At 36.4% G+C, this 72,089-nt stretch overlaps 2 protein-coding genes across 2 annotated transcripts in view; one reads left to right on the forward strand and one right to left on the reverse strand.

The window, feature by feature from the left end:
• The window catches only part of LOC107815137 (protein DMP6-like), an 807-nt gene extending 262 nt beyond the window's left edge, over positions 1-545 (reverse strand). Inside the window, exon 1 of the mRNA XM_016640655.2 lies at positions 1-545. This exon is cut by the window's left edge and continues 262 nt beyond it. Coding sequence (XP_016496141.1) covers positions 1-545 — 545 coding nt within the window.
• LOC107815136 (pentatricopeptide repeat-containing protein At5g46100-like) overlaps positions 1-665 on the forward strand; it is a 4,169-nt gene extending 3,504 nt beyond the window's left edge. The window contains exon 3 of the mRNA XM_075234935.1: positions 1-665. This exon is cut by the window's left edge and continues 233 nt beyond it. The gene's annotated coding sequence lies outside the window, so the exon portion shown is untranslated.
• The last annotated feature ends 71,424 nt before the right edge of the window (positions 666-72,089 follow it).

The following is a 72,089-nucleotide window of genomic DNA, read 5'->3' on the forward strand; positions in this document are numbered from 1 at the left end:
AGAGCTGTAAGCAGTTCCTGTGTTTGATATGAAGGTGTTGGGTAGAAACAATTTACCACATTCTGATCAAACAACGCAACAGCTGCAAAAACCAATATTGACATGATGGCATGCATGAAATCTATTAATTTCAGCTTGTAGTTTGCTGCGATTTCTGGTGGAGGAGTCGCTGATCCATCAATTATCCACAAGCCTCGCAGTGTGGCAATCCCATAGCAAACATTTCCTTTTTGGTCCTTGAAACTATCAGTAAAGCTTAACAGGAAACATGACAGTCCACAAAGTGCTACAAGAGCGGCAGTCAAAGATCTGCCAACCACGTCACACTCCCCTTGGTTTGTGAATATGGGTGATAAAAGTTGAAAAGCAAGAACAGACCCAGTAGGCAGAAGATTGGCAAGATGGGCAGTGCTTTTAAATGTCTGGCTGATTGCCTGCTGTATCAGATTTTTCTCCACTTCAGGCAGGGGTGAGTTTTCAAGCAGCAGGGGAGCTTTCTCTTCATCAAGATTCCGGGATGTCTCATTTTCCACCTTAATCTCCATAACCTTGAAATGTTTCGTTAAATATTCCTTTTTAATTCTTTCAAATTTGTGTCAGAATGTTATTGTTTGAAGATGTATTTATAACTGATGGAAGATAAAAATAGAGTGCACGTTGGTTAATGTTGCCTTGCAAGAAAGAAAACAGAAGCAACTCTTCCCAGGATTCTAAGTTTGGAGTTTCAGTTTCCAGATAGTTAAAGTATTTAAAAAGTTGCTTAAATGCCAATGAAGTTTCCTTTACAGTTATGGAACTCAAATTCTTTGAAATTGATGTTATTTCAGGGTGTCCGTTTTTAACTGATTATCTCCGTTTACTTGGTATTTTGTCATTAAAAGTTTCACTTTATCTCAAAAATGTAACTTTTTAGTTTATTGAGAAAAAGAAAGTTTGAACTTTCCGTTGGAATTGTTTGAACGTTTGTTTTAATTACAAGCTGCGTTTGGGAGTTAGTATTGTTGTTTTCTTTGGAGAGTTTTGTGGGTTTTTGGAACTGAGGATGACGCATGTTTCTCTTGCTTATTTTTCAGGCGACAACTTAAGCAAGATATTCCTTAAAAGTCATCTTTCAGTTTGGCTAGGTTGCCGTATCAGCATGACGCCCTTTTTTATTTTATTTTATTTTTATTTGTTTATATAGGTAGTTTAGCATATGACGTCTAATTTTTTTTATATTTTTTAATCGAAGCCAGTTTCACCTCAGCCATATGACGCCTGTTGGGACAGAGAACATTAGCTAGACCACCGGAGGTCCTTAGAGAAAGTAGTGGATTTGAGCCCTGTTAGAAGTCCCGACTTTGAACCTTAGGTATGAAGTACCATTTAGTAGAGATCGCTTTACCTCTCGCACATGTTTTTTTGTCGTGAATTGGAATTAGTCGGGCCCTGCAAAAGGGGATAGTGGACACTAGTTGGGAGCCGAAAGAACAACATCCGATTACATAAGTGCCAAATTGGAAAAACTCAGGCCCAACCTTTTTTCTTTATTTATGAATGATACATAACAAGCCAACACTTTATTTGGGCCTCTTAAGTGAGAAATTGTTATGAGCACTTAATTTTTGACCATGTTTAAATTTTTTCCTACTCATCTCATAAATACCTCACTTTTCACTTCATCTTTCCCGCTCACATCTCACCACACTTTGTCCCTAATCCACTTTCCCTTGTCCCCCATGCCTTGTTCCCCATGCTTGTCCCCCACTCACAAACCCCATACCCAAAATCAGCCACAAACGTCAACAAAACGAACACCCTTTTTGCAGCAAATTTCAGCTAAAAACGAGGTCCAAAAATCACTCAAAACCTACAACTGAAATGACTCTAAGGAGGCAGCAAAAACAGTCATCAAAAGCACCCTGTTCATCGGCAAAAAACCAGCCTTTAACAGTCACAAAGACCAGCTGAAACTCCCACAAAAAATAGCAAAAAACATCCTACCCCCTCCCCCCCCCCAAAAAAAAACCTAGCTTTAAACAATTCCAAAAACTGCCCTCAAATCACCCCCAAAACATTTTCGAACAACTCAAAATGCCATAGCGTAACCCCCTCTAAATCCCTTCATGAATCAGCCCTTAAAACCATCCTGAACTTGCCCCAAAATCACGCCAAATCAGCATAAAAAAACAGCTGAAAGTAACCTCAAAAATACCTCCAAACCAGCTCTCAAAATCAGTCCATATACCATCCCAATAAAACACCATAACTGCTACAAAATCAGCTATTTAGAAGCCACGAAATTAGTCCAAAAAACAGCAAAATTTAGCCTAAAAAATGCTGAAACCTGCCATGAAACCTGCCCCAAACTTTGCCAAAAAACAACCATGAAGCGAGCTCCAAAAACCGATCTCCGTACGCAGCCATGAAACCTGCCGGAAGCCTCCATGAAACAGTCCGAAAATCACTTGAACGGAATTCAGTTTCCTTTCTTTTATCAAAAATCGTGGAAGTCGCCGTTCGAGTGCTCCTGCCACGGGTCTTGTTCGAGTTCTTTATCCGGGTTGTAATTTCTGGGATTCATATATTTTGATTACGTTGGAAGCTTTGCGTATTGATCTATTGAAAAAGTTTAGTTGCTGAGTATAAATGTTCATTCTTACCTTTCCTAAAACTTTTGTTGGTTCATGAATCTTTTTCATGTGTTTTGTTTGGGTTCTGTTAATGCATTCTTGATGAATTCATGATGCCTCATTGTGAATGAATTTTGACAGCATTTAAGTTTTGAGTTTAATTAGAATAAATTTTTTTGATTTTCAGTTGTTTTAAATAGGTAATATACTAAAAGGGGGTTTGGCCCAGTAAGGAAATAGTTGGGTTTGTTAATTAGCAATTACTTGAAGCATGGATTTTGGTTATTAAACAAAATGATTAAATGAAAGCTGCATACCTTTTATGTATTGCTTTAGAGAAATTGATGAATTGTTTCATTACTGAAATAATTAAATAATTGTAGCTATAATCGTTGTTAAATATGTAAATAAGGTCGTTATCTACTTTATTACTAGTAATGTGAGATTAAATAAATCATCGTGACTATGGGTACGGTTCCCGTGGCATAGTCACGATATGTAAACCCCAACTCAAGTGCGCATTTCATGTGATCCGATCATAATTTCAAATAATAATAATAAAAATAAACATGTTGTAAATCACCGGTGCGTTTCACGTGACGCATTTCACAATATGTACAAAAATAACGAGTGCGCGACATCGCGACTCGTTCAAATAAATTCCATAAACACTAAAAGTGGTTAATTAATTAAAAGCGGTAAACGATTAAATGCACTATAACTTTTTAAACATGTAATAAATTATATAATTAAGCTAAGTTTAAGTAAATAAAGCTACCGTGCTAGAACCACATGACTCGGGGAATGCCTTACACCTTCTCCCCAGTCAATAGAATTCCTTACCCGAACTTTGTTTTTGTAGACCAATAATAAAAAAGTCAAATATTCCTTTGAATAAGGATTCAAATAAAAGGTGACTTAGAACACCCAAAAATCAAATTCCAAGTGGCGACTCTGAATAATAAAATAATTCCTACTTCAAAAATGTCACTTTAATTGGAAAAACTCTTTAACCCACAACAATCCATAATACATATATTTTGTGGGGTAAAAAATGAGTGTGACAGCTATGGCGACTCTATTGGGGATTCTCAAGAATTCGAGCTTGTACATTGATTTTATTTGGCTTTATTAATTTTTGTATATACTGTGATTTATTTGGGCCTAGTGTGCTATTTGTTCGCTTTTACCGCTTTGATATTGTTGAATTGTACATATAAACTGTCTTCTCATGCACCCCCTTTGAGTTTTCTTGAAAGTAAAATTTGGGCATTTGCTTGACATAACCCGCTTTCTTTGAGATAGCCGAGGTGCTTGTCACCCGATGAAGGATTTTTAGTCACACATGTTTTAGGCGGGGAGCACCACCAGCTAAGCCGGAAAGCAATGCTACCGGTACGCTGACCCTCCTCGGCTCGAGTTGTCCGCTCGAGTAAGCCAGTCTAGATACCTTCTCCAATAGGATTTAAACCTAGAAGAACAAACCTCATGCTGAATATCCCTAGTAGGTTCGCTTTATTTGCATCACATGCATTTGACTTAGCGAAGCTCGGCACAAGGGTCGGGTCCGTATAAGACAGGTATCCTCTTTGAGACCATCATGTTCACCTATGTGCTACTTGTTACATCATTTGGAAGGATTGCTTGCATTGTTGACTGGCTTTAGAAAATTAGTTGAGCGGAATTATTTAAAAAAAAAAATCATTCTCCTAGTTTAGTACACATAATCCTTTTTACTAAGATTTTGTAATAGTCTAGCGTGAGGTGTAAAGATTAATTTTCATAAAAATTAAAAGAGAAAAATACTCGATTTTACCGAACTACGCGTGTCTGATTCTCACTGGATGTGAGATACGTAGGCAAACCTCATCGGTTCCGGCCCCCAATTTTCAAAAAATCCAAAAAAATATTTTTTTTAATTCCTTCTTTAGAAGTCTTTCTTTGAGACGTTAAATCCAAAAATACTTTCTTCGTTTTAAAAAAAAAAAAGTCTTTCTCCCAAAATTCAAAAAAAATCAAAATCCAAAAATATTTTCTGTCTTTTTTAATTTTTTTTGAAAAAAAAAAGAAAAAAGAAAATCCAAAATAGTTTCTTTCTTCTTCTTCTTCTTATTTTTTTTAAAAGTCTTTCTTTCGAAGAATCCAAAAAATAAATCTAAAATATTTTCCTTGTTAGGAACTTTTATGGGATTATCTGTATATGAGTAAAAAAAAAGAGTTAATTTATTTACTTTATTCCTTATTTTACCGAACTACGCGTGTCTGATTCTCACCGGATGTGAGATACGTAGGCAAACCTCATCGGTTCCGACCCCAGTTTTTAAAAATCCAAAAAAAATATTTTTTCCTTTAATTCTTTCTTTAGAAAATTCCAAATAAAAAAAATTAAAACCAAAAATATTTTCTATTTTTTAGAAGTCTTTCATTTGAAAAAGAAAATCAAATCAAAATTCAAAAATATTTTTTCTTTAGAAGTCTTTCTCCGGAATAAATAAAAAAATAAATTGAAATTCAAACAAAAAATAATTTCCTTCTTCTTTAGAAGTCTTTCTTTTCAAAAATTCTCAAAAAAAATCAAATTCCAAAAATATTTTCTTTCTTTATTATAAGTGTTTCTTTCGAAAATTTAAAAAAAAATCAAAATAAAAAAAGACTTAATTTATTTCCTTTATTCCTAATCTTCCCGAACTACGCTAGATCTGATTTACGCGGAGTCATGATACGTAGGCAATCCACATCGAATTCGATCATAGCCATAAACAAATTGAGTGGAAAAACAAAAATCGAAAAAACACACAATTGAGTGAAAAAGAAAGAAAAGAGTGACAAAAAATAACAGAGAAAAACAAAGAGCGAACAAGAAAGAAAAGAGAAAAAATATCATGATATGAAAAAAAAGGAAAAAAAAATAGCCTTCCGAGATGGAATCAGTTCACCCCTGTTGGTAAATCATACTCGAGTTTGTTCCAAAAGCTATTCAGGCTAGGTCTGCTGCAGCCAGTGGCCCCGAACCGGCCAAGCCCCGAGTCCCCATCACACCGGGCTAATGCTAGATGTGAATACCATTCTGGAATAGTGGGACATGATACTGAAGACTGTTGGACTTTTAAGAGAACAGTGAAAGATGATACGGGCTAATGCTAGATGTGAATACCACCCTGGAGTAGTGGGACATGATACGAAAGACTGTTGGACTTTTAAGAGAGCAGTGGAAGACCTCATCGAGGTCAAGACAATAGTGCTTAGGGATGAAGAGGCCCCTAATATGATGAACAATCCTCTCCTTACTCACACCAATGGGCCAATAGTCGGAATGATCCGTGAAGATGCGGAATTTGATCCGGCACTGAAGGCCATTGCACCCATTGCCGAGACATAAGAAAAGCCAAAAAAAAAAAACGGTCGCCAAGCTTGAAAGTCCCCCATCAGACGGGAGTCTCGGTAGCCAGTCTTGCTATCCTTTCTGTGTTCGGATTATCTCAGGGTGCGATCCGGATGTTTTACTTTATTGTCTTACTTTCCAATGTAAATCCTTATATCTTTAAAATTAAAAAAAAAAAAATTTAATAAATAAATAAAATAAAAATCAAATGAAATTAATATTTCGTTGTCTAGAAATCTCTTTTCTTAATCTTGTCACTTTTCTTATTCTCTTTTCAGTTCTGTTAATGCAGATTTTAATGACATGACATGCTTGCGGACTTCATGCCTTGATTCTAAAATATTGTTAGACTTTGAAATAATGATTCAAGAGTTAGAATGCAATGAAAATAAGTTTAAGGAAATAAAACAAAGAATCGGAACAACTAAGGAAAAATTGTATCACGATTGGAAATGTCCATATATTGTAACGAGAGTACTGCCAAAAAAGAGCGTTGCAACTGGAAAAATATCGAAGGAAATGTCCCTGAAACAACTATCAACGCAAGTGCAGTCAAAAGGTACTATGGTTGATCCTCTATATAGCATTAATGTTCTCCGGTTTGGATGAAGAGGGCTTTCTTTCTCATTATCCAAATATTCAACCCTTTGCAAACCCTTTGAGCCAGATTTTTTTATTACCCTTTTTGGAACCTGGAAGTTATTATTAAAAAAACATTTGAATGAAAAATGAAAAAAAAAACAAAAACAAATAAAAACAAAATAAGGAAAAGAAAAAAAAGGAAAGAGAAAGAGGAAGAAAAAGAAAAGAAAACAAAAATCCAAACAAGTTCATGTCCATTGAACTACGTTTGACTTGATCCCGAAAGGATATGTAGGCAGGTTCTCTCTGGGGTTCAGTCACACCAAAATAAAAATTCACATTCCCCCAAAAGTTGAAACTGGGAAAAATGTTACAATGGTTCGACGATGGTCTCGCCTAAGAGGTTCCAAAGTTGTAATTCAATCCAAATCCTTTTTACCCAAATCCTTTTCAATTCCTTCTGATCAATCAACGAGAATGTTTAAGAATTGGAGGATACAATCACTTGGATCAGATGCCACCAAAATGAGAGAAATAAAATGAGAGATTCTTATTGGTGAAAATCCTCACGGTCACCATAAGGCGATGACGAGCAGAGCAAATGAAAATGAGAGAGTCTTGTTAGTGAAAACCCGTAAAGGGCACTATAAAGCAATGATGAGAAGAGAAATGAGAGAGATTAGCTGGTGAAAACCCGCAAAGGGCACTAATGATTGAAAAGAGAATCTTCGCAGCCATTGGTATTGACAGTCCCGGGCAAGGTTTCTCGGTTTCGAGGCAAAAGTTGTGATGAATTTCTAAGAGTCGGACGGTTTACATAGATCAGGCATCCAGTCTAAAAGGCATGTTATGTTCATTGAAGTCCGCATGTACTCCAGTTAAGTCCTTCTTTCATTCCCCCGAAAGGGATACCTTTTGTCTAAATTCATTGTCCATTCCATTGTTTGTTTTTCTTTGAATCCCTTTTGGTCTAACTCTATTCCAAAACTAAGGCAAAGAAGGGATAGCAAGACTGATTTACAAGGCTTTCGTTTGATACAAGCTAATATTCAAGAGGCAACCAGCCTTGGCATGGGCATCAAGTCAACCCCGATTGGCCATGGTGGCTGATGCTTTGAAATAAAAAACTCTCAAAAGGAGAAATTCAAATTGAAAGTGCCTACAAGGCAAAATGAAGTTGAATAGGTTAAGTCCCAAGTGGCTAACCGTTTTTGCAAAGTTTGAAAAGCCAAAGGTTGCCCAATGCTCTGAAATTGAAAGTTGTGGAGGAAAGAAGTCGAAAGTGAGATGCCACAAAGTCAAAATAAAGTTGAAAAGGTTAAGTCCCACGCGACCAACCGTTATGTAAAAGTTTGAAAAGTCAAAGGCTCTCCGGGGCCAGAAATACAAGTGGTATTCACGAAACATCTAGTGGAAGGTTGAAATCATCATCAAAAGAAGATGGGCACAAAGCCAAGCTGCCAAAGACATCAAGGCCACAAACCGACAATCACTTTTTAAAACTCACAATTTTTCTATGTTTGCAGCTGTGAATATCTAATTTTTGTACTATTTTAACACCTCCTAAAGTCATTAGTGTTTTGTTGCTTTAATTATATTTCCCAATTTTTGTGTCTTTGATTGCATATTTCCTATCATAAAAATACCAAAAAATAGTTTTTTCTTTATTTGTGCATTTTAGGAATTAACTAACTATTCAGTTGGTGAATTAATCTAGTTAGTTGATCATTTGAATAAGTTACTTAATTAATTTATTTGTTTGTGTAAATTTAGTTTAATAAGTAGGATTAAGAAAGAAATTGGGCCAAATTTGAAAGAGAAAGTGGCCAAAAGTGCAAGATAAGGGGCTGCCTTTGAAAGGGTCCGGAACGACGTAGTTTTGCCTCAAAACTACGTCGTTTCATTAAGTGACCCAAGATCAAATCTCACCCATGGATCTAATGGTCCATATTTGATCTCTCAAGAGGTATTTAAAGCCTCAAAAATCTGAAAAATTCCTTCATTTCACCCATAACTCTTTCTCTCTTCTCTCTCTTCTCTCCACCGCCGCCGCCGCCGCCGGAAATCACCCACCGGCGGCGGACCACCTCCAAACACCTCCAAATTAACATCATATAATCTTCACAACCTCCTCTTCCCATATCTCCAAACCAATTTCTTCAAAAAACCCTCAAACTCCTTGAATTTTAGATCTAAGAAGCTTTAGCCGCCACTTTTAGGTCCAAATTCTTGAAGCTCCGGCCAACACCACCCTACAACACATACATGAATGGATAGAGCTCCACGAGACCTATCTTTTCCTACCCATTTCACCCCCAAAATCCCCGTCGCCGCCGGCCCGCTCCTCGCCGCCGCCACGGCTCCACCGCCAAAATGCCCCGAACCCCCATTTTAGCTATTTTTCGGCTTCAAGCATACTTGTTAGGTATAATCGTCATCTCTTTAATTAGTTTCTGATTTTTTTTATTTAGTAGATTAGTTTCTGATTTTTTTATTTTTTATTTTTATTTATTTATTTTTTTTATTTTGGTTATTTCTTGTTAATTAGAGTTTCAAGTTAGGTTTATTTAATTAGCTATCTCTATTTAGTTTAGTGGTTTGTTAGATTCGTTATTGATTTAAACATGATCTTTAGTGTATTAGTTAAATCGTTCACTTAGTTAGTCGATTATTTAGTTGTTGTTAGTCGTTGTTCGATTATTAACGATGCTCGTTCTGTTTTGAGCATTAGTTTGTGAATTTAGTTGTTTGTTTAGTAATTAGTTTGCACAAATCCAATTCATTCCTATCAAGTTGGTTTTAATACTTAGTTCAATTACGTTTTTAGTCTCGTCTATGCTTTGTCAGTTCATAGTTGTCCAAGTTTGATTTGTGTTGAGCAAGTAGTTTGTTGTTGATGGTTAAAATCTGAAGTTTAGTTTATTTTATCACAAAATAGGGTAATAGTAGCTTACTTTTACTAGTAGGGTGGCTGAAAGGACATTTTTTCTCCTTGCTTCTGACACAACAGATTTTCAGGTTGTCCTTTCACCTTTGGGACAGACCTTGAACAGTGTTTAGCACACAAAGTCAGTCTTTTAGACAGATTTTTGGTGAACCGAAATCTGTCCAAAAATCTAACTTTATTTGCCTATTGAAAGGACTGCTTTTCTCCTATAAAAGGGACTGTCTTATACTTAGAATGCAGAGGCTTACTCACTGAAAAGGAGGACACTCTATTACACACTCTATCTTATACTGAGACACATCTTGGAGAGTTGCTTAAAGACATATATCTTTGAGAAAAATCAGCAGCTTAATACATATAACAAGCTGAAATTTCAGAGTTTTGTGAGGATTATTTGAGTGCAAAAACCTCGAGAAAAATAGAAAGATCCCTTAGGCAATTTGTGAAGTTGATAGATACTAGTTTCAAGCATCTTTGTTGAGTTTTCTGGGTTGTCTTAACACTTGAGTTGCTGCTGTTTCTACTGTATTTGCTGCTGAGTTTTTTTTGTTGCTGCACTGCTGTATTTTATTATTTCACAAACCAGGTAACTTTCAAATTCTTATATTGCAGATTCTTGATGATAATAAGAAGGATTTGATCCCGGTTTAGTTGATGGAACATATTAGATCTGATTTTGTTTCAAGATGAATGTTATATTAGTGTTATCATCATGTAAATCTGTTAAAAATTAGTTAAATTATCGTTTTCTTCTTTATATATGTGATTGAAGTTGTATTATGTTAAGATTACTTAGTTTAAGGAAAAGATAAAGACCCCACTTTTAACCATGTTTGTTTAGTTTGGGCTCTTTTTCATGAGTTACTTTCATGGTTCATGTATAATTATCTAAGAAAGACTTCTAGCTTCATATGTTTTGATGCTTTGAATTACAGTCAACATAATGTTATACTTAATATAGTTCTTCTCTTTAGCATTGAAGTATTACCGTTTTTTGTAGTTTTTATATTTAGTCGTGGTTTTTATGTTGTTAATGAGTGTAGTTTGATTAGTGCCATAATTGGTGTAGATGAGTAGAAATATTATGTTAGTCCTTAAGAAATAGTTGGTTAAGAAGATAAAAGATAATAATTAGCATGTAAGTTTCTTTTATGATTTTTTTTTTTTTTAGTTTGGACATCAATGTAAGAAGCAATTTGGGCTTAGAAGAATAGTTGTTATTTTGTGTTGTCTTGGTCATCGAGGCTCTTAAGCAACATGGTCCAAATAAGCTAAAATTTGTAGGCCCAATGACAATAGAAAGCAAGATGGGCATTTTCTTAAAAACCAATAAATTGTCTTTTGTTAAATAAAATAAGTGACCCAATACCATGAAAGCTTAACATAAACTTACCCGGGTTTAATGTATTGCATTAGTGAAAATTATTTTTAATAATAATATTTTTTTTCCAGTCGAACAAGTAATAAATAAAAAAGAAGCGCTTTTTAATTAATTTAAGCGATAGGCAATTTTAGGCACGTTTGAGATGTAGACCATGTGTTCATACACGGTCCTTGGTCGATTTTGTTTTTAATAAAGTAGTCATGTGTGCATTCCCGCTCCTTGACTTTTCAATATTAATTGTATTTAAACCATGTGTACCGACACGTTCTTTGTTTTAATACATATAATCAAATAAGGACTTTGTGTGCTTGCACGCTCCTAGGCCAAAATTATTAATTATTAAGCAGCACTAGACAATAGTAACTTAAGGCAAATAATAAATATTTTATCCAAAAATAATTCAAGCCAAATTTTAGTCAATAAAAGCGACCGTGCTAGAACCACGGGATTCGGGGAATGCCTTACACCTTCTCCCCGGTTAACAGAATTCCTTACCTGGACTTTGTTTTCGCAGACCAATAATAATAGAGTCAAATCTTCCTTTGATTAGGGATTCAAATAAAAGGTGACTTGGAACACCAACAAAATCAATTCCAAGTGGCGACTCTGTAAATAAATTAATCCCTACTCAATTTTGTCACTTTAATTGAAAAAATCCTTTAATCCACACAATATTATTTTGTGGGTAGAAAAAGGGGTGTGACAGCTCTGGCGACTCTGCTGGGGACCATTAAGAATTCGAGCTTGTATATTGACTTTATTTGGCTTCATTAATTTTTGTATATATTGTGATTTATTTGGGCCTAATCTGTTACTTGTCCACTTTATACTGTTTTGATATTGTTGAACTGTACATATAAATTGTATCCTCTCTCGCACCCCTCTGAGTCTTCTTATAGTTAGTTATGTTGTGTTTGCCTACCAGCATCACAAAATTTCTGTCTTGAGATAAAGCCAGTTAGCCTACCAGCTTCTGGTGAAGGATTTAGTCACACATGCTTAGGCGAGAGAGTCGTTAGCTAGCCAGTGTTGTTCTACTACTGGTGACGCTTGTCGCTCCTCGGCTCGGGTTGTCCGCTCGAGTAAGCCAGTCTAGACACCTTCTCCATCAGGATTTAAACCTAGAAGAACATACCTCATGCCGGATATCCCTAGTAGGTTCGCTTTATTTGCATCACGTGCATTTGACTTAGCGAAACTCGGCACAGGGGCCGGGTCCGTATAAGACAGGTATCCTCTTTGAGACCATAACGTTCACTTATGTGCTACATGTTACTTTATTTGGGAGGCTTGCATGTCGACCGACTTTAGGGTGGATTAGTTGAATAAGCAGAGAAACATAAAAAAAATAAAAACATGCTCCCGATTTCTATACAAATGTTCGTTTTTTTTTTAAAAAAAAAAACCCGAAGTGATTTGGTGCGTATGGTGTCCATGATTAATTTTTCATAAAGAGAGAAAATATAGCTAGTTTCATTGGAAATTTTATGACCGAACTACGCGAGTTTGATTCTCACCGGATGTGAGATACGTAGGCAACCTCCATCGGGTTCAACCCACATTTTTCCAAAAAAAAAAGCATAAAAATTACGCATGTGCATAAAATTTTCAAAAAAAAAAATTGCTATTTTTGGTCACCTTTTACTGTTTGGCCCTCGTGTCTGGACGTTTTGCCGAGACACCCTTAAAACCTTCAACGGAAGTACCGAAGGGCCATTTTTGAAAAAATAGCCATTTTCTTTATTTTTGTCTACCTTTTATTGTTTTGTCCCTATGGTCGTAGTATTTGCCGAGACAATCTTTAAGCCTCTCTCGGGAGTATCGAAGGGCCGTTTTTGTAAAAATAACCATTTTATTTATTTTATCGACTTTTTATCATTTTGTCCCTATGTTCGGCTATTTTGCCGTGACTGCCCCAAAAGCTTCTTTGGAAGTGCGAAAGGTTTATTTTTGTAAGAAGGATTTGTAGTCCAGTTTTGTCTCTTGTACGAACTACGCGCACTCGATTCCTGACCCTATGTAAAATATGTAAGCAACTCTTTTATGGTTCGGTGCCCTGTCCAAATCGGTCAAGTCTTACCATTATGGTCACAATTGAATGATCTTTCGAAATTGTATCATCTCCCAACGAGAGTGTCCGCTCAATTTCAGTAAACCCTCACTTCAAAACATGGTTAGGGTCGGTTACTTGAGTCCCACATTGCCATTCCTAACTTTCATGAGTCAAACCCCAAGGCATCAGAGATTTTTATATTATCTAAGCTTGCATCGGTCCTAACCTCATGTTCTACTGCTTAGGAGCGATATGGATACAATGAAAAGAAGATCTGACAAAAGACCGAAAGATGACGAGCCCTCACAGATTTGGCTTGTGCATAAAACACCCCGGTTGTTGAGACAGTGGTGGGAAAATATGGGCATTTGTGGGCAAGAAAAGATAAAGGACCATCTGGGTCACTTTATGAACATTATGGAGATCAACCCAATGAGGGACTTAATCGAGGCATTGGTGCATTTCTGGGATCCTAATTACAACGTATTCCGTTTTAATGGTTTTGAAATGACTCCCACTTTGGAGGAGTTAGCTGGATACACAAGTTTAGGTGATGAGCTTCGGAAGAAGAAACCTTTGGCCTCAAGGGATGTCACTGGCAGTGAGTTCCTTGAGCAGATGACAATCAGCCAAAATAAAATAGCAAGAGTGGAACGAGGGCACGTCCGATTGGATTTCTTGTACGACAGGTATGGGTGTCCAGGTGGATTTTCAAAGCACGGAAAGGAGCTTGATAATAAAATTGTTCCTAGTGGCATTTCTAGGGACAATGGTTTTCCCGAGGCATGACAAAAATATTGATATTCGATTATCTGGCATAGTCACCACTTTATTGCATCGAAAGGATGTCACTATCATTCCTATGGTATTGTCTGATATTTACCGTGCCCTGACCAAGTGTCAGGAAGGAAAAGATTTCTTTGAAGGCTGTAACGTCATACTCCAAATATGGTTTTTAGAACACCTTCTCAGTCATCCAACACGGGTAAATTTTAGTGTTCATTAGAGCCACAATGAGCTTGGAGATGAGTTTGAAGATTTGACTGAAGACAGTAGCTTTCCCAAGGGAGTCGAAGCATGGAAAGGGCATCTTCAAAAGTTTACCGCTACTTAAATCACATGGAACTACCACTGGTACTCACCAAAAGAAGTCATATACAGATCTTACCACCATTCGTTTTTGATTTTGATGGGTCTTCGGGGTTTTTAACCGTATGTCTCTATGAGAGCTCTACGCCAGTTAGGTCGAAAACAAGTAGTGCCCACAGTGGAGCACATGCAAAGATTCACATGGGAGGTAATATAAGAGGATCTTGTTCGTGAGGCTTATGCTCAACAGGTTTGGGATGAAATTAAGGTGCTCGAATCTCACACTATGGTGGAAGATCAGGATCGAGGAGAGTTAGACCTGGCATATTTTGAGTGGTTCTATGACCAAGATGCTTTTAGATCCAGGCAAGAGACAGTTCTGAAGAGCACGACAGAATGGGAGACTGAAATCAGAACAAGAGTAGGGCATGCCAAGGAAGAAATAACAAGAGATTATGAATCCATCATCCGGGCTCTACGTAAGGATATAAGTATCGCTAACGTGAATATGGATTTGCAGTGCATTGAGTTTGAAGAGGAGAAAATCAGACTGACACATGAGGTTCAAGCGCTTCAAGCACAACTTCGGCAAACGAGAATAAGGGTTGTTGCTCAGCAACATGCAGCCATTCCAAAGCACGAAGAAATGCATCACAGCCTTATCATTCATGATCTAAGGGCTCGGGCCAAGGCTACAGAATCAGGTAAGAACCAGGTAGAGAATGAGCTAGCAAAGGTCCAGAACCAGCTAAATCTAGTGCTACAACGAGAGGCGGATATATCGGACATAGCCAATAACCATGAGCGACAGATCCAGTTTTTAAGTCAGAGCCAGGAGCATGTTAGAAGGAGGGTCTATGAAGTGGCTAATTATACCGCTCGAGGGTGTGTGACTTATCAGGGTTTGACCCGAGAGCAATTTGCTACGGTAGCGCCCAACTTCGCACGCCACATTTCCAGAGACTTGAAGCACATATACCATGATATGGGAGATCAGCCGCAGGAATAAGCACTTTGACTACAATGATGCCGGTGGATTCTCATGCAGAGATTAGAGTCTTCTTTAGTTGGCAGTCCACTTTGATTGTTCATTTGTAGTCATCGAAACTGTAAAAGTCTTTTGGTGTTTTGAGCCTTATTGTTTTGCCTTTTATTTTTTATATTTTTTATTTTTTTTTAAAAGTTTGTTTTGAGTCGGGTCTAGTCTTATTTAAATATTTGTCTTTTAGGTTGTATCTTTATGTAATTTTCCTTTGTCTTGTATCAAAAAAAAAAAAGAGAAGAAAAATCCGAAAATCAATGAAAAAGATTTTGTTTTAGAAAAATTCGAAAATGAAACAAAAAGATTTTGTTTTTTGTACATTAAAAAAAAAAGAGGAAGAGAGGAAAACTTTGTTTTGTAAAAAAAAAAAAAATCGTCATGCCCCTGAACTACGTAACGATCTGATTCATACGGCGACATGATACGTAGGCAACCCCCAAAAGGTTCGATCGAAATATTTCTCAATAATTCCAAAATAAAGGGAAGAAGATAAAAAGGAGTAAAAAAATAAAAAATAAAAAAATAAAAAAATAAAAAAGAAGAAGAAGAAGAAGAAGAAGAAGAGGAAAAGAGAAGAAAGAGAGAAAATAATATGCAGCAACCTTATAAGCCGGAATGAAACATGAAGCCTTCCAAAAGCATATTAGAAGTGGTGATATTGTTAGGATCATGGCATATTACGTCTGATTCAGATCTGTAAAATGCTTAACCCTAACGCGTTTTTTGTCTCTTATCTAGTAAGTTTAAGGTGGTTGGTTTGTGGTGAAACTGGCAATACATCATTACTTTACCTGATCTAAGAAGAAGGTCGCAATGGCTAACAATGATGAAATCGAGGTGGTTAGTGACGACCCTCAGGGTCAATTAGTTGAACAAGAGTCGGAGGAAGTAAGAAGATTGAAACGACAACTGTCTGACGTGTATCAGGCTTGGGTCTCCGGTTAGCCTCCGCCTCAGGGTCCCTCAGAGGGAACTTTCATCGTACCCCAAGATACTCAACCACCGCTCCCCACAAGGAGTGATCACATTCTGCCTCCGGGGTATGTGCCAAATTACAATTTCCCTGCCGCCCCTGGTACTTCCAATGTACGACCTCCTACCGCACCGATTAGGAACACCCCTCTCGTTATGTCTGGCGCGCCAGTGTATACAATCCTGCCACCAAATCCTATGACGAGATCAAACATCAAGCCATTATATCATGCTTATGATGGCAGTGCTACTCTCCAGATATGGCTTTTAAGGTTTCGACTCCACACAATCAGACCCTACAGTATGAGTTACCTACATAAAATGAAAAGGCTCTCAAGACAGGAGAGCCAGATGAGATGGTCAGGAAAATGAAAAGTCTTGAGCAGAACATAAAGAACATACAAGGACTAGGTGGTCACAAAAGTGTCTCATTCAGTAATTTATGCTTGCTTCCTCACATCCATTTTCCACCAGGGTTCAAGACCCCAAAATTTGAGAAATATGATGGACACGGTGACCCTATCGCCCACTTGAAAAAGTACTGCAACCAGCTGAGGGGCGCGAGAGGAAAAGAAGAGTTGTTGATGGCTTATTTCGGGGAGAGCCTTGTGGGGGTAGCCTCTGAATGGTTCATTGACCAAGATGTCTCTCACTAGCACATTTGGGACGACATAGCCCAAGCCTTCATCAAACAATTTCAGTACAACATTGACATTGCGTCAGATCGCAATTCCTTGTCCAATATGAAGAAAAGGCCGACTGAAAGCTTCAGGGAGTATGTTATTAGGTGGAGAGAGCAAGCATCTAGAGTTAAGCCACCCATGTATGACAATGAGTTAATCACTGTCTTCCTTCAGGCTCAGGATCTTGATTATTTTCAAAATATGATGTCCGCAATGGGCAAACCTTTTGCTGACACAATCAAGATAGGAGAAATGATTGAGAATGGCCTCAATACTGGGCGAATTATAAGTCAAGTAGCTCTTAAAGAAGCCACCCAAGAAATCCAGAATAGGCCGGACAACCTTGTTAATCAAAAGAAGAAAGATGAGGAGGCCATGATGGCATCACGGGCAAAAATAGGCCAAAGGGTAACATCTCAACCCCCGGATCCACGATACTCAGTTGCTCCATAGTATGTACCATTCAATGCTCAGTCTTATGCCAAGCCATCCAATAGCCAACATATGTGAGCCCCGGCTTTAACATACTTTCTTTAACATACTTTCGTCCTCGTCCAAAACAAGAGTGTGAAAGGGAACATAAGTAGAGGGATAATTTCACGCCAATCGTAGAATCCTACATAAGTTTGTTTGAAAGGCTAAAACGTTGTGGCATGATTGAGCCGCTTCAAGGGTATGTTCCTGATCCATATTAAAAAGGTTTTGAACCTGATGTACGGTGCATGTACCATTCTAATGTCCAGGGGCATAGCATTGAGGATTGTCGGGCTTTAAAAAAGGAAATAGAAATGATGATTCAAGAAGGAATGATCGTGGTTCAATATAATAGCATCCTAAACATCATGACCAAGCACGCACTGTTCATATGATTTACAATGATAAAGAATATGGGTACGGTTTGGTGAAAAATGTCAAGAACCTGTCCGCTGAATGCAAGGCAATCAAAATTGTTGAAGGTCCTGTTTGATGCTGATGCGCAAATTCGTAGCTAAGATGTTTGAGCTTGATAATTGGAAAGACACTCCCCACCTTGCCAGGAAGGAGTCTTGGTAACTTATTTTGTCATAATTTCTATCATCCGTATTATTTCGAGGTTGTGATCCAGATGTTGTTTGTTTGTCGTGTCATCAAACCTCTCTATCCTTTAATCAATAAAATGCAACTTTTCGCTTTATCTCATTTTAATCCACTATGTATGGTTCTTTTGCATATATAGTTCTTTTCACGCCAATTTTAGTGACATGACATGCATGCGGAGTTTTCGGCTAGATTTTAGAAAGCCTGTCTAATCTTGAATTGAATCGAGAAAAAATACTCGAAGGATAAATAAGAAGTTGAAGAACTTTGATGATAAGCCTGTGTCACATGAAACCAATATATTCATATCCGTAGAGATTAAAGATGTTTATCTCAAACCTATCATGAATACCGGCTTAAGGATAATTGAAAGTTTTGAAGCCTAGTCGGAGTAATCGATGAAAGGCTCTTTGGCCACGACTTACCATAATCTAATCATATCAGGGAAGATGACCCAAATCTCCAAAGAAGGTGCATTCCAGAGAATTTAAAATAGATTAGTTGGTACTGAAATGTATCATTTCACATCAAGGCAAAGACCAATAAAATGTGGCTCCAATTTGTGAAAGATCATTTATTGCGAACAAGATATTGACTACGAAGCTGTACAACTGACAAAATCAAGAAGACATTTATGTCTATCAATGCCGAACCTGAGAAGAGATAGTATGTTTGGTATTCTTGAGGCGGGAGGCCATTTTTCTGCTACCTAAATACTTATACCCTTCGTCACCCCTTTTGAGCCTGTTTTATTTTTCTTTGACCCCCCTCTTTTGGAATCAACTATAGAGTCAAAGGTCAAAAAAAAAACAAAAAAAAAACATGCCACCAGAAAATAGGAGCTAGGTCAATTTGTTGTTTAAAAAAAAGAGAAGAAAAGAAAAATGAAAAAATGAAAAAAAAAAAAGACAACAAAGAAATCTTTCGTGTTAGTTTGAACTACGTTTGACTTGATTCCTTTAAAAGATACGTAGGCAGCTCTATACTAGGGTTCAGTCCAACCAAATCAAAAATAAAAACTCCCCAGTATCTAAAACTGGGGCGGGACTTTTTTATTTTTTATTTTATTTTTTATTTTTATTTTTTATTTATGTTTTTATGAAGAGTCGATTCTAAGAGTTGTAAGTATACAACCCCATCATCTTGAGTCTATTTTGAGCCTTCATACAACCCTTTCTTTTTAACCCTATCCAAAATCCATACAAATAAAGACCTCCCAATTAATCTCTAAGAATGCCAAGCGAAGCACGTAATAAGCAACAGTTGTCACACGACATAGAACAATGTCAAGTTGCTCACACAAGAAAGCAAAAAAAAAATAAAAAATAAAATGAGAGGGCCTTACTAGTGAAAACCCTCATGGGCACTGTAAGGTGATGGTAAGTAGAGATAAATAAATGAGAGAGATCGGTTGGTGAAAACCTTCCGGGGCACTACCTGTCGAAGGTGAGCTATGATTTTATGCAAATGATTGGCACAAAGAGGCCAACTTCAAAGACGAAAGGGAACAAAAAGTAAAAAGGGTAGATTGGCTGGATAGATTTGGCCGCTCAATCCAAAATGCATGTCATGATCATTAAAGCTTGACTACCATATTCAAAATAGCCCATTCTATGTTTCTCTCCTCGTAAAGTGTCATTTTTCAGTTAAATACTATTCTTTCTCATTTTCACATCGCGTCATTTTATTCATTTGCATTATTATTTTGAGTCAGTATTTATAAAAACAAAAGAGAAATAATTTCAAAATCTGTTACCAGCTTTATAACTATACAAAACGAGTTCTATCCTAGCACATCAAAGAGGACATATCTAGAAGGCAACATGCACAATAAGTTGTTGAGATTAAATGATATCTGAGGTTTCATGCAGACAAAAGTTCCAAAGAGAAAACTTTGTTGGTCTATTTGCTTAGAAGCTAACAAAGAAAGGGACACAAAATTGGTCACCGTTCCCCATAAGTGCAAAACAAATGATGTAAGGCATACACGGTATTGACAAAGGCACAAACTCTGATTTCCTCTGATAAGCTGAACAAAGTGTTTCGAAGAAATCAAAAAGGTCACTAAGTAAGACTTGCTTCATGGGCAAAGCTGATAGCACCACAGACACAAACTGATATCGGGTGCAAGATAATCAAGTTTGATTTTTAAACGAAAAAACCTCCAAAGTGATGACTTGCTTTATAGACAAGGTTCAACATCACCTTAGACATTCGGGTATGAAAATAGTCGAGGGCAACGATGGAAAACCAAGATTTCCAGAAAGCAATACAGAGTATCCGAGCAACTCGGTATCGCACTGAAAGAATCAGTTCTTTTTCAGCAAGGTGGCCGCAAATTCAAACTACTCAGGGCATCAAGGCCACAAACCGACCACCACTGTTAAACTCACAAATCTTTCTTTGTTTGAAGCAGGAAACAAAGTAGTGTAGAAATGAAGTTCTCAAAGTACGAATGTACCAAATGTAAGTTATTCAAAGACTCTACTTCTGCTTTCTAGGCATGCCCATAATTACTTCATCAACCACTGCATTTTCCAGCATAAGGTATATCAGTCCTTAGTTGAGGTCCCATTTTGATATATAGCACACCACACCCTAGTCGCATGTTCAGTATAGGGTACACCAATTCCTAGATGTATTTTCCAACCTAAGGTACACTAATCCTTAGTGAGGTTCCACTTTAATACAAGTATCCTATCCCTGGTTACTTTCTCTCTAAGTGATACAATGTGCCATCCCTTGGTTATATTCTCTCAGCGATAAAGTGTGCCCAATCCCTGGCTATATTCTCTCTTAGTAATATAGGGTGCCAACCCCTGGTTACATTCTTTCTCACTGATACAGGGTGCCAACCCTTGATTATATTCCTCCTTAGTGATACAGGGCGCCAACCCCTAGTTACATTCGTTCTCAGTGATACAGGGCGCCAACCCCTGGTTACATTCCCTCCAAGTCTTTCAACCTCACTCGTAGGAGACGCACTTCCTAGTTTGGGCGCCAAACCTTGATTATATTCCCCTTTAGTGATACAGGGCGCCAACCCCTGGTTACATTCTTTGTTAGTGATACAGGGCGCCAACCCCTGGTTACATTCGTTCTCAGTGATATAGGGCGCCAACCCCTAGTTACATTCCCTCCAAGTCTTTCAACCTCACTCGTAGGAGACGCACTTCCTAGTTATGGTGCCAACCCTTGACTATATTCCTCCTTAGTGATACAGGGCGCCAACCTCTGGTTACATTTTTTGTTAGTGATACAGGGCGCCAACCCCTGGTTACATTCCCTCCAAGTCTTTCAACCTCACTCGTAGGAGACGCACTTCCTAGCTTGAGTCATTCCAATAGGAGACACACTTCCTAATATGAACCATTAATCCTAGGAGACGCACTTCCTAGTCCGAGTCTTTCAACCTCACTCGTAGGAGACACACTTCCTAGCTTGAGTCAACTGTATTCATTTTAATAGGAGATGCACTCCCTAATATGAGTCATTATTCCAAGGAGATGCAGTTCCTAGTTCGAGTCCTTCAATCTCACAGCCATTCCAACGATACCCATGGGTCACGCACCTCCTAAGTCCAAGTTATATCAATTTTATACCTAAGATAAGAAAATCCTTTTCGGAGCCTTTAGTTTCATTTTTGGATTTTTCAAATAAAATAAGCTGCCCTGCAGTTTTACCCAATAACTCGCAAAATTTTCTCAGTGCCAAACTGGGGCAGAAAATTTTGTTCGTTTTGTTTGTCTTTGATGGCTTTGCAGGCCCTGCCGTAGAGCATATGTTGTAACGATTAAAGCTTGCAGTTTCAGCTTTCTCATCATAATAAAGAAGTTTTTCGGTCACAAGATAGTTGGAGTTAGCTTGGATAATGTGTCAGCAGCCCAGCTTCTCGAGTTTCATTTTCCCGAACTCTGATCCGGAAAGCAAGCAATCGAGAATGAGCCATGATCCTTTCCTCAAAGAGCATCAAGATCCAATCTAAGGTCAACACAAGCGAGCAGGTCAAGAATCAAGATTTGACTCCACAAGACACATAGATTAGGAATTGTGTAACTCTTAGTTTCTAGACATATGTAGTTCTTTCTCTTTTCCTTTTGATGCAAGCAGCAAGTAACAGTAACAGCAACAACAGCAGCAACAACAGTCTTAAATCTAGTGTCTGGTAGTCCCAGCTACCAAATTTTCCCAGAACTACACTGACCTAATTCCTCTAAATAAGGATATGTAGGCTACCTCGGAAGAGGGTTCGGTCACCATTTTTTAAAAAAATGCTTTCATTGGAGTAATATGTGAGCAAAAATTAGCCATGGCATTCACTTTTCTTTGCATGAAAACTCTTCATGTTCTCGAGCAAAGAGGGGCAGCTGTGAATACCTAATTTTTGTACTATTTTAACACCTCCTAAAGTCATTAGTGTTTTGTTGCTTTAATTATATTTCCCAATTTTTGTGTCTTTGATTGCATATTTCCTATCATAAAAATACCAAAAAATAGTTCTTTCTTTATTTGTGCATTTTAGGAATTAACTAACTATTCAATTGGTGAATTAATCTAGTTAGTTGATCATTTGAGTAAGTTACTTAATTAATTTATTTGTTTGTGTAAATTTAGTTTAATAAGTAGGATTAAGAAAGAAATTGGGCCAAATTTGAAAGAGAAAGTGGCCAAAAGTGCAAGATAAGGGGCTGCCTTTGAAAGGGTCCGAAACGACGTAGTTTTGCCTCAAAACTATGTCGTTTCATTAAGTGACCCAAGATCAAATCTCACCCATTGATCACCCATTGATCTAATGGTCCGTATTTGATCTCTCAAGAGGTATTTAAAGCCTCAAAAAATCTGAAAAATTCCTTCATTTCACCCATAACTCTTTCTCTCTTCTCTCTCTTCTCTCCAGCGCCGCTGCCGCCGCCGGAAATCACCCACCGGTGGCGGACCACCTCCAAACACCTCCAAATTAACACCATATAATCTCCACAACCTCCTCTTCCCATATCTCCAAACCAATTCCTTCAAAAAACCCTCAAACTCCTTGAATTTTAGATCTAAGAAGCTTTAGCCGCCACTTTTTGGTCCAAATTCTTGAAGCTCCGGCCAACACCACCCTACAACACATACATGAATGGATAGAGCTCCACGAGACCTATCTTTTCCTACCCATTTCACCCCCAAAATCCCCGTCGCCACCGGCCCGCTCCTCGCCGCCGCCACGGCTCCACCGCCAAAATGCCCCGAACCCTCATTTTAGCTATTTTTCGGCTTCAAGCATACTTATTAGGTATAATCGTCATCTCTTTAATTAATTTCTGATTTTTTTTATTTAGTAGATTAGTTTCTGATTTTTTTTATTTTTTATTTTTATTTATTTATTTTTTCTGTTTTGGTTATTTCTTGTTAATTAGAGTTTCAAGTTAGGTTTATTTAATTAGCTATCTCTATTTAGTTTAGTGGTTTGTTAGATTCGTTATTGATTTAAACATGATCTTTAGTGTATTAGTTAAATCGTTCACTTAGTTAGTCGATTATTTAGTTGTTGTTAGTCGTTGTTCGATTATTAACGATGCTCGTTCTGTTTTGAGCATTAGTTTGTGAATTTAGTTGTTTGTTTAGTAATTAGTTTGTACAAATCCAATTCATTCCCATCAAGTTGGTTTTAATACTTAGTTCAATTACGTTTTTAGTCTCGTCTATACTTTGTCAGTCATAGTTGTCCAAGTTTGATTTGTGTTGAGCAAGTAGTTTGTTGTTGATGGTTAAAATCTGAAGTTTAGTTTATTTTATCACAAAATAGGGTAATAGTAGCTTACTTTTACTAGTAGGGTGGCTGAAAGGACATTTTTTCTCCTTGCTTCTGACACAACAGATTTTCAGGTTATCCTTTCACCTTTGGGACAGACCTTGAACAGTGTTTAGCACACAAAGTCAGTCTTTTAGACAGATTTTTGGTGAACCGAAATCTGTCCAAAAATCTAACTTTATTTTCCTATTGAAAGGGCTGCTTTTCTCCTATAAAAGGGACTGTCTTATACTTAGAATGCAGAGGCTTACTCACTGAAAAGGAGGACACTCTGTTACACACTCTATCTTATACTGAGACACATCTTGGAGAGTTGCTTAAAGACATATATCTTTGAGAAAAATCAGCAGCTTAATACATATAACAAGCTGAAATTTCAGAGTTTTGTGAGGATTATTTGAGTGCAAAAACCTCGAGAAAAATAGAAAGATCCCTTAGGCAATTTGTGAAGTTGATAGCTACTAGTTTCAAGCATCTTTGTTGAGTTTTCTGGGTTGTCTTAACACTTGAGGTGCTGCTGTTTCTACTGTATTTGCTGCTGAGTTTTTTTTATTGCTGCACTGCTGTATTTTTTCATTCCACAAATCAGGTAACTTTCAAATTCTTATATTGCAGATTCTTGATGATAATAAGAAGGATTTGATCCCGGTTTGGTTGATGGAACATATTAGATCTGATTTTGTTTCAAGATGAATGTTATATTAGTGTTATCATCATGTAAATCTGTTAAAAATTAGTTAAATTATCGTTTTCTTCTTTATATATGTGATTGAAATTATATTATGTTAAGATTACTTAATTTAAGGAAAAGATAAAGACCCCACTTTTAACCATGTTTGTTTAGTTTGGGCTCTTTTCTATGAGTTACTTTCATGGTTCATGTATAATTATCTAAGAAAGACTTCTAGCTTCATATGTTTTGATGCTTTGAATTATAGTCAACATAATGTTATACTTAATATAGTTCTTCTCTTTAGCATTGAAGTATTACCGTTTTTTGTAGTTTTTATATTTAGTCGTGATTTTTATGTTGTTAATGAGTGTAGTTTGATTAGTGCCATGATTGGTGTAGATGAGTAGAAATATTATGTTAGTCCTTAAGAAATAGTTGGTTAAGAAGATAAAAGATAATAATTAGCATGTAAATTTCTTTTATGAAAAAAAAATAATTTTTAGTTTGGACATCAATGTAATAAGCAATTTGGGCTTAGAAGAATAGTTGTTATTTTGTGTTGTCTTGGTCATCGAGGCTCTTAAGCAACATGGTCCAAATAAGCTAAAATTTGTAGGCCCAATGATAATAGAAAGCAAGATGGGCATTTTCTTAAAAATCAATAAATTATCTTTTGTTAAATAAAATAAGTGACCCAATACCATGAAAGCTTAACATAAGCTTACCCGGGTTTAATGTCTTGCATTAGTGAAAATTATTTTTAATAATAATATTTTTTTTCCAGTCGAACAAGTAATAAATAAAAAAGAAGCGCTTTTTAATTAATTTAAGCGATAGGCAATTTTAGGCACGTTTGAGATGTAGACCATGTGTTCATACACGGTCCTTGGTCGATTTTGTTTTTAATAAAGTAGTCATGTGTGCATTCCCGCTCCTTGACTTTTCAATATTAATTGTATTTAAACCATGTGTACCGACACGTTCTTTGTTTTAATACATATAATCAAATAAGGACTTTGTGTGCTTGCACGCTCCTAGGCCAAAATTATTAATTATTAAGCAGCACTAGACAATAGTAACTTAAGGCAAATAATACACATTTTATCTAAAAATAATTCAAGCCAAATTTTAGTCAATAAAAGCGACCGTACTAGAACCACGGGATTCGGGGAATGCCTTACACCTTCTCCCCGGTTAACAGAATTCCTTACCCGAACTTTGTTTTCGCAGACTAATAATAATAGAGTCAAATCTTCCTTTGATTAGGGATTCAAATAAAATGTGACTTGGAATACCAACAAAATCAATTCCAAGTGGCGACTCTGTAAATAAATTAATCCCTACTCAATTTTGTCACTTTAATTGGAAAAATCCTTTAATCCACACAATATTATTTTGTGGGTAGAAAAAGGGGTGTGACAGCAGCAGGAACAAAGCAGTGCAGAATGGCGATTCCTAAAGAACGAATGTCACCAAAGGTAAGTTCCTCAAAATTTCCATTTTATTTTATTTTCAGCATGCATCACTACTGTCCATACCTCTCATTTTCGTAGCTTAACCTAGGTAGAACCTTTTCGCCTAGGGGGATCCAACTCATAGTTTCAGGTACAAGTACTCTTCGCCCAGGCTTGCTTTACGTAGCTTAACCCAGGTAAAACCTTTTCTCCTAGGGGGATCCCGCTCATAGTTCCGGGTAGAAGTACTCTTCACCTAGGTTGTTTTACGTAGCTTAACCCAGGTAGAACCTTTTCGCCTAGGGGGATCCAGCTCATAATTCCGAGTAGAAGTGCTCTTCGCCCAGGATATTTTACGTAGCTTAACCCAGGTAGAATTTTTTCGCCTAGGGGGATCCAGCTCATAGTTCCAGGTAGAAGTACTTTTCGCCCAGGTTGTTTTACGTAGCTTAACCCAGGTAGAACCTTTTTCGCCTAGGGGGATCCAGCTCATAATTCCGTGTAGAAGTACTCTTCGCCCATGATGTCTTACGTAGCTTAACCTAGGTAGAATCTTTTTGCCTAGGGGGATCCAGCTCATAATTCCGGGTAGAAGTACTCTTCGCCCAAGTTGTTTTACGTAGCTTAACCCAGGTAGAACCTTTTCGCCTAGGGGGATCCAACTCATTATTTCGGGTAGAAGTACTCTTCGCCCAGGTTGTTTTACATAGATTAACCCCGGTAGAAGCTTTTCGCCAAGGGGATCCAGCTCATAGTTCCGGGTAGAAGTACTCTTCGCCCAGGATATTTTACATAGCTTAACCCAGGTTGAACCTTTTCGCCTAGGGGATCCAGCTCATAGTTCCGGGTAGAAGTACTCTTCGCCCAGGTTTTTATACATAACTTAACTTAGGTAGAACCATTTCTCCTAGGGGGATCTAGCTCATAGTTCCGTGTAGAAGTACTCTTCGCTCAGGTTGTTTTACGAAGCTTAACCCAGGTAGAACCATTTCGCCTATGGGGATCCAGCTTATATTTTTGGGTAGAAGTACTCTTCGTTCAGGTTGTTTTACGTAGCTTAACTCAAATAGAACCTATTCGCCTAGGGGGATCTAGCTCATATTTTCGGGTATAAGTACTCTTCGCCCAAGCTTGTTTTTCGTAGCTTAACCCAGATAGAACCTTTTTGCCTAGGGGATCCAGCTCATATCTCCGGGTAGAAGTATTCTTCATCCAAGTTTGTTTTTCGTAATTTAAATCTAGTTAGAACCTTTTTTTGCCTAGGATGATTCAATATTTTTCAGTAATACATGGCGCCAACCCCTGATTATATTTCCTTTTCAGTAATACCGAGCACCAACCCCTGATTATATTTCCTTTTAGTAATACATGGCGCCAACCCCTCGTTACATTTCCTTTTAGTAATACAGGGAACCAACCCCTGGTTACATTTCCTTAGCAGTATAGGGTACACCAATCCTAGATCTCCTTACCAGTATAGGGTATACCAATCCCTAGTTGTGTTCTCCAACATAGGGTACTCCACTCCCTAGTTGATTTGATCTTAAATGCAGGATACACCACTCCCTGATATCATTGCCAATATAGGGTATCCCATTCCCTGGCCACATTTTTAGGGTACACCATTCCCGATTTTTTTATTTATTTATTGCTTTCAATAAAGAAGTAGTTAGAATTTTGTTACAATAACTCACGAAATTTTCCTAGTGAAAACTGGGGCAGAAAAATTTCGTTCATTTGTTTATTTTGTTATCTAAGTAGGTTTTACCTCGAGGCACAAGGTTCAAGATGATCAAAAAAGAATTCTCAATCCAGAATAAAGAAAAGGAAAAGAAGTGAAACCAAATGTAGAAGTAGATAGAAAAGATATGGACTGCTCAAGACATGACTGAAGTTACGAGCTTTACATTTTCCGTTTTGCTTAGAAGAAGTCATAGAAGAATGAACTAGCACGTACAACTAGCAAGCATCAAGGTTCAGATCAGACTCATGCATGAACAACTCGTAAAGACTCATAATCAAGCTTCAAAAGACTTATAGATAGTAATCTTGTAACTCAAAGTTGATAGGCTTAGTTTTTTTCGATTTTGATGTAATAGCAAGACCATAGAGCCTCGACGGAACCTCACTCGACTCTCCAACTCATCATTCCATCACTTTTCTTGAACTACACGCGACCTGATTTCCCTATAACCCAGGATATGTAGGCTGTCTAAATCAGGAGTCAGTTGCACCCTATATTTTATTTTCTTCCCTTTTGAATAATGGTATGGCCAAAAATTAGTCATATCACTCATCTTTTCTTTGCCTGAAAACTTTTCATATTTCCAAGCAAAGAGGGGCATGCTGTAAGCACCTAATTTTTGACTATGTTTGAATTGTTTCCTACTCATCTCATAAATAGCTCACTTCTCACTCCATCTTTCCCGCTTACATCTCCCCATACTTTGTCTCCACTCCACTTTCCCTTGTCCCCCATTCCTATCCCCCATGCCTTGTCCCCCATGTTTGTCCCTTACTCATAAACCCCTTACCCAAAATCAGCCACAAACGCTAACAAAACAAATACCTTTTTGCAGCAAATTTCAGCTAAAAACGAGGTCCAAAAATCACTCAAAACCTACAGTTGAAATGACTCTAATGAGGCAGCAAAAACAGTCATTAAAAACACCATGTTCATCGGCAAAAAACAGCTCTTAAACCAGCCTTTAACAGTCACAAAGACCAGCTGAAACTCCCACAAAAAATAGCAAAAAACCATCCTAACCCCCCCCCCTCCCCCAAAAAAAATCCAGCTTTAAACAGCTCTAAAAATTGCCCTTAAACCACCCCCAAAACATTTCCGAACAACCCTAAATGGCACAACGTAACCCCCTCTAAACCCCTTCATGAATCAGCCCTTAAAACCATCCTGAACTTGCCCCAAAATCACGCCAAATCAGCATGAAAAATTAGCTGAAAGTAACCCCAAAAATACCTCCAAACCAGCTCTCAAAATCAGTCCATAAACCATCCCAATAAAACACCATAGCTGCTGCAAAATAAGTTATTTAGAAGCCACGAAATCAGTCCAAAAAGCAGCAAAATCCAGCCCAAAAAATGCTGAAAACTACCATGAAACCTTCCCCAAACTTTGCCCAAAAAAACTATGAACCGAGCTCCAAAAATCGATCTCTGTACGCAGCCATGAAACCTGCCTGAAGCCTCCATGGAACATTCTGAAAATCACCTGAACGGAACTCAGTTTTCTTTCTTTTATCAAAATCGTGGAGGTCATTGTTCGAGTGCTCCTGCCACGGGTCTTGTTCGAGTTCTTTATCCGGGTTGTAATCTCTGGGATTCATATATTTTGATTACGTTGGAAGCTTTGCGTTTTGATCTATTGAAGAAGTTTATTTGTTGAGTATAAAGGTTCATTCTTACCTTTCCTAAAACTTTTGTTTGTTCATGAATCTTTTCCATGTGTTTTGTTTGGGTTCTGTTAATGCATTCTTGATGAATTCATGATGTCTCATTGTGAATAAATTTGGACAGCATTTAAGTTTTGAGTTTAATTAGAATAATTTTTTTTGATTTTCAGTTGTTTTAAATAGGTAATATACTAAAAGGGGATTTGGCCCAGTAAAAAAATAGTTGGGTTTGTTAATTAGCAATTATTTGAAGCATGAATTTTGGTTATTAAACAAAATGATTAAATGAAAGCTGCATACCTTTTATGTATTGCTTTAGAGAAATTGATGAATTGTTTCATTAGTGAAATAATTAAATAATTATAGCTATAATCGTTGTTAAATATGTAAACTAGGTCATTATCTACTTTATTACTAGTAATGTGAGATTAAATAAATTATCGTGATTATGGGTACGGTTCCCGTGGTATAGTCATGATATGTAACCCCAATTTGGGTGTGCATTTCATGTGACCCGATCATAACTTCAAATAATAATAATAATAAATAAACATGTTGTAAATCGCGGGTGCGTTTCACGTGACGCAATTCACAATATGTACAAAAATAACGAGTGCGCGACATCGCGACTCGTTCAAATAAATTCCATAAACACTAAAAGAGGTTAATTAATTAAAAGCGGTAAACGATTAAATGCACTATAGGTTTTTAAATATGTAATAAATCATATAATTAAGCCAAGTTTAAGTCAATAAAACGACCGTGCTAGAACCACATGACTCGGGGAATGCCTTACACCTTCTCCCCGGTCAATAGAATTTCTTACCCGGACTTTGTTTTCGGAGACCAATAATAAAAGAGTCAAATTTTCCTTTGAATAAGGATTCAAATAAAAGGTGACTTGAAACACCCAAAAATTAAATTCCAAGTGGCGACTCTGAATAATAAAATAATTCCTACTTCAAAAATATCACTTTAATTGGAAAAACTCTTTAACCCACAACAATCCATAACACATATATTTTGTGGGATAGAAAAGGGATGTAACAATTGTTACACAAATAGCCGGCCAGATTCACGATTTAATTTTTCTAGCACGTATATATAGATTATACATTAATTATACACAGTTATATACATATTATACATAGAATTTCCACTGGCTATTTGAGTTAATTCTTCGAAACATTTTGCTCGTTTAGCCTTCTCACACAGACCTGCCTAAGGTTTTGTCCTGTTTCATTTCATTTGATTGCTTCTCGGTTTCTTAATAGGAGGATTCTATATTTGAGAATGGAAGAGGGTTCAAGTCTTTAATAGAACTCAAACATGTAAAGCATAACTGAGAGGTTAATCCCTAAGCATAATGTCTTGAGATTTTTCACTTTTGTGCAAATTCTCTTTAATTGGATACTACGAAGTTTTCATCGTCACACACACGCGTATATGTATATATCGACCTCAAACGTTGGGAGGATCTTCTTTGTTCCTATGATACTGGCACACGTACATACCATGGATTTTTCAGATGAGTTTTCTTGAATCAATCAACCCATGGCCATAAAGAATGAGAGGTCCTAGTTAAAAAGTTTACTTCTTGTCATTGTGTGTTCCATTTGTGCTTCTCTTTTTATTTGTTAAATAATTTTGGGTAAGTGTTTTGCAAAAATAATAGTAGAACGACATGCAATGTACTTCAACGGAAATATCAACTCCTGAAATGAATTTGAATCTAATCAATTAGCTCAACGACATAACATTTTCTTCTTTCTATAACATAAAGAAAAGCTCTCCTACCCACTCTCCACTCTCCATTATTAAATAAAGAATTACTTTCGCGAATTAAACTAAGACATTTTTATAGTAATTTCCAACAAATTTTGGTCTAAATCTGCAGCGAAGTCAAAAAGTATCAGTTCAAACGTAGTGGTTAAATGTCATGTTTGATAATTACGAGGGACCAACTAATCTAATTTTGACCAGCAAATCAACAAAATTGAACATTTTAAAAGACATCAATAAGACTCTAAAAGTGACAGTAGCTACATAAATATTTTAGAAAAAATACTAGTTATGTCCAAAGACCTTTACAGGATTTATTAATAAGACTTCGACATTATTTAGACATAATGGTAGACGTTTGATATCACAAATTTAAAGGTGCTGCAACAACATAGAAAAAAGAAGAAGAAAAGTGAAAAAAATGAGGTCCACGAGTAGATAAGGTCATTATGTTGTCTATTAAACACCATATATATAATAGGAATAATTGGCATTTAATTCTGTGAACTTTACAATGTTTAAACATATATACAGAATTAAGAAGCTTGACTGGACCCTTTTGGGTTAGGTATTTGTTCACTGGTTGGAGGCAAGAATTCTGTGGTTTAAAGCGAGGAAAATTTATATGAATAAATTTACTGCTCATCACAAATTTTAGCACAAAAAAATAAAATAAAAAATGAGTGTAGGATTGACCTATGTTTCATCGCATGAAATACAAGAAATAAGATTTATATTTATACTCGAAACAATTACGGGAACGTACAGGTGGGGTAATTCCCCAAACCAATTCTAGCCTATATTCTTTTTTTTTCCTTACCTAATTTAGCCTATTTTTATATAATTTAAAATTTCTTTTCAACCATTAATAGGATATTAAGAAGACTTGTGTAAGAAACAGATTTGACACTGATTCATGTTTATCATCATATATTTACACATTTTTGAACGTACATCATTGATTGCTGATTAGTTACTTAAATGTGTGTGCTTGTGTGGGCAACTAACTCTTAACTCTTAAAAAATCTCAGGCCAACATCTAGCATTTTACTTCAACTATGACAGACACATTGAGCAGAAATCATTAATTTCCTTGATTTTAGGACATTTAAGGACTCTACCCCCACATCTAATAATGCGGTTGAGTTTGGTTCTACTGAGATTTTATTCGATTCAATTGAAACCCATAATTTGTGTGTCTCAAAATACCTCGTTAACTTGGACCCAGTAACAAAGACAAGTGATCACGCATATATACTGTGGAAATGAAGTGAAATATTGAAAGGGAAGCCACACGAAATATAGGACAAAAAAGCATTGATCAAAACATGTCAACGTGAAATTGAAGGAATTGGAGCACAGCTGCAACAATATAAATTATATAATCATTTTGTCTACTTAGTAATTCTTTTTTTTTTTTCCGTATTAGGAGCAGTTGGACAAACAAAAGTATAAGAACTTCTTCTGTTAGATCAACTATGGCATCTAATACGGTCTCTAATGCTCCTAATATAATTGTCATTTCTAATGATGCATATTTATTAGTTATATGTAAAAAAAATCAACCCTAAAAAGGTGAATGAAGATTTGTTTAACTTAAATTCTAAGCGAGAAACTAATTTGCACGTCAAAGAAGTATGCAAGTATGTTGTTAGAAAATGTAGTAATTCTTTTTTAGCACTCGAATAGTGATAATTTTTTTCTCCATGCTTAATAAGTATGCAGCATGAAAATTACTGTGTTTATTTTTCATTTTTCCTTTTATGAGTTGAAGCTCAAGGTGTCAATCATGACAATATATGCCATCAATCATGGCTGGTACAAGAAAATACTAGAGCTTGGTATTATCTAACATTACAGCAAAAAAGATATCTAATAACTTGGAAAGTATAGTAATTAATTAACCTATTATAACAATAGTGTATTTTAGTACGTCTGTTCTTGTAGCACCCCGAAAAATTTCGAAGTACTTAAGGGCTATTAAGAAAGTTGATGTGCGCTAATTATATTATTTTGTGTGCAGACGAGGACTATTAATTTGATGGATATCAATTGGATATGATAATAAGTGTATGAGGCATATTATAAGTGATGTAGGATCTAAGCAAAGTCATAAGTTTAAGTAGTTGGAAATTACATGATGGACTAAAGTTCCAAAAGAGTACGCACAAGACCAAACTTTGGATGCGTATATCTATATATATATAAGGAGTTATGTGATGTAAGACCTATCAAATGAAAGATCACCGAGTCTAGTTTTTAACTCTTCAAATCGTTTGTCATTTGGACACTCCTACAAGAAGTTATGACCAAATTACCAAAGGCTAGCGGAGGAGCCTGCGGATGCAAAGTATCAGAGGCCGCGTCCGAAAGAGAGGCTTGCAATGAAGTGCTGCCATAGCGTCCGGGTCCGCATCCGAACTTCAAAGAGGAGTGAAGTGGGGATGCGAAGCATCCAGGTTCGCATCCGGAACCTAGAAATTTGGGCCTATAAATACAAGGTCGGGGGAGGGGAGTATTTTGAGTATTTGGGGGTTAGGGTTCTTGAGGTGAAGGGGCGATTTTGAACTCAAATCAAGTCTAATCAACCAAGGTAAGTTGTTAATGATATTTTGGGTTGATTATTACTCAATATACATAAGTTCTAACATCATTCTTGCATCCAAATACTAGATTTCTTGATCAAATCCTCAAGAACACAAAAATCATCAAAGTTGTGATTTTTCAAGATTTATCTACTAGAGGTAATTCCAATACTTCAAACTCGTTTATTATGAGTAGTTAGAAGTATTTGAAGCATTTGTTACAAGTCTTGATGGTTGAAAGATTGAATTATAAAACTCTAGTTCATGGTATAAATAGTACTTTTGAGAAAATAAGAGAGAAGATGTATGGTAATCTTGACGATAAAATTTATGAATACAATGAACCTATAGAAATAATTGTTAGCAAAAGATGGCAGTGATCAACTAAGTAATCACCCGAATTGTATATTTTGCAAGTGTTGATTATGGAAGGCGATGAATAATAACTTAGTGGCAATGGACAATTGATGTAGTATCATTAGTGACTTTGAATGAGTATTAAAATATAAGAATGAAATTGAATGGTCTAGCATGTAAAACTATTTGGCGATTTGAGTTGTTGGAGGCTTGTAGCCAACTTGTGAGCCATATATGGATGTTGATCAATATCTTACGTCATATTTTGATGTAATTAGGATATCTAATTGTAGATATCGACTTGTTGGTGATGTTGAGTATTTTAATCAACATTGGAATGATGGAGGAGGATTGAAAGCTTGTGAATGCTAATAAAGCGAAAGCGAGGTAAGTTGATTAAAACTTTCTCTTCTTGATGGACTTTCTCTAAAATCATGTTTCGAGTTAATACTTAAGTTGTTTGTAAATGTGCTTTCGTGCTTGTGGGAACAAACAAGTACGGATGTGTCATGACCCAAAAACCTAACCTGTCGTGATGACGCCTATCGTGGAACTAGGCAAGCCGACTCATTTCCAAAACAAAATGATATTTTCATTTCAAAGATAATTTCAAGGTTATTTAACATAAAACCTCCATTTAAAGAGTTCAAATCAAAGAAAAAAAACGTAACTGCGGAAAAGAAAAGTCCGACATCGGGGTGTCACTAATCATGAGCATCTACTACGATCTGTCTAATAATGTCAAGGCTAACTCAGCCTGGAAAATAGCTAAATACTACTAGAGGAAGATAAGAGAGAGAAGAGCAGGGGCTGCGATCGCCAAACAGCTACCTTGCTATCTCCAAGAAAATCTGCAACCAGAACACTCAATAATCGCTACCGTATCCAGCCACACTTGGATCTGCACACAAGGTGCAGGGAGTAACGTGAGTACGCCAACTCAGTAAGTAACAACAATAAATAAAGACTGAGCAGTAGTGACGAGCAATAAAGCATATAATGTTCATATCAGAAAATCTCAGTAAAATACCACATGCTCTTTAAAAAAATCAGGATTTGAATCAAACATCTCGTTTAAACCCAGTTCCAGTAAAAATCATTTAAAGACATTTTTCCAACAGTTTTTCACACAAAGGCTCAATGCAAAGGTGAGCAAAAAAAAATGATGAAATCATAAACAGCCACTCGTGCCACTCGGGCATACCTCACAATCACTCTTGCCTCCCAGTCGCTCAGCACTCGGCACTCGGCACTCGCACTCAGTAGGTACCTGCTCTCACTGGGGGTGTGTACAGACTCCGGAGGGGATCCTTCATCCCAAGCGCTATAATCTGCACGGACAACTCACGTGCGATAATAATATAGTATACTGCAGCGGGCAACCCCAATCCACACTCATCCTCACAAATCAGGCCCTCGGCCTCACTCAGTCACAAGTATGCTGCAGGCGGGCAGCCCCGATCCACACTCATCCTCACAAATCAGGCCCTCGGCCTCACTCAGTCATAAATATCTCAAGCCACTCGGGCATTTCAGTAAAACAGGGCATTCGGCCCAAAATATTTATATGCATCAAAATAGAGTCATAAAACTGAGTTATGCGGTAAACAAGTATAAACATGACTGAGTATAGATTTTCAATCGAAAACAATGAGAGGATGGTAAGAAATAGCCCCTAAGGGTCCATACAACATTGGCGCAAGGCCCAAACATGGCATTCATCCCAATTTAAAGGAAATTCTTTCTAAAACATATAAGTATCAAATGGTTTCAACAAAGTATGCAACTTTACAGTTGCCATGGGACGGACCAAGTCACAAATCCCCAACAGTGCACGCCCACACGCCCGTCATTTAGCATGTGTATCACTTCAAAATAATAGAATGATACAAAATCCGGGGTTTCATACTCTCAGGACTAGATTTACAATCGTTACTTACCTCAAACCGGTCAAATCTCTACCCCGCAAGGCTCTTGGCTCTGGACTCGGCCTCCAAATACTTCAAATCTATTCACAATCAGTATAATACCATCAATATACGCTAATAGAATGAATTCCACAAGAAAAGCTTCAAAATTAGACCAAAACCCGAAATTGGCTCAAAAATCGCTTGTGGGGCCCACGTCTCGGAACCCGACAAAAGTTATAAAATCCGAAAGCACATTCAACCACGAGTCTACCCATACCAATTTTACTAAAATCCGACCTTAACTCGACCCTCAAATATACAAATCAAATTTTCAAATTTCTAAGTTTCAATCTCTGATTTACGCCTCAAAATCATGTAATCTAGTCGGATTACTCGATGATAATTTACTATTATGGAGTAGAAATGATCACAAGGGACTTACCTTAAGTTTTCCTTGAAAATATATCAAAAATCGCCTCTCCCCAAGCTCCAATTTGTCAAAAATGGCAAATGGGACGAAGCCCCCATTTTTTTTTTATAATTCTGCCCAAACATGCTCGGTTCTGCCTCGATCTTGGCCTTCGATCGAGGTCCTTGATCCTGGTTCTCGGTCCTGGCTCTCGATTATGTCTTCTTCCCAGCCTTCGACCGTGACCCTCGACCCTGGGATCGATCATGCCTTCGATCGTGACCCTCGACCCTGGGCTCGATCATGCCTTCGATCGTGACCCTCGACCCTAGGCTCGATCATGCCTTCGACCGTGACCCTCGACCCTGAGCTCGATCGTGGCCCTCGATCTTGAGCTCGATCTGGGCTTCGATCGTGGCCATCGACCCTGAGCTCGATCTGGGCTCGATCATGCCTTCGACCGTGACCCTCGACCCTAGGCTCGATCATGCCTTCGACCGTGACCCTCGACCCTAGGCTCGATCTGGGCTTACATCTAGGCTCGATTTCTGGGCAGAAGCAATTTCCAACAGAAGGAAATTGCAGCAGGTGTTCTAGTTCAATTTTTGATCCGTTAACCATCCGAAACTCACCCGAGGCCCTCGGAACCTCAACCAAATATACCAACAAGTTCTAAAACATCATACGAACTTAGTCGAATCCTCAAATCACCTCAAACAACGCTAAAACCATGAATTACACCCCAATTCAAGCCTAATGAACTTTGAAATTTTTAATTTCTACAAACAACTCCGGAACTTATCAAATCATGTCCGATTGACCTCAGATTTTACACACAAGTCCTAAATGACATACCAGAGGTATTCCAATTTTTAGAATCGGATTCCGACCCCAATATCAAAAAGTCAACCCCCGGTCAAACTTCTCAAAAATAAAACTTTCGGTATTTCAAGCCTAATCCCTCTACGGACTCCCAAATAATATTCCGGATACGCTCCTAAGCCCAAAATCACCATACGGAGCTATTGTAATCATCAAAATTTAAATCCGAGGTCGTTTACATATAGGTCCATATCCGGTCCACTTTTCTAACTTAAAATTTTTAATTATGAGACTAAGTGTCTCATTTCACTCCGAGTTCCTTCCGGACTCGAACCAACTAACCCGATATAACATAATATAGTTGAATATCACAAAAAGAAGTAGGAATGGGGAAAACAGGGTTACAACTCTCGAAACGACCGGCCGGGTCGTTATAGGATGTCTCCATCTACTAGAATTTTATGTTGCATATGTAGTGTCATGCTGTTTTATAAAATTTTATTTTAAATCTTGTTGGCAAAGTGACACTCAAGGTAAATGCTATAAGTTTTTATCAAAACTTACGTATTGAGAAGAGTATACATATTTGAGTGCTAAAGATAAGTTTTCATGAAAAGTATTTTCTTTTGGAAATTGACAAACAGAATAACACTTGCGGTATCTTTTAAAGATTGATGTTAAATTACTAAAGGCTTTAACATGTAAAAGGTTATTTATTTAAATTTTATTCAAAGGATTTAAATTTTCTATAAATGCTATAATTTGATAAAAATAGATCATTTGAGGCTACTATGCTATGAATCTATTTTGACGTATCAAATATTTTGGGAGTTACTTGTGTTCACCGAGTGACTTCGGATATATCGTGTTCGTTGTCATGAAACTACACGTGCCGATGTAGGCGTAAATGGCCACTTTGTGGTATAGACTACGGCAGAGTGCTCTCTCTCTCTCTCTCTCGAGTACTATTTTGTGTTATTATTAGCCTGGCTGAGTCAATTTGTATGACACTACGATGAGACGACTTGAGCAAGTAGGGTATATGATACTTGCCTCTAGGTACATAACCTGGTTGACCTTCTTATGTCGGTGATGGTATAGTACTCCCAGTGAAAGGTAAGGATGATTTCCTTATGTTTAGGCCTAAGGAGCCGAAAGTGATTTCGATGACTTAAAGCAAATGGAATGATTTTGTACGATTTTATCCAAAATCTTGGATTGATGTAAATATTTTAAAAGTTTATATTGTGGGTTATATCTCACTTGGTTGTTATTTAAAATAACAAGGGTTGTGAATTGATAAAATTTCTTATCGTTTTATATCAAATATTGGTGCATTATTTTTATAAAGTTTGTCCTAAGAACTTAAGTTAGAGAGAGTCTATGACACTTATTGAGTACCGCAGTGGTTTACTCAGTCTTTAGGGGGGGGCCTCCACGGCCCTGCTTACTTTACATATTTCAGGATGATATATAATACGTGGCATGTGGTGAGGCCAGGATGACTCTCTTTCCGAGGTATTATGAAGCACCACTTTTATTTCGTGGTAGCTATCATGTTCTTCCTTATTTTATTTTGTTGGAACTACTCCAACCGTTGGTTCTATTCTTTGGTATATAGGCTCCATAAATAGTTGTGAAAAGTTGTAATAATGGGGTTGTAGACGACATACATGAAAGTATATTTATTTTACTTAGTTTCATTGTTATTATCATGAAAGACATCATGTGTGATTTTGAATTGAAAAATATTCCATCATTTAACTTGAAAATGTATATGATTTTCAAGGAGCTTCCGCAGTTAAATTGGTTTTCATGCATATGATTTGGGTGCATCACATGGTTTGGTTCGCTTGGGTCGGATAGTGTGTCGGGTGCCGGTCACGTGAATTTTGGATCGTGACAGTTCTAACCCAAGCTGCATCTATAGAAACCTAGCCAAATACATTGCATCCCTGTAAAGTTGCTTGGAGCAAGAAAAATCTAAATTATCAGGGATCATCAACATACTATTATTGAACTTCTTTCTTTATTCTGCAATCTCCCATATATTTTGTCTCGTTTTCTTTTTGCCTATATCATTATTAGGTAAATGCCAAAAGCTGGGTACTAGGCTTATCCTATGCATATTTTTAGCTCATCCGTTGTTGTTTTTTTAAATTTCTCCAACGCTTGTATTTTTTGCTGTAAAAATTCTAGATTCCATGATTCTCTAAAAGACAAAATTTTCCAGGAAAAACCAAAGAAATTACAACCAGAAGCAACAAAAAACTCATGCCACAGTGATCCTTTCCATCAAATCACTGTTCATTATTCCCCTTCTAAGGTTCTTGTTTATTTTCGTTGGTATTATTTTCAGGCAAAAATCTAGTAGGCATTAAAACAAGAGTAGCTCAGCCCTTCCAACATCAATCTTTTCTTACTCAAACAAAAAATATACGAGTTTAAATTTTGTGCATTGATTAATATTTAATTTTTTTATATTGTCAGATTAAGTTTGTGCTCAAACATAAAAAGTAGAGCAATAACATGTTGTAACTTGTTAAATTGCAACGATAATGTTGTTTTTCTTACATATAAATAACTTAAATGCAAAACAAATACTATAGTAACTAATATCTTTATACGTCATTTGTGACTATTTTCTTTCTCTCTCTTTCTCTCCCCGTTTTGAGTTGTTCCCTATTTCTAAGTCATTATATATATGATTTAATTGATTTTGACAATTTTATTTCCTTTTGAAAACTAATTTGTACGTACATGGGGTTAAGACTCTCTGTCATCGTAATTTTGGATCTTTTGGAAATGATAGGATAATTTGTACCATTATTTTGATCATGCCAATTAAGTTTGGTTTGGATTTGATTTGCAACCACATGAAAGCTTCCACAATGTTATGTTAATATATTTAAAACATTAGGTAAAATCTAAGGGTCCCAGACATCAGTCACCTCGACCCAATTCCACGTGATTGTGCATTTCAATATTATGTATAGTTTGATGGGATTTAATTCTGGGATTTTCCAACCTGAAAGATTATAGTAGTACTAGGAAAATAATTTAAGATTGCTACATAATATTTAGTACAACGGTTTTCTTTAACTTAAAAGGCTCATAAGTAGTTGTAGATTCGTACTTGCAAACATGCTTAGTATTTAAACATGTATTAAAGTGCAAATTTGAACTGCCAAAAATTTAAAAATGGGAAGGAAAAAAAAAAGCAGAAGTTTTGTTTGATTAACATAATCCCTAGGTCCCAAAAGTCCAGCACAAAGTAATCATTCACAAAGCATTGGTAATAAGCAAAAAGGAACTCTTTCTGTAACAAAAGAAGAGAAAGCTATTCAAGATTGGGGCAATACAGTAGTATAAGCTATTCCCACAAGCCACAAGCAGTAGTGAAGTAGTTCAGCTTTTTTCTTTTTTACACTAAAAAGTGAGTGACAAAAAGAAAAGAAAGCAAATGGCACAGTCCTTTTTCCCAATAGGGTTTTGGGGAAATATTAAAGATTGAATTGAAGAGAGATATTGTAGTACTGTGGGGTTGAACCATAAGATGACAATCATGAATGTGGTGAGGAACAAACTCAAATGGGTTGTTGACACTAGTGCCTTTTTGTGCCTCTTTTAAATCTTAAAACTATTGAAGTTTTTTTTCTTCTTTTCTTGATATTATTTATTGAAGTAGGGTTTGGATCTTGCCTCAAAGTTTGTAAAAGGTTTGATCATGGGGTCCCAAAGAGATTTCTTTCCTCCTTGTACATATCTCTCCCAATCCTTGTAGGATTTTTGATGAGCTGCCAAAATCATAAATCATAGCATTCATTCTAGTTTTCAATTTTACTGCCTCTTTTTAAGAATTAAATAACTATATATAAAGATCGTATCATCATTCAATTACGGAAGGCTCTTGCTTTAAGTCCTTTTAATTCAAGGTCGTTTATAGCCTTAACTAGACAAAGAACTTCTTTCCAATTTTCTTCTAAACTCTTGTTTTCTTTATAGATCTTGTTTAAATTGTTAACATGTACTCTCACTATTCACTTTATATGTAGGACTCTATTTTTTTTTTTAGTTTATTCTGAATAAAGAATCATTTTCTAAATCTTTAAACAATTTAATTTAATAATCCATTTTATTATCAAAAAACTTTTATAGTCACACAAATAAAAAAAATTTAAATTTTCATTTTCCCCTTAAATTGAGTATCGTGTAAAAATGGTTCACATTGAGAGGTTTAGTTTAACACTCACCGTTGAGGGAGAAAGGGCAGTTATTCAATCATTAGATTGTACTTTACGTTTCATTTTATGTTATTTAGTTTTAAAAATAAATGAGTTGATGTACGAATTAATATTAAAAATTGAATGCTAAACCTTCATATATGTTTCAACTTCTTTTTTTTTGGTCGAAAGGGGAGAAGTAATTATAAAGTTGGAGGTGCAGTGCCCACTCTTGATTAAATTAAGCTTAATTAAAATTAGCATATTGCTAATTTGATATATTTGAATTTGTAAACAAGGATAAAGTTTGGAAAAACAAAGTTATTTCCTTCTTTATTATTATTATTATTATGTAAAAGATCACTTATTTTGGACCAAAATAAAAAGGTAAAAAAATCATTAATTATGTACCGGAGGGAGTATGTCTAAATGAAATTCGTAACTTTGGGGAATTAGACGAAGTAGAGATCCTCCAATATGCCAAATGAATAGAGCAAAAACAACTTTAATGGGGTGGCCCTATTTATTATGGAGTACCCTACAATGTGCATTGAAGTTTTGGACATATGAACAAGAAAATAAACCTTTACTTTCACAAGTAAAGAAAAAATTCACCCCATGCACTTGCTATTTTCAATGACAATTGGTGAAATTCTTTCGTTGACATTAAATGACCTTTTACATGAACTCAGAAAGGTCACTAAGACAAGTGATCCGATATAACTTTGCATATCATTTTTGGGAATTTTTTCCATCCGGAAACTGCTATGCATTAAAAAATATAGTTGTTTGGGAATTGTATTGGAAAGTGCAATAAACTGAAACATGAATGGGGCTAGACAGGGATTGTATTCTCTTGTTTTAGTCATGCGTGCTGTTCTCTCTTCTGTTTTGTTAAATGTAGTAATACCAATTAATGAACAAAATCAGCTAGCATAGATTTTTGTGGCGTTTAAACTTAACTTTGCTTAATTTTTGAAGAAAAAAAATATATTAAAGGACGCCTGTGGGTATATACGGGTCGGACTGATACAGCAAGCTTATTATCAATCAGTTGTCTTTAGAAGGTGTCCGATTTGAAATTAAACGACGTCCTTATATAGAAATTGTACACAATTTCCGTTGAAATTGTCCCCTTTTTGAATTAGATTTCGACCTTTTAGAACAAACATGTCATTTGGAAACAATAATAATAACAACCATTAATATCATTGTTATTATTAATGTAATTGTTAATATATATATATATATATATATATATATATATATATATATATATATATATATATATATATATATATATATATATATATATATATATATATATATATATATATATATATATATATATATATATATATATATATATATATATATATATATATATATATATATATATATATATATATATATATATATATATATATATATATAAGCGCTTACATCGACATTCGTATAATGTAAGCGCTTACATCAGCATTCCTATGATGTAAGCGCTTACCTCGACAAGACATTCAAATGCCTATAAAAGTGGTATGAATTTTCATTTGCAAATCATCCCTCAACTTTTTCTTTCTCTTTTCAATTAATAAAGAGTTATTCTTTGTGTGGCCGTGGAGTAGGCAAAATTACCGAACCACGTAAATCTTGTCTTGTCTTGTTTTGTGCAATTTATTACTTTTCTCTTTCAAATATTTTTTCCTTCTATTAGTCTGACACGTTTCCCAACAACTAATATCAGAGCACACAAACAGTGTAATTCTGATAGAAAAGTATGGTATCAGTGCATGTACTATTCTCAAAAATAGTGCAACTTTACTGATCATCGTTACTATTCATAGGCACTATTCACATAAATTATTTTTGTGAAAAATGGCATCGGAAGAAGGGAAGGTTAAGATTGACAAGTTCAATGGCAAAGATTTTGGATTCTGAAAAATACAAATAGAGGATTATTTGTACGAGAAAAAGTTACACTTACCTCTAACCAAGGTAAAATCAGAGAATATGGCCAAAGCGGATTGGGATCTATTAGATCGCCAAGCTCTTAGTGTGATTCGTTTGACGCTAACACGAAATGTGGCGTTTAACATCATTAACGAGAAGACCACTACAGGCCTGATGAAGGCGTTACCAAATATGTACGAGAAGTCATCTACTTTAAATAAAGTCTATTTGATGCGTCGATTGTTCAACTTAAAGATGACAAAAGGTGGATCTTCTATGGAACATATCAATGAGTTTAATGTAATATTAATTCAGTTGAGTTCTGTCAATATAACATTCTATTACGAAGTCAGGGCATTGATTCTACTATCATCTCTACCGGAGAGTTGGTCTGCAATAATAACTGCAGTTAGCAGTTCATCGGAAAGTACCAAACTCAAATTGGATGATATTAGAGACTTGGTTCTAAGCAAAGATATTCGCCGGAGAGAATCAAGTGATTCCCCAAGATCTGCTTTGAATACCGAAAGCAAGGGGAGAAATATCCCAAGAGGAAAAAGTCATGGTCGTGGCATATCAAAGTCAAGGAGAAGAGGACAATTCAAAAATCCCAAAGACATTATGTGTTGGAATTGTGATAAAAATTTTCACTACAGTAGTCAGTGTAGAGAGCCAAAGAAGAAGAAGAAGAACGATCAATACTAGGATGATAATTCAGCAAATGCAATTGCTGAACAAGTCGGTAATACAATAATTTATTGTGCAGACAGTCCAGTCGAATCTTGGATTCTCGACTCACGTGCTTCCTTTCACTTTACATCATGCAAAGAATTATTGCATAATTTTATTACTGAAAAATTTAGAAAAGTTTATCTAGCAGACGACGAACCTCTGATCATTATCGGGAAAGGTGAAGTTCACATAAAGACTTCACAAGGTACGCTATGAAAATTGCAAAATGTCCGATATGTCCCCGGCCTCAAGAAAAATCTGATATCTACGGGTCAAATTTACATTGAAGGATATACAACAACATTTGGTAATGGATCGTGAAAGATAACCAAAGAAAATTTAGTTGTGGCACGAGGCTTCAAGAAGGGAACACTGTATGAAACTCAAATACAACGAGATACTATAGCAACAATTGATCATGGCCGTGATACAACATTGTGGCACCGGAGGCTCGAGCATATAAGTGAGAAGGGAATGAAGTTGTTGGCATCCAAAGAAAAGTTGCCAAACCTAAAGCATGTTGAATTAGGTTTGTGCGAAGATTGCATTTACGGAAAATAAAAGAGAGTTAGTTTTTCAAAGGTGGGAAGGACGCCAAAGAAAGAGAAGCTAGAACTAGTGCATACAGATGTGTGGGGACCACTACCTGTAACTTTTCTAGGAGGCTCACGCTATTATGTCACCTTATTTGATGATTCCACAAGAAAGGTATGGGTTTACTTTCTGAAAAATAAATGTGATGTGTTTGTTACCTTTAAAAGATGAAAAGTTGAAGTTGAAAATTAGACAAGTCTAAAGTTAAAATGTCTGAAGTCTGACACTAGAGGAGAGTATGATAGTCAAGAGTTTAAAGCATTATTCTCTGAGAATGGTATTTTAGAATGATCAAGACAGTTCCTCGAATACCAGAACAAAATGGCGTTGCTGAGAGGATGAACAGAACCCTAAATGAACGAGCCAGAAGTATGAGAATACATTCTGGATTGCCGAAGTATTTTTGGGCTGAGGTTGTTAATACGGCTGCTTACCTCATAAATAGGGGACCCTCTGTACCACTGAATTTTGAAATTCATGAGGAGGTATGGATAGGAAAGGAGATAACTCTCTAACATCTAAATTTTTTTGGTTGTGTTGCTTATGTGCATGTAAACTCTAATGATAAAGATAAGCTTGATAGTAAGACCAAAAAATATTTCTTTATTGGCTATGGTGATAATAATTTTGGTTATCGATTTTGGGATGATCAGAATAGAAATATCCTAAGACACAGGAATGCCACATTTAATAAAAATGTGATGTACAAAGACAAGCTCGAAGTAGAACCAACCAGCAATAGTAGACAAATATCTCAAACAGATGACTTAGAATAAATCTCAGAAAATGAAGTGTCTAGAGAGACTACAATTAGATCTGAAATTGAAGATGCCGAACCAGAAGCCGAATCTGGACAAGAATCAGAACCCGAACCACAGATAGAATCAGATGGAGAACCAGATCTGGAGTCAGGACTTGAATCAAATTCGGGATCAGTTAATCGTGAATCTACATTAAGGAGATCTAAAAGAGTCACGAATGCTCCAGATAGGTTAACTCTCTCTTTCTCTCTCTCTCTCTCTCTCTCTCTCTCTCTCTCTCTCTACTATTTACCATTGACTGATGCTGGAGAACCAGAACTAGAGTATTTTGTTGAAGCAATGCAGGTGATAAGCTCTGATAAGTGGAAGCTAGCCATAAAATAAGAGATGAATTATCTTCAAAAGAATAAAATATGGATACTTACAGAGTTATCAAAAGGAAAAAAAATATTGCAAAATAAGAGGGTGTACAGGGTCTAGGAAGAGCATGATGGTAAGAAAAGATACAAAACACGATTATTAGTAAAAGGCTTTCAGTTGAAGGAAGGGATTGACTACACCGGAATCTTCTCTCCTATAGTCAAATTAACTACTATCGGGTTAGTACTAAGTATCGTAGCTACGGAAAATTTACATTTGGAGCAGCTAGATGTTAAAACTGCTTTCTTGCATGGTAACCTAGAAGAAGATATCTACATGAAGCAACCTGAAGGTTTTCAAGTTTCTGGTTAAACAAAACCTTGTGTGTAAGTTGCAGAAGAGTTTGTATGGTTTGAAACAAGCACCCCAACAATGGTACAAGAAATTTGATAGATTCATGCATAATAATGGTTTCACACAATATGAGATGCACCATTGCTGTTATATCAAAAATCTTGATAAATCCTATATCATTTTACTGTTGTACGTTGATGATATGCTAATTGCAGGATCTAGCATAAATGACATCAACAGGGTTAAGCAACAACTGGCTGAGGAGTTTGAAATGAAAGACTTAGGACCAGCTAAGCAAATGCTTAGGATGAGAATTAGCATAAACAGGTCTGAAGGAACCTTAAAATTATCTCAAGAAAAGTACATACAGAAGGTACTAAGCAGGTTTAGTCTTCATGATGCAAAGACCAGAAGCACTCAACTCGGAAGCCATCTTAATCTGTCGAAGGACCAAACACCTAAGATAGATGAAGAAAGGAAGTACATGTACAAAGTTCAATATGCTTCAGCAGTAAGAAGTTTGATGTATGCTATGGTTTGCACAAGACCTGACATAGCCCATGCAGTTGGAGTTGTTAGTAGATACATGTCAAATCCAGGAAAGGAACATTGGAAAGGTGTAAAATGGATATTGCGATATCTCAAAGGCACCTAAGGTATGACACTTTGTTTTAAAAGGAGCAATATTATCTTACAAGGTTTTGCTGACGCAAATTTAGACGGCGATATGGATAGTCGAAAAAGCACCACAGGTTGCGTATTCACCTTGGGTGGTACTGCTGTTAGTTGGATGTCTAGATTTCAGAAAAATGTTGCTCTATCTACCACTGAAGCAGAGTGCACGGCAATCTCAGAAGCTGGAAAAGAGATCATTTGATTCAAGAATTTTCTTAAAGAGCTAGGTAAAGAGCAGGACAATTGTGAGCTTTTCAACGATAGCCAGAGTGCAATTCATCTTGCCAAGAATCCAACGTTTCATGCAAGATCGAAGCATATATAGTTGAGGTATCATCATATCTGAGAGTTGATAAATGAAGAAAAAATTTTCCTGCAGAAGATACCAGGTTCAGAGAACCCATCAGACATGTTGACCAAAGTTGTCGGTGTTGACAAACTGAGGTTGTGCACTGCCTCAGTTAGCCTTCAATATTGATAGGGTGAAGGCGCCACCAGAGAATAGCAAATCTTTATTTTAATTTCTTTCTTGATGTAACATAGGTTTGAGGGGGAGATTGATAGTAGCAAACCTGTTGTTGTATGTGAAAGAAAGAAAAGTGGACAAAACAAAAGAAAGAAAAATAAAAAAGAGATGAACTTATAATGTAAGCACTTACATCGACATTCGTTTGATGTAAGCGCTTACATCATAGGAATGTTGATGTAAGCGCTTACCTCGGCAGGGCATTAAAATGCCTATAAAAGGGTTATGCATTTTCATTTGCAAATTATCCCTCAACTTCTTTTTTCTCTCTTCAATTAATAAAGAGATATTCTTTGTGTGGCCGTGTAGTAGGCAAAATTACCGAACCACGTAAAATTTGTCTTGTCTTGTCTTGTGCAATTTATTACTTTTCTCTTTCAAATATTTTTTCCTTCTATTAGCCTGACATATTTTTCAATATATATATATATATATATATATATTATTTAGAACCCTCAAATGCTCGCATAAATACACGTATAAGAAAGGAAAATGGTCCCTTTTTGCCACCATATATCTAAATCTATCTCCACTTAGGACAAAAAGTAGAAGGGAATTCACCACCGATTGTGACACACGTATTTATGCAGATTAAGGACCAAACGAAAGTTATATTCCTTTCTGCCACACTCTTTTTGGCCACAATGGCCCAAATGAGGTTATTAATATAAAATCACATTCAAATTAGGGTTTTGCGCTAATTTTATACCAAAACTGCCTTTGCCGTTAGCGTTTGAATTTCTCTCCTTGATTCTCTCTCATCCATTGAATGCTTGTCTTCCCAATACATAGAAAATATCAAGCATGCAAACCCTCTGTTCCATAAACGTATTTTTTTATCTTTGTTTTTATAGTATACTCGTATATATTTTGAATTTATTCATCTATATACATATACTTGATTATGTATTTCTTATATCTTTTGTATAATAAGGTCTTCAAAGCCCTAATGTTTAAACAACCCTAGATGCCCGAACACTGTAACAACCCGGCTTGTCGTTTTGAGAATTAATATTCTGTTCAGTGACTTAAGGTCCCGATCAATTTCGTAATATATATTATGACCTGTGTGTGTATTCGAGTTTGGTTTTCGGAAGATTCAGAATTAAATTGAAAGAACAATTCTTATTTTTGAAGTTTAAATGAAAAGAGTTGACCGAAGTTTGACTTTTGAGCAAACGACTCCGGGATATAATTTTGATGAAGTCAATAGCTTTGTATGGTGATTTCAGACTTAGGCGTATATCCAGATTTGAATTTTGAAGTACGTAGGACAATTCAGCATATTTCGGCGAAAAGTTAGAAAATGAAGTTCTTGAAATATTCATAAATTCGACCGTAAGTCGATTGGTCGATAAGAAGGTCGGATTTCGATTTCAAAAGTTAAAACAACTCCATTATGATATTTTATGACTCGTGTGCAAAATTTAAAGTTATTCCGGATTGATTTGATACGCTTCGGCGCAAATTATAAAAGTTGGAAGATTTGAAAAACTCATAATTCGATTCGAGGTTGTAATTTCGGTACTGTTTGATGTAATTTGAAACCTCGTGTAGGTCTGTATTGTGTTACGGAACTTATTGGTATATTCGGACGAGGTTCCGGGTAGCTCGGATGAGCTTCAGACGAGGTTTCTGATCGAATTTGGACTTATTGAAGCTGCTGGAAATTTGACTGCTGGTGCGATCACTTCTGCGGAAGCTTCATCGCAGAAGCGAGCAGCTCCTCGCAGAAGCGACCTGGAAAGGACTTGGGCAGGGCTGGATAGGCATCGAAGAAGCGGATAACTCCACGCTTTTGCGGCTTCGCAGAAGCGACATAATGGTCGCAGAAGCGAAAATGCTTCCACAGATGCGAGTTTTTGGCTGGGCAGTGAGGATCGCAAATGCGAGTTTTGTTTGGGAAAAGCGAGACCGTAGATGTGGCATATTCGTACGCAGAAGCGAAAATGGTCAGAAACATAAGGGGTCGAAAATCAGTCATTCTTTCATTTTCGATTGGATTTTTGGAGCTCGATTTTGGGGCGATTTGGGGGGAGTTCTTCACGATTTCGACTTGGGTAAGTGTCACCGCCCTTCTTGTTGAAATTTCTTTTGACGACGGAGAATCCTTTCAATCGTGCATGTTCTTTGTAGAATGCAAACAAAGAATCTTTATCTCTATAGCATTCCGGAGATTGGACCTACAACCACATCATCTTTAGTGAAATCATTCTCCATTTCCTAATCAACATCATATAAATCTAACTCATTTCCTAAAAACTGCTCCTTATCATCGTCAGCTTCTCCATAATATTCTCTATCGCGTTCTTCATCATCATTATCTAAGTGCACAGCATTGTAGAAACTGCCGTGAGAATCAACATCGACCCATTCGTATTCATTCAACAAACTGTCGTTCGATGTCATCTCTAAAGATCTGTACAACGCGTTCCTAACTCGATCAAAGCTGTTATCTTGGTTCATATTCATGGTTGTTGTATTTGTGTTTTGTTCATTTGAATTCATATTTTCTTGCACCGCCAAATTTTCTTGGTTTGAATCCATTTTTAGATAAGGAGGAAGTGTCCACTTTGACTTGGTTTGATAGGGAGGAAGTATTGATACTACTAAGTATGGTGAATTCAAATTTTCGTCCTCCTACTAAATCGTATACCGTATTTTAAAAAAAAAATACAATAATGTGCTATACACATAAAATACAATGGAAATACAATATGATGTAAAGACTTTTCATCTTCCTCCGTATGTGAACACGGATGATTTCAAACTGCTCAATGCTTGGGAATAGGAAGAAGCTCTCCATATTTAATATTCTGTTTTGGAGGAAAAATTGTAGGGCTGAATAATTAAAAGGTCGTTGATGTAATTTTACCCGTGTGGCCCACCGTCGGGTCACATTAGTATGGTCGTTTAGCAGCGCTCTAACTATAACATAGGCTGTACCAAAGCGGCTTTACATGCATAATTACTGCGACATTGATATACGTCGTTATAGTTTGAAGATGTACTAAATAAATGCTCCGCACAAAATAAGAGAATATAGTGCAAATATTAAGGAATATTATATACATTAATAATGGTGCAAAATGCAAAAAGCTTTTTTAAAAAAGGACATTTGTAGGTAATTATTCTTTTCGCTATTTGGTGCTCTTTACGTGTCATGCGTGAAAAATATCAAGTACTAATTTCTTGGTTAAATCATGATGTATGCTGGTAAAAAAAGGAAACTTTGTCACAGACATGATTTTTCAGAATTATAGTTGGTTCCATGAAATTAAGGAAAATGATGACAGTTATAATGAGAACATTCCACGCATTATCACCATTTTTCCTTGGCTACCAAGCATAGTAAGAATTATTGTTAGCACTTTTACCCCTATGACTTCTTGTGCTTCTATAACCTTAATCATTTGTACATATGCTTGGAGCTTAGAGACCTATCCTATCAAATATATCCTACCCCAGGTAGCTACACCTCCCACCATTTTGCAGCCAAAAAAATAAAATAAAATCACACCGATATTTATACTAAATTACACTAGTTTACTATTATTAAGTACTAGTGTACGTATTAGCTTTAAAGTATAGATAAAATTAAGATTTTAATAAATACTTCAAAAGACTAATTAAGATTATATTTTTCTTCTGTTACATGTTTATTCATATCATAAAATTAACTTGTGAATCTTTTCATTATAACAACAAATGGATCACATTACGTGCTTAGCCCGTACAAAATCATTTGTGTAAAATCAGATTAAACTAGTTGCAGAATAATACTAGTTCTTTATAAATGCCTTAAATCCAAATAATCTCCTAGCAAAAGAATTAAAGAAAAGACCAAGTAGCATTTTTTGGAGCATACAAAGAGTGAATAAAGGATTAATCTCAACTATTACATTTGTTTTTTTTCGAAGTATTGTTTTACTATAAGGATTGATATTCCATTATTCAAAGGACCAAAGTCAAAATTCTGCTATAATATTAGCCAATAGAAAGATTGAGGGTAATGGGTATGTAATGAACTTTCACTATCAATTGATGTCGAAGACCTTTACTTTATTACTTACGAGGACACTAATCAAATGCCAAAACCAATAATTATATCATCCATTGGCATTTTTCTATGACTATACTTCTCATCAATAAAAAAAAGGACTCAATTAAATAAAGCCGTTGGTCATTTTTTAAAAGTGATATTCTAGATGCATTGACTGGGACAAAATTATGTAGAAGATGCTCTTTGCGTAAATAAATATCTGAGATTTGCTATAAACTCTGCTCTATTAATCGAGTGATTGGTATTCAATATTAAACTCTGCATTAGTAATAGAAGCACAATTTATATAGTAGTTTATGTATTATTTTTTGCTGAATTTAATATGAAATAAGAATTATATAAAGATCAAAATGCCCTTATAGTAAAGGATACTTTTATCACAATTTATGTAAGTACTATTTTGACTACTTGTATAAAAATCGTTACATCTGTATTTTCCATGTACAATCGCGGTCTGATATAATCATCATTCGATAAGGATCTCCGTATTATATTATTTGTATATTACTACTAGTAATCTTATATATGTAATTAATATGTAAATAAATTGACTACCCATAATGCATAACAACTGTAAAGTAATCGTTAGCAAATGAAGAAGAAACTATATAATGTGAGAGGTGGGCTCGTCTTTTGGTAGGGAAGGGGGAGTGTCCATTCATGTAAATAAGTGTGAAAACGTCGAGGAAAATAAAACAAGCCACATGAAAGAGTTCGCAGTGCTTTTAATTAAGAGATTTAGATTTTAGGCTGAATTTTTCTTGAGTGGTTAATACATCTTTTAATAAAAGATTAACTTGGACCACTTAGCTTTACCCTATGGAGCTCCAGCTCGATTTGGGGCCTAAAGTCAAATTTGCAGAGAGAGTCCCTGAGTAAGAATATCAACAACAAATTTGCAATGATAAAGTATAAAATAAAGGTAAAATAATAAACCCGGTTCAAGAATTTGATAAGTTGATATACAACAACAACATATCCAGTGAAAACCCACAAAGTGGAGTCCGGTGAGATAAAAGTGGAGTCTGAGGAGGTAGAGTGTATGCAGACCTTACCTCTAGGGTGTACAAAACTAATCGGGAAATCGCACCAAACTGAACCGGAAAACTGCACCAAATCGAAAAGTCAAATCAAACCAGTTAAAAAAATCGATTAGATTTGGTTTGGTATTGAGTAAAAAAACCCGAACCAAACCGATATATAAATATATAGTTTTTATATATACTTTTAAGACTTTTCATAGACTTTTCTTTAAGCAATATCTAAAAATATTTGCGATTCTCTTATGGGATGTAATATTTAGTTAAATATCTCTATTTTTATTAACTTTAAATGGGTTATATAATCACTTTCTTATCAAGTGTTAGTGAAATATATAAATCTCTTTGTTCTTCCATATTCATATGTCAATATCTATTAAATTCTTATTTCTTTTTCGAATTTTTCGAATTTGAAGTGATATTTCGATAATTTAAAATTAAATAGAACATATTATTTTATATGTATCATATTAATTTTTATATTTAGCTAGTATCTATAAACGTGCGTTGCACGTTACTAATGGCACATGATTGTTTAAATATTTATTTATATAAAGCAATAATAAAATTTAATTAATGAGAGAAATTTTATATATAATAATACAACAATCATCTAAGTGCCAAAAATATTGTTACATTAGCATAATAAATGAATTCAAAATGAACGGACATCATCAGAAGTTACAAAAATAATCAATTTTAGTCATGTTAAGTAGATAACTATGTATGGTAGTTTAAAGGTATCTAATGTGATGATAACTTACTGAACACTTCTTGACGATGTTTTTTTGTATATGTTTTCTTCTAGTGCTTTGGTTGCTCTGCCATAACCAGAACTCTTGTTGTCGATATTGATATCTCTTTTGAAAGTGCAACATATAGTTATTCGTGTAAGAAAATAAATTTTTGTAAATATAGTCCAATATTTAGGATGTTTTTCCTTGTACTTTATTTATTATAATTACAAAGCATAAACATACTGAAAATTATTTTCAAACAAATTTAAAAAGATGCTTTTTTATTTCGGAAGACGAAAGCTGAATTCGGGGATAAACACATACTTAGAAGCACATTGACCAGTATCATAAGTTCTGCATGTATGACGTTATTGTCAAAACTCCTATATATCATATGTGTACTATTATATAAGCTATTCAACAGATCTAAGTTTTTAGTAGCATGACGAGCATATTTTTCTTCAAAATCAATATATATGCAATGGAAGATCAATTTTAACTTAGTCTATGATATATATATATATATATATATATATATATATATATATATATATATATATATATATATAGAGAGAGAGAGAGAGAGAGAGAGAGAGAGAGAGAGAGAGAGAGACACTAACATACGTAAGAAATAATGAACTTGACAACAAACATATACGGTGGAAGGCCATTTGGTATTAAAATATTTAAGTATTCTTCTTGGTTGTAATTGTTGGTATCATCTTCTGTTGAGTCAAAACTGAAAAATACTTTGTTTTTACCATAAAACTTAGTAACCTGTTATTTTGTTGATCAACATATTTATTTCTGCTAGCTAAGATAGGTCTTTAATTTCTATCGTGTAATTACACAAATTTTGTTTTAATCTAATAATGAAAATTTTTTCCTTATTAAATGCACTACTATTTCCATTGGGGTTGATAATCAAGTGTGATGAAGAACTAAATGATCTTTTATTGGATGATCTTTTTCGTTTCCGACTCGAAGCAAGAAGTCACTGAATGTTTGATCTGTTCTTACTTTTATATTTTTCTTGTCATCTGAATATTTTTCAATTGAGGCCATAAGTATAATTTTGGCAAGTTAGCTTTTACAGTTTCTGCTTTCGTCAATTTTGAAACTACTGATCGTACTTGACAAAAATCACCTCCCAAACTATTAATTTTTCATCAAACGGTTCATTGATATCCAATATATCTCTAAAACTCTAGGCGATTGTTTCTATCGTTTGACGCTTAGCCAAAAGTGCTTCATCCCATATTATAACTTTTGCTTTCCTTATAAATTTAGCATTATTGCTCCGCTTTAATATATTTGTGATGGTTATTTTAATTATTTGAACAGGTTTATCAAATCTACAGTGAGTTGTACGGACTCATAATAAAATCGTTGTTGGTACACCACTTGTTCTTATTGCTAACAATATCATGCCTCTTGATCTAACAATTTGCAAGTAATGCATGAACTATGAATATTATTCGATTCCGCCGGAGGCATCTACAAAAGATAATCTCGCTACACCAGAGTCGGTTTTTGATAATATAGTCTTGAAAGCTTATTCTTGTTCAGAATTTAGCTTTGATTGTGCTTTCTCAAACACTTGTATGGCCTTTTTAATATTATACTAATCTTTTTTACTTTATGATCTAAATTTTTTTTATTCTCTAACACTTTTTTTATGGAATGAAGTTATGTACCATAAGATTTGTTTTAACTTTAAAAATAATATTACTCATATGATGAATTTAAAAAATAATTTAATTGGATTCTCTTGCTAAATAATTAAAAGATTTGATTATTTCGTTTTAATATAAAAAATAATTTATTTTCTGTTGATTCAGATTCTTAATATTAGTTCATCTCATGTTTGAATATTTAACCGTAATTATTGTTTTATCCATCATACATTTATTTTCAAAGGGTAAAAATATCGATAAGACACTCCAGTTTTAGATATTTATGTTTGCAAAATTATTAGTGGTATTGACTCGTACCAACCTTTTTTTTTTCTTTCTCACACATTTATATTCTTAAAAAATTTCTTAGTTGTTCTTTAATAATTGGATATATTTTTCTATATTACACAGAAATTAATAATAAAAAATATTATTTGAGTAGAAAAGCAATTTAATTATAATATAATAATGTATTATCGTAGGATTTGTTTTCTCAATTTTAATGCTTTATGCAGTCCGTTTAACATTACTTTTTTTTTTTTTTGGCATGCAATATTATAGAGTTTTAATGTATTGAGTTATTTATTAACATATGTCTTTTTTTCTAAAAATTGTTTTCCTAGCTATCCATCAAATCATTAATACATATTCTTCTTTTGTTTTTGCTTTAATTAGACACATCATATTTTGACATGTTTATAGTATCGACAGAGGTAATTTCGAGATAATGAGATTGAATTCTAACACTACCGTGATTGCTAACTTGTAGTATTATATGTCTATGCCCGAAAATAATTATACAAATAGGATTCCTAGCGTGTAGTAGTATGTTCTAAAACTAATAGGATTACAAGGCTAATGTCTAGAATTCCGGTTATATCCTTTTACTATACGTTATTATGCTTAATATTATAAGGTTATTTTTATAAATCGACATTATGTTCATGGTTTTATAATAATATAGATTATTAAATTCATTAACTTTGAAAGCTTACATCAACGAAAAATTATTGTCAGACGACTAAAAAAATAACTATCATATTTTACTAGGAAAATTCTCCCATAAGAATATATTAATAGATCATATGTTTGTTAATTTTTTAAATTTTTACTAAACACATATTTACTTATAAAAAAATTTAACAAAGTAAGATCGAAATAATATTCATGTAACAAAAAAAAAATAGAAAAATCCGATAAAATCGAACCAATCCAAACCAATATAGTTGGTTTAGTTTGGTTTTGATAAAAATCGAACCAACCTGGTGCATGTACACCCCTATTTACCTCTACCTTGGGAGGTAGAGATGTTGTTTCCAAAAGAACCTCGGCTTAAGAGAAAGCATGGCAAAAAAAGATCAGATAAATACAATCAATTCAATGCAGTATGAAAATGAAAGTAACGAAAGTGAATAAGTCATGATAAAACAGTCTAAAAAGGGGCAATAGCTGTCACAGATAAATAAGATAATCGAAGTACAAGAAACAATAGATAATAGCAGAAATCAAAGGGTAAGAAACTATAGAGTAAGATAAGTTGATATAATGATATCGAAAAGTGTTGCATTGCTTCAATATAATGATTGTTTGTTGTAATGCTTTGAATAAGTTAACTTGTAAGCCACGATAAGTTGACGATTGAGAGACTTTTCAATATTGAGAATAAGAATAGTGAAAGAAAGAATGAAAATGGTAAATATATAAATAATAATGTGGGATGTATTAGTTGTTAGGATATATATGAGGCTAAAAAAGAAGAAGCTACCCTACCCATGTAAGGAAACAATTCACTAAAATTTATTTCATTCTCTAATTATTACAATGATCCTCATATTAAAGTCATTGTACGTTCGCTCCAAAAATTCTTTTTAAATTTAAGGAAAAAATGAGTCCCCCAAAAAATTGGGACACCATGCGATTGCTTTACGGGCCTTATAGTCCAGCCACCCATGACCCTACGATGACAACACGATAACGTAAAATTTTTGAAGATAAAGAGGCATGGAAATAGTACTTAATTACACAAAAATATGATCAATAGATTTAAAAGAAATGATTTTACTGTTTTCTTCTCTATGGTGTAGTTTGAAACGGGACTGCTGAAATAAAGTGGTTACTATACGAATTGCTTCACCCGTAACTGTTAAGTAATTAACATTGCAATTCTCATGTGCTTACATTTTAATACGTCATTAGCCAACAGTTCAACGACTGTCGGTCTTAACAGACAAAATACATATATTACAGTAGTACTGTTTCCAAGTTTCACTTACACAAAACCTTTTCGAGCGTTTCTTGCGGGGGATTAATCTCTTTTGTGAGACTTATTTTGACAATAGTTAGCTAGCTGTACTTGCTTCCCTCCTCCTTACTAGTACTAATATTGTAGCATCAGTTATTTCCAAATGATTGAAAATCCTGGGGGCCACCAACCCCATATTTGTCCTACACAATCATTTGTATTTTTCTGTATGAACAACTTTCAGAAATTAGTTAACAATCTTCTTCGTCTTAAAATTTGTAATTCAACTTATTAAGATAAAAGTTATATTGTTTTGCTTTAGATATTCGTTATTCTAAACTCAAAGACATGACTAATAATCCGAATTTGTGCTAAATAGATTCACTAAACAGAATTAAGCGCTTCAATTAAGAGGCTCTCCATTTAAGACAGTTGCAACCAAACACACTTGCGTATACGCGGTCGTCAAGTAATAAAGTGATAAGATAGAGTGTTGAACCCACGAGGACTTGTTATCAACTATTAACTAAATTAAACTATCCCAATTATCTAAACAAGAATTGAACCCGAGAAGCATTTGATTGTAACTAATTAAAATAAAGAAAATAAATAGTGAACTTTGAACAAAGGAAAATTTTTATGTTATCAATGTAATAAAAACGATCCAGGGTTATGGGCTATCTAACATTCCTATTGTATTTTTCAATTGAATTGACTAACTAATTCATATAGTTCATTGGTTGACATGGTTAATATATATTGCTCATAAGAATCTGTCGAGTTTTTACTCGCCTATTCAAGCTAACCCAACGCCTATATGTCTATGAAATTACAACTAATAAGAACGCATTTATAACTCATGTATATCAACCAAGCAAGGCAATTAGGTATATGTCTATCCTAACTGCGAATCCGTTCCCCGATGCCCACGTTCAAGAACTTGCTCTACTCAATCATATGTGCAATCTAGAATTCTCACTTTCGAGTTCAATTCTAGATTCGTAGATAGTATTCAATTGGTGATCAAACAATTAAATAATTAGGCGCAAGATTGAATAAATAAACCAATATGATAAATTAAGAAAGCAAAATCAATATCCGAATAACAATAGTTATGAAAGAACCATAACCCTAGAATGTGAAGTTTAGCTCCACATAGACATGGTAGCGAATCAACAAATCATACAAAGAAACATAAAAAATACTATATTTGGCGGAAGAAATATGGAATCTGATGAATTCTGGTATCCACGGCGGCTCTGTGCGTGTGTTTTCCTCTAAAAAAAGGTCCTCCCCCTAAACTAGGGTTAGAACCCCTTTTATATGAGTTGGGGTGTGTAGGGCCGAAAAAATTAAGTCCCGAGCGAACTAGAAAAAGTCCCGCTTTCAACGTCCAATATAACCTAAATTGGACGTATTCAATATCAAATATAACCTAAAAACGATAAAAATGCGTGTAAATTGATATCAAAACATACGAAAACATGCCAAACATCAAAGACCGAATAAAAATATCAAACACCTATCCGATAAAGGTGAAAATGAAAAGTAAAAGCATCAGTACTTGTGAGTTATGGGTGTCTAAAGTAATAATTTATTTTTTGAAGCAAACAAAAACAGTCTTGATAAGCACTGTCAAACTCGTGAGCCTCCTGTTTTATACCTTGTCTAACAACTATAATTGAATGTGCTATGCAAAGTTAAAACAGTTTTGGGAGAAGTGTTTACTGTAAAGAAACTGCGAAGTATAATTACGAGAATTAAGGCAGCGCAATCAGACAAGGAGCACACTCGTAAAAATCGTGTTTTAAGGCAATGAAAAGTTGTCAGCTATTATTGACAAAATTGATTATTGTATAAGGTAAAATTGATTTATATTAAATGATAGAATAATTGTTTGATACGTGGAATCGAAGTAAAAATAAATGTTTGTCGTCAGATAACATTTAATAAAAAATATTCACTAATATTAAATTAGTAGTTGTTGCAGAGAATTTTGGCATTCGTGGCATGCCGTTACATTTCATCAATGACCCCCTTTATTGTCATTTAAGAGGGACTTGATCCTAGGATCTTGTTTCATAGGCAAAGCCATAAATAGTGGCTTTAACAATCATTGTAAGATACGAAATCTCTGGCAAAGCTTATGCTATACTCTATTCTAAAGCTAAAGAATACAACTTTACTTTATGTTTTATATTGTTCATACTTCTGTCCTCGAAAGCATCGCTCTCGGAGCCAGTCCTGTCATTTCCTTTGATTTTAACGTTAAGACTTATTTTTAGTCTAATTTATTTATCATTTTTGGTCAAATCAGTTCGCTTGTCTATAAATCACGTAACAAATTCAACTGTACGGGTAAACAATTATGTTGCAGGAAGATAAAATAACCTCGATTTTCGTCAAAATATATAATTTCCTTTGCTTTGAAACTGCTTCTAAATTTGTTTCAGGTAAAATAAAAAAAATCAAATACAACATTTCAATCCCAAATATTAGTCTTTTTACAAATTAAAATTGTATCAAAATATTTTACATTATAGAAAAATAAGAAGTCATTTATGACTCTTTTTTTTGCAGATTTACCCTTATGGCCTTATTGTTTCAATTAATGGATTATTAATTAATTGAATTGCTTAAAAAATAATGTAGATACATATAGTTAATAATAATGGTATTAAATACCTTACTAAATGGATTTGCAAAAAGCTGCTAAAAAATTGTGTGTAAACCGGACAACTCAAAATAAACAAATTTATAATTTATAATAACTATAAAATGAAGGTGGTGTGGGGAACAGGGTTGAAGGAGTAAAAAAACACTCTATTCCAAAAGGGCAAAATCGAAAAACTATGCTGTTCATATGCACGAACGGCGAGCCAAAATGAGCCCGAAAAGTTTGGTCGTCTCGTTAATGGTTCCTTCACTGCTTCAGCTTGGGAATTGGTACATATTTCTCTACGAATTCGACTTTCACTCAAACAGTTAACCAAGCACCCCCAGCTAATGAAAAGATTTTGGCTATATGAATGTAATTTAACTTGTGATAATATTTTTGTTAATCGTTATATCTCTTATGTTTACCACATTATCAACTAATGCTAAATATTGTGTAAATATTTTTATACAATTGTGGCATAGACTTAAACTCAAAAAATAAGAAAATAATTTCCCTACCTGCTTATTTTAGTAACAAGTTCAAGTCGTTAAAAGGGAAGACAAAAGGAAAACAGAAAACGAATGTACAAATAATTTGTGCTGTACTGCTGCTGAAAAATGTATTTAATAATTTACTCCAAGGAGCATTTAGGGTCGCACCCCACTTATTTACAAGTGGTAAGGATTTTAGGCCCCCCTGACAATTTTCCTGAATATCTTTTAGTGAAAAAGTTTGTTAGAGGAAAATTTAATTTGAATTTTGCCTTTTTTTTTTTTGGAGTTTTGTTCTGCTCTCAAAACAAATGTTGGCAAAAATAGCTCTTAGGAGGTTTTAAACACAATGCAGAAAATTATTTTAAACTTATTAAAAGAGTTTGTATGGAAGAAATTAAAGTAACCATATTCTGTTACAAGTTAGAGGGAAATTTTTAGAAGTCGGGGGAAATTGCAGTGGCCAAGAAAGGGGCAATGCCCTAAAATTTATGGAAAAAAAGGAAATATTTGGAACAATTCGACATATTTCACTGCTCTGTTTGACTACTTTGGTAACTCTGCACATGTTTTTTACTGTTTCTTTTTTGTCTCCTCCTCTTTGCTTAATCCTGGTTTTGTGAATCTCGGATTCTGGATTTCATCGAACGGCTGTTGTTTATTCTGCTGTAATGTACTATTTTGGCTCTATATGAACACGTCACCGTCGCTATATTATACTCCATTTGTTTCAATTTACGGAAACTTATTTTCTTTTTTGTCTATTCCAAAAAAAATAATTTATTTTTAAATTTGTTAACAATTTAACTTAAACTTACAATTCTACCCTTAATGAGAAGCTTTTATAACCACACAAATACTCTAAGCCACTTTTTGACTTGTTTAGGACCACAAATTTCAAAAGTCTTTATTTTTTCTTAAATTCCGTGTCCAGTCAAACATATTCACGTAAATTGGAACGGATGGAGTACCAATTACAAGGAAATGGTAAGAAGTAGTAGATCCCATGAAGCAGTTCGAGGCGGATTAATCCGAATTTATATTTGTTTACCCTAAAATCGGATTACAATTGAATTTAAAAGCGATTTTAAGGATATATGATATAACTTGATACAAACTGAGAGAATGGATTAATATTGAAATTAATGAGAAGAAAATAAATACAAACTACTAAATTGGACAGCCTTAGCCTTGAAGGTTGGTCACTCTCTAGTCAAGAAATGCCACAATCGATGTCGGAACAGAGAAAATGAGATAATAATTAGAAATAACAGTTTATTGCTTTGGGGTGCGTGTTACAATGTGTTTTATAAATAATTAGACACATCTTTATATAGTAGGGGAGTCCCACTCTTGATATAATTTTATTAAAGGTATAAAATCACATAATTTACTAATTAATCGGCCTCTCCTTGATACGTGCCAAGATTTTCGCCGTGATATCTAACTAATTGCGGATATTTTGACCTTCCGTTATTCGGCTCGACAAAGTTTCCTCGATTTATTTCGGTCCCGGAGTCACGAGCTCAATGATTTAACTTCGTGTCTTGGTTTGATATAACCCGAGGACGAGCTTTAACCTGTCACATTTCTGTCTCGACTGGTCATATAATAGACGAGCCTGGTTCCGTATACAGATAGTCCCCTCACTTTTTAGGAGAGAAGATGGCGAGAAACGATATGAACTTCCGAGCCTCGCTCCGATAACTCATGACATAAGTGAGAGAAGGTAACTGAAATGTCCCATCGGTCCAGTCTCCAAGGCATTAAATGTGTGTCAGTTGTTGGTCGGCCACTACAGGTTTTGAAACGTCGTTTACAAACTATAAATATTTCATCCTTCCATCCATTAGAACTTTTACATTCAAACGTTTGTTCTTGTGCTTTTAAGAAAAATTTCATTACCATCATCCTCTCGTTTTCAGGTTTAAGTTTTTTAGTTTTCTCACAATTTTCATAAACTATCCGTCAATTACGCCCTCTCTTTCATCAGTACCATCTCTTTACCCTTCCTCAGAAGCAATGGCAAAGACTTCTAAATCTATTCCTCAAAAGAAAATTCCCTCTTCCTCGAGACCGTCTGAATAAGAAAAAGCTCTGTCTATTGCTGTCGAGGAAAAAACACAAGAACCCTCCTCAATTGTGTTCGTTCTTGCGGGGTGCCCAACTGGGGCCGACTTCAATATCAAGAAAACCCCTTCCGTATGGGGTCGATGCGAGCCAGTCTCGAGGTATATATATACTCCATCACTAACAATCTCCTTCCCAAAGTTAACAAAGATTATAATTAGGCCGGTAAATACGTGGTGGTGCCTACGCCCGATTAATCAATCACTACCCATGTGGAGGGTTTTCTAAGTGTTTACACTTATCCCTTCATGTTAGGCCCTCTAGACCTAGTTATCGTAACCTTTTGCAAAAGGTATGAAGTGACGCTCGGGAAGATTCATCCTTCATTTTGGAGGATTTTTATTCTGCTTCATTTTTTTGTGAGCAAGCTCGATAAACACCCCTTCACCATCGACTATCTCATGCGTCTGTACAGTCTCCGACTCTACCGAGTGGGATTGATAAAGCTTGCCCGTCGGGATATTAAGGCCCCATTCTCGAGCGTAGATGAGGATCGAGACCGAGGCTGGTTAGGACGGTTCGTTGAGTGAAGACCTCAGATCTAATCCCGAGGCTGGAACATGAAACATAAGTATAACTTCTTTTTTATGATTTTGATTATTGTTTTTCCCTTTCCTTTCACTTACTCGATGCTTCGTGGTACAGTTGTCGCTCGGATGACGGATGCAGTTCCCCGACTCAAAGAGTAGGTCAAGGGCATCGTATCTGTCACGACCCAAAATCTAACCATGGTCGTGATGGCGCCTATCGTGTTACAAGGCAAGCCTACTTTCCAAAATATTTCTACTAAACCGATTATAAGAAATTAATAAAACATTTCAATATTTAAGTTTTTCATAAACTAAATCAACTCTAAATATAATTATAGAAAATACGAAAACGAGCCCCAAACATCGGGGTGTCACTAAGTCATGAGCGTTTAAATCTATGAACTAAGAAATGAAACTGTCTAACTGTCAATACAATCTAAAAGAAGAAGTGATAAAAGTAGTAACAAGGTCCTGCGGAAGCTAACAGCTACCTTGCAATCTCAATAGATACCCGGCCTGAACTCAACGATCGCCGCGCTCTAACTCACCTGAATCTGCACATAAAGTGCAGGGTGTAGCATGGGTACAACCACCTCAGCAAGTAACAGAAATAACTAAGGTACTGAGCAATAGTGACGAGCTAAGTAAAATAGTCCAATTATTTATTTTCATAATTTAAAAATAAACAGAAATAAATAGGTAAATTTCATAACTCTGTAAATACCACAAAGAAGTTTAACAGATAAATGCAGCAACAATACAAATAAATACAACCTCACAGTAGTGTCACTCCATCACTCATTACTCGCACTCAGCACTCAATACTCAAAACACTCAACACTCTACGCTCACTGGGGGTGTGTATAGACTCCGGAGGGGCTCCCAAAGCCCAAGCGCTAAGCACGGACAACTCACGTGCCATCATATCAATACCTGGATCCGCACGGTCAACTCACGTGCTACGCGGACAACTCACGCGCTATGGTATCAATACCTGGACCCGCACGGTCAACTCACGTACTACGCGGATAACTCACGTGCTATGGTATTAATATCCTCACAACCAGGCCCTCGGGCTCACTCAATCAATATCAATACCTGGATCCGCACGGTCAACTCACGTGCTACGCGGACAACTCACGCGCTATGGTATAAATACCTGGAACCGCACGGTCAACTCACGTGCTACGCAGACAACTCACACACTATGGTATTAATATCCTCACAACCAGGCCTTCGGCCTCACTCAATCATGTACCTCACTAGCCTTATCATCACCAAAAAATAAGGGAACACAGCCCACATCAAGTATCACCGCATATTAGCAAATAATAGAGACTGAGGTAAACATGTACAATCATTTCTAGGATTGAGTACAAATAATGTAAGCATGAATAAAGCCTAAACATGATCTCTAACATGAAGGCAAATAAGTTCAACAACAAATAAACACATAACCACAGATAATAGCCATTAGGCCTCAATGCCTCACGGGACGGACCAAGTCTCAATCCCTCGCGGTGCACACCCACACGCTCATCACCTAGTGTGGGTATCATTTCCAAGCAATCACATGATGTCAAATCTCCGGGTTTATACCCTCAAAGCCAGAGTTAAAACTGTTACTTACCTCAACAAGATGAACCCAACATTGAGCAAGCTAATTAATACTCAGGAAATTTCCACTCCGTGTGTATCCACCTCTGAATGCCCTCTTGTCTCCTCAATTCAATGCCAACGATCCGAAATTAAAATTTACCCCTTAATGATAATACAACGATCTACTATACTAAGAAACTTCAATATACAATATCAACATACATTGGGACCAATTTAGTAACAAATCCCATAGGTTCATTGTATTCATAAATTTCATCGCCAAGGTTACCATTCATCTTCTCTCTTATTTTCTCAAAAGTACTATTCATGCCATGAACTAGAGTTTTATAATCCAATCTTTCAACCATTAAAACTTGTAACAAATGCTTCAAATACTTCTAACTACTCATAATAAACGAGTTTGAAGCATTGGAATTACCTCTAGTAGATCAATCTTGAAAAATCACAACTTTGGTAATTTTCGTGTTCTTGAGGATTTGATGATGGAATCTTGTATTTGGATGTAAGAATAATGTTAGAAATCATGTATATTGAGTAATAATCAATCCAAAACATCATTAACATCTTACCTTGGTTGATTGGACTTGATTTGAGCTCAAAATCGCCCCTTCACTTCAAGAACCCTAACCCCCAAATACACAAAATACCCTCTTTACCCGACCTTGTATTTATAGGCCCAGATTTCTGGGTTTCGGATGCGGCCTTGGATGCTTCGCATCCCCACTTCACTCCTCTTTGAAGGTCGGATGCGGACCTGGATGCTATGGCAACACTTCACTGCAAGCCTCTCTTTCGGACGCGGCCTCGGATGATTCGCATCCGCAGGCTCCTCCGCCAGCCTTTGGTAATTTGGTCATAACTTCTTGTAAGAATATCCAAATGACAAACGGTTTGAAGCGTTAGAAACTATACTCAAAGAACGGTTTGAAGCGTTAGAAACTATACTCAAATACCTTTAATTTGATAGGTCATACATCACATAACTCATTATATATATGTATATATGCTCGTCCAAATTTTGGTCTTGTGCGTACTCATTTGCAACTTTAGTCTATCATGAAATTCTCAACTTGACTTACACTGAGGGCTCTCCCTAGACCCCACATCACTTATAATATGACTCGTATACTTATTATCATATCTAATTGATATCCATTCCATTAATAGACCTCGTCTTCACACAAAATAATATAATTAGTGCACATCGACTTTCTTTATAGCGCTTAAGTACTTCAAAATTTTTCGGGGTGTTACAGTATCTCAGAAGCCCTATTCCGAGCGAGCATGGCGCGAACTTTCAAAGGGCCGGTAGGAGGCCCATTATCATGGTAAGATTCTTTCCTAGTACTAATATCACTTGAGTTTCTTTCCAAGCTTACTCATCTCCTTTTCTTTGTAGGCCTTGGGAAGGATATTGCAATGAGTCCCTAATCCGCAAATGAAATCGTCCTCCCCCAATCTCCTGCTCTGAGGCAGGATAAAGAGAAGAAAAGAAAAGGGGCTCCGATTTCCCCGAACTCGGAGGAGCAAAAACTGAAAAAGAGGCAGGCGCACAAACCCAAGGAAAGCATCGGCGCCCTCCCATCACACTTAGTCCACCAACTAAGGGATGAGTTTGAAGAAGAAGAAGATTTCAAACTGGTGGCTCGGGTTCGAGTCCACACCGGCTGATGAGAGGGCAGTGATCGGGGTCCCTGAATCGGATAAGGGCGAGGCTGTTATGCCCTAAGAAAGGAAGGTCAAAGAGGAATCTGAGGTCGATATTCCTCGAGCAAGAGAGAGTGCCCCGAAAGATGCGCTTGGGGCGATTGATCTCATCGAGTCTCCTTTATTCTCTGATTCCATGATTAACGAGGCCGGTATGCTAAAGGATCGTTTGCACGAGGGGCCTCAGGGGGCGGCAGATCTCAATAACTTCTTTGATTGTTTAGAATCCACCGCCTCGGAGGATGTTGCCGGATTTAGTGATTTACCGGTGCCAAAGAAAGCACCGTCTTCGGGAGCCAGCGGGCCTTCTTCGAGCCCGAGGTTAGTGGGCCGGTTCCTCACTCCGAGTGTTGATCCTGACCGAAAACGGTCAATAGTTATCTCTATCCCGGAGGATGCCCGGGGGTTGCTAGCTATCTTTGGTGCTTGGTGACCGAAGAGGACCAGGCCAAGATGGACGAGGTGGAAGCGTCCTGCCTGTTCAATGAAGCTCAACAGATGTTGAATCGGGTAACTTCGAGTGTCTCTTTACTAAGTAGTTAGATTTTAAGTTACAAATAATCGTAACACTTTTCTTTATACTCGCAGGCTTCGATACTTTACCATGAAACTTTCCTCCGATATCGGGATGAGTTATCCCAACACGAGGTCGAGGTTCGGGAGCTGACTAAGAAGTGGGGCACCTACAAGATTCTCAGCGACAAACTCCAGGCCGAGTTAGAAGCGGCTCAGAAGGAACATGTCGATCTGGTCGAGCATGTAAGATGAGTATTCGAACTTAGTGATGATGATTCAAACACAATGGCTAACGACCCAAACCCGTTGGTTCAGAAGAGACTTGACCAGATTGAGCAATTCCAGGTGGAGGTAGACACGGTGAAGCCCGAGGCCAAGGAATGGAAGAATAATATGGACCTCCTGGCTTCGGAAAGGAGACCGCCCGAGAACAACTGGCTTCGACTGAGGTCCAACTCCGGGTTGCAAAAGAAAAAACCTTGGTGCAGGCCAAGAAGATCGAGGAGCTCCAGTCTCAACTGAGCTTGGCGGTTTCTGGCCAAGCAAAAGCTTGCCAAGGAACTTGAGGTGGCCAAATCGGAGGTTGCTGCGGTTAAGGCCGAGGCTGATGAGTGGGTGGACCAGTATAAGGCCGATGCTAAGACGACCCAGGTCCAAGCGAAAAACTTGGTAGAGCACATGAGGTGGCAATCCCGAAGGAAAGCCGTGAAAAGAGTTCATACTCAGGGCTTCGACATGCTGGTTGAGATCGAGAATACCAAGGTATCCGAGGCCAAGGCCGGGAAGTTGGCTTATCCTGAGGATGATGATTTCGAAGGATCTGAAGATTTGGATGGGCCCGAAGGTGGTGAAGGCCCCGATGGCGACGACGCGGCTCCCGATGAGGATTAGGCCACTTAGGATCTTTTTAGACGTTTTGTCTTTGCCGTTTTGGCTATTGTAAATTTTTGTATCTGGCCCATTTGGCCCTTGTAAAAGAATTTTTGGTAAAAATATATAAGGCTTTCTTTACCTTTCATCTTTCAGATTTTTCCTTTGTTTTATCATTTGTGTTCGCAAAAAGTTGAAATGCCTTAGCATAAAATAAGTAGGTTATGTTCGAAGGTTCGAACAAACCTTGCCTTTAATGTTACTTTGTGTTAAGGCATTGTATGTGTACATGCTTTTCGTCAGGGTTCGATCAGTCTACGTGGGCACGGTTCATTTGTCCGTTTTGCCCTTACATTGAATCCTACCGATCGAGACCCTTCAATCCTGAAATCTCTTTCCATGCTAAAGTTTATATAGTAGAGTAATGCCCCCCAGTATTTGAGGTTGATCGAAGTGAGTCCTTAAATACTATTTTTATTACTTTTTCCAGTTTGTTGCCGGCCTTCGATTTTAAGTTAGCACGATTTACTTGTTGCCCCGTTAAAATCCTTCCCGAAAAATCCATTTGGGACAAAACCGGTTCAAGGAAAAAAGAGTGCAACGCGTGTTTTCAGATCTAAAATCTCGTACTTTTCCTTGTCGATCACCTGCAAGAGTTAGTTCTAAATAAAAGAAAATGAATGGGGTCGTACCTTAGCAGTAATATCATTTTAGGTGAGTTATATTCTAATTGCTCGGTAGCTGTTCACCGTTCATCGTCCGAGCTTGTATGATGCTTTTCCAGTGATTTTGATGATATGATACGGCCCTTCCCAGTTCGGCCCCAAGTTTCCCTCGTTCAGGTTTTAGGTGTTCAACGTAACCTTTCTTAGCACTGAGACCCCAACGTTGAAGTACCGAAGGTTGGCCCTCCTGTTGTAATATCTTTCGATCCACTGCTTTTGAGAGGCCAGCCGAACAAGGGTGGCCTCACGCATTTCATTCAATAGCTCTAGGCTTGTATTTATGGCCTCGCCATTTGATTTCTTTGTTGCATATAGAAATCTGATGCTTGTCTCTCCGACCTCGACCGGTATCAAAGCTTCGGATCTGTAAACCAATGAGAAAGGAGTGGCTCTGGTACTAGATTTCGAGGTTGTACGATATGCCCAAAGAACTTCGGGAAAGAGTTCCTTCCATTTTCCTTTGGCGTCGGTCAACCTCTTTTAAAGGTTCTGGAGCATGGCTTTGTTGGTTAATTCGGCGTATCCGTTCCCACTAGAGTGATAGGTATTTGATAGGATCCTTTTCACCTTGTGGTATTCTAGAAATTTGATCACCTTGCTACCGATGAATTGTTTCCCGTTATCGCACACGATCCCGGCTGGTATTCCGAACCGACATATGACATGGTCCAATATGAAATCGATGACCTCCTTCTCCCTGACCTTTTCTTATTCCTGGGCCTCCACCCACTTAGAAAAATAGTCAGTCATAAACAAAATAAATTGAGTCTTACCAGGTGCCTATGAAAGGGAGCTAATGATGTCCATTTCCCACTTCATGAACGACCATGGCGATAAAACTGAATGTAGCAGCTCCCCAGGTTGGTGTATCATCGGAGTATGTCGTTGGCATCCATCACATTTTCGTACGAACCCCTTCGCGTCCTTTTCCATGTCGATCCAGTAGTAACCTGCCCTGATCACCTTCCGAACTAATAATTCGGCGCCTGAATGATTTTCACAGGTGCCCTCGTCAATTTTCATCAGAACGTAATCGATATCTCCTGGACCCATACATATTGCCAGCGGGCCATCGAACATTCTTCTGAATAAAGTTCCATCCTCAAACAAACAAAATTGGTCTGCATTTGTACGGAGAGTCCTTGATTCTTTTGAATCCGAGGGCAATTTGCCGGTCTTTAGGTATTCTATATATTTGTTTCTCTAATCACAAGTCAGGCTTGTAGAGTTTATCTCGGCATGCCCCTCTCCTACCACTGATCTCATGATTTACACCACTGCACCCAAATTAAACTCGTTGTCTTCGACCGATGATACTAAGTTAGCAAGGGAATTGACTTCACTATTTTAATCTTGGAGGATGTGTTGTAAGGTCCACTCATTGAACCGATGTAATGCTACATGTATCTTATCCAGGTATATATGCATTCGTTCTTCTCTGACCTCGAATGTTCCATTAACTTGGTTTACCACGAGGAAGGAGTCGCACTTGGATTCGATCACCTCATCCCCCAAGCTTTTGGCTAGTTCGAGACCTGCAATCATAGCCTAATATTCGGCCTCATTGTTAGTCAATTTCACAGTCCTAATAGATTTCCTAACTATATTGCCTATTGGTGGCTTTAAAACGATGCCGAGTCCGGAACCTTTTGCGTTCGAGGTACCATCCTGGTCTAGATTTTCGAGGACGTCCCTGAGTTTACCAATAACTCTCGTTTCACCTCGGGAATTAGGGCCGGCGTAAAGTCGGCCACGAAATTTGCCAAAATTTGAAATTTGATGGTTGTTCGGGGTCGATACTCAATATCGTACCCACTGATTTCAACGACCCACTTGGTTAATCGTCCCGAGAGTTTAGGTTTGTGCATAATATTTCGTAATGGGTAAGTTGTTACAACACATATGGGGTGACACTGAAAATAAGGTTTTAATTTCCTAGAGACGCTTAGTAAAGTGAGCACTAGTTTTTCTTGGTGAGGACTCCACTTACCGTTATTTTCTGATACTGCCAAATATAAGTATAGTTGTTTGTCAGCCTTTGGCGTGCGAAGCAGCGGCGGGCTCGATAAATATCACTTAAGTTCTTCTAAGGCCTGTTGACATGTGAAGTTGTTTTTCTTCTTTAGTAATAAAGAAAATCAGTGACTCTTATTGGAGGACCTCGAGATGAATCACCCCAGGGCGACAATGCGCCTGGTTAGCCTTTGCATGACCTTCACGTTGTCTACTACCGTGATATCCTCGATAGCTTTGATATTGTCGGGGTTGATCTCAATTCCTCAGTTGGATACCATGAACCCGAGAAATTTACCTAAACCGACTCCGAACGCATATTTTTCCAAATTCAGCTTTATATTTTACTTCTTCAATATACTGAAATTGTCCTGCAAATGCTTTAAATGGTCCTATGCTCGCCGGGACTTTACTAACATATCGTCAATGTAAACTTTCGTGGATTTCCCTATTTGTTCTTCGAATATCCGGTTTACTAGGTGTTGGTAAGAGGCACCAGCATTTTTTAATCCAAATGACATTGCGTTATAGCAGTATGTGCCATATTTAGTGATAAAGGAGGTTTTTTCCTAATCATCCGGGCTCATTCGTATTTGGTTATACCGGAGTAGGTATCGAGAAAACCGAGGATCTCGTGGCCGGCCATGACATCGATTATGCGATCGATGTTAGGCAAAGGGAAAGATTCTTTAGGACATACCTTATTTAAATCTTTATAATCTACACACATTCTTAGTTTGTTTCCCTTTTTAGGGACTACTACCATGTTTGCTAACCAATTCGGGTATTTAACCTCCCAAATGGATCCGGGTATTTTAAGGAGTTTAGATACCTCGTCCTTGATGAAAGCGTATTTGACATCAGACTTTGGCCTCCTTTTCTGTTTGACCGGATAGAATTTTGGGTACATGCTTAGCTTGTAGGTGGTTACCTCCGGGGGGATTCCTGTCATGTCAAGATGGGACCACGCGAAACAATATATGTTAGCTATAAGAAATTGAATGAATGTTTTCATGAGCTCAGGATTTAGCCCTGTGCCCAGGTATACCTGTTCGATCAGTACGACCTGCTCTAGCTCTCTGACCATTAATTTTGTAGCATCGGAATCATCGGGGATTATAAAGGCTCGGGGGACCCCGTAATCGTCGTCTTCGTCAGTCCCCTGCTAATCTGGTTGATCAAGGCTGGCATCGGTGATTGCTATTTGGCCTCATGTTTTGCTTCCGACCTTGGCTCCTAGATGTTGTAAGTGTTGATATCGGAATAACTTCATTGACTGCAAATATCTCCTTTGTGGCTGGTTGTTCTCCGTAAATCGTCTTAATCCCTCTTGGCGTTGGGAATTTTAACACCTGATGAAGGGTCGAAGGCACTGCCCTCATGTTGTGGATCCATGGACTCCCGAACAGGGCGTTATATCTCATGTCACCCTCGATCACATAAAACTTGGCTTCCTTGATAGTACCGGCGGCATTGAATGATAATGCTATTTTCCCATTAGTGGTTTCACATGCCATATTGAATCTATTCAGGACTCGAACTGCGGGTTAGATTTGGTCTTGTACACCGAGCTGTTCCCTTGATCGAATGATGTTGGCCGAGCTACCTGGATCAATTAACACACGTTTAACCCAAATTTTATTCACGAGTACAGAAACTACCAGTGCATCATTGTGGGGCTGTACGATCCCTTGGACGTCTTCATCGTTGAAAGATAAAGTTGCTTATAGTACGTAGTCTCGAGTTCATTTTTCCCTAGTGATGGATACTTTGGTGCGTTTCAATATCAGCCCCTATAGGATATCAACCCCACCGATGATCATGTTGATGACGTGTTGAGGTTCTTCTTGTTCTGCCCGTTTGTTAGAATTCTTGT

Source organism: Nicotiana tabacum, chromosome 17, assembly GCF_000715075.1.
Source record: "Nicotiana tabacum cultivar K326 chromosome 17, ASM71507v2, whole genome shotgun sequence".
In the NCBI taxonomy this organism is placed as follows: domain Eukaryota; kingdom Viridiplantae; phylum Streptophyta; class Magnoliopsida; order Solanales; family Solanaceae; genus Nicotiana; species Nicotiana tabacum.